Source organism: Malania oleifera, chromosome 8 (assembly GCF_029873635.1).
Source record: "Malania oleifera isolate guangnan ecotype guangnan chromosome 8, ASM2987363v1, whole genome shotgun sequence".
NCBI classification, from domain to species: Eukaryota; Viridiplantae; Streptophyta; class Magnoliopsida; order Santalales; family Ximeniaceae; genus Malania; species Malania oleifera.
Window position 1 is genome coordinate 41,884,404 of NC_080424.1, and position 72,089 is coordinate 41,956,492.

General features: G+C 35.6%; 4 protein-coding genes across 5 annotated transcripts; all 4 read right to left on the reverse strand.

Annotated features, from left to right (window-relative positions):
- Nucleotides 1–3,892: 3,892 nt before the first annotated feature.
- On the reverse strand, nucleotides 3,893–15,506 carry LOC131162535 (synaptonemal complex protein 1-like). 2 transcript variants are annotated; one of them, XM_058119132.1, is made up of 18 exons: nucleotides 15,150–15,506; nucleotides 15,007–15,056; nucleotides 14,445–14,652; nucleotides 14,219–14,344; nucleotides 13,912–14,010; nucleotides 11,639–12,315; nucleotides 11,306–11,554; nucleotides 11,093–11,221; nucleotides 10,933–11,001; nucleotides 10,747–10,857; nucleotides 10,054–10,161; nucleotides 9,856–9,966; nucleotides 9,682–9,768; nucleotides 5,299–5,385; nucleotides 5,079–5,186; nucleotides 4,799–4,921; nucleotides 4,627–4,677; nucleotides 3,893–4,152 (listed from the first exon to the last, which is right to left on the reverse strand). In XM_058119132.1, the coding sequence occupies exons 1-18, from the start codon at nucleotides 15,304–15,306 to the stop codon at nucleotides 4,051–4,053; spliced, it is 2,652 nt and encodes an 883-aa protein (XP_057975115.1). In that variant the 5' UTR covers nucleotides 15,307–15,506; the 3' UTR covers nucleotides 3,893–4,050. The 2 variants fall into 2 exon arrangements, with proteins under 2 accessions (XP_057975115.1, XP_057975116.1); XM_058119133.1 differs by having other exon boundaries at nucleotides 4,799–4,885; nucleotides 15,150–15,472.
- Nucleotides 15,507–28,032: 12,526 nt separating this feature from the next.
- LOC131162538 (protein PHOSPHATE-INDUCED 1-like) lies at nucleotides 28,033–29,241 on the reverse strand. Its single transcript, XM_058119135.1, has one exon. The coding sequence runs from the start codon at nucleotides 29,159–29,161 to the stop codon at nucleotides 28,208–28,210; it is 954 nt and encodes a 317-aa protein (XP_057975118.1). The 5' UTR covers nucleotides 29,162–29,241; the 3' UTR covers nucleotides 28,033–28,207.
- Nucleotides 29,242–32,855: 3,614 nt separating this feature from the next.
- LOC131162537 (protein PHOSPHATE-INDUCED 1-like) lies at nucleotides 32,856–34,047 on the reverse strand. Its single transcript, XM_058119134.1, has one exon. It carries the CDS (start codon nucleotides 33,976–33,978, stop codon nucleotides 33,025–33,027), a length of 954 nt encoding a protein of 317 aa, XP_057975117.1. The 5' UTR covers nucleotides 33,979–34,047; the 3' UTR covers nucleotides 32,856–33,024.
- A 35,700-nt stretch (nucleotides 34,048–69,747) lies between these two features.
- Nucleotides 69,748–71,022, reverse strand: LOC131162539 (protein PHOSPHATE-INDUCED 1-like). Its single transcript, XM_058119137.1, has one exon. It carries the CDS (start codon nucleotides 70,909–70,911, stop codon nucleotides 69,871–69,873), a length of 1,041 nt encoding a protein of 346 aa, XP_057975120.1. The 5' UTR covers nucleotides 70,912–71,022; the 3' UTR covers nucleotides 69,748–69,870.
- Between the last annotated feature and the right edge of the window lie 1,067 nt (nucleotides 71,023–72,089).

Genomic DNA, 72,089 nt, shown 5'->3' on the forward strand with positions numbered 1-72,089 from the left:
TTGTTGAAATCTCCAACATTTTCATTAGGCTTTTAAACTAAAGGCTCTATATTTTGAATTCTCTTTAAAATTGTTAGAAATTTAGTACAAATATAACAATAAACTTGACACACAAATCAAATACAAACTTAATTCACAATTAGGCTAAGACACGTGAATTTTTTTATGTGGGCAACTCTTACAAGTGAATTTCTAACCTACTCTCCCTCACTTGTAAGTTTTTATAACTCTTCCTTGAGTGGGAACCGTCTCCATTTGGAAACCAATTTAATTCTCCAGTAGTTGCTCAAGTGAGTCTTACCACTACACCTTACGTGTCTTGAATTGCATTCCACATGCATCCAAACCAATCTTACCTCTCATTCTTTGACCTCATTTGAGTCTTTCATTTAGGCGTATGGGTATTTTTACTTTACCCAAAACTAGTACTGTTGCATTATTTTCAAATTTTACTCGCAATCTAAATGACTTATTTAACTTAAAAAAAACATACATTTCTTACCACACATGTGATTGCAACAGCTTGTGTCAAGAATCCACTATTCGTTACGCTCTTCCTCTGTTCCATAGCACATAAATAATAAAGTTTTCAATTTTTTTTTTCATAATTTTCCACAACCTTCATGTTGTATTTCTACGATTATTTTCATTGTACCGGCAATATAATTTGCAATAACTATATTTATTACAATTATAACTCTAAATTTGAGATTTATCCCACCTTTGTGAAGTATTACTGCTACGTTCTCTTGTGAAACCTAATATGTTATTTTTCCTCCCTTCGTTTTCAAATTATTGATTTCTTTGGAATGATTTAGTTGCTTCCGAGACTTATTCTTCACACCTTTTATACTCAACTAACTTTGTAGGGCTTTCTCAACTCCAACCTTTAGTTTTTCAGTTAACCATTGTTCATGGGTCTATAATAATGCTAAGAATTTTTCCAATTTCATCGCAATGAAATCTTAATATTCCCCAATTGTGGCAACAAGATACTTATGCCCAATTATGAGTTCATAACTTGAACATCCTTTACCTCCTCTTAATAATGCCCATGAAAATTAATTAGAAATTGATTTTGATTTATTTTTAAAACTTCATACTCTCACCATAGAGTATGCAATTGCACCTTTTTAGTTCTTTCAACACCTTGATATGACTTCAATAATACATCCCATGCCTCATTTGCAATTTTTGTGTGAACAATCTTCTCAAACAATGATGAATCAATTATTTGAAATGTTGCGCCTTTATATTTTTAGACATATTTGTTCCAATGTTAAAATTGCTTCATCTTGTAACTCAGTTAATATACAACTTCTCCGATATCCTAGAATTCAAAGTATACTTGCATCCAATTTTTTTCCATTGAATCATGGAACTATAGTTTAGGGTGCCATCTTGATTAACAAGATATATATTAAATGTAAGATTCAAAAAATTAGTTCAAAGGATGAATATATTTACTAAAATAATTAAGAGTAAGTCCTTCACAATAGTCATCAAGTAATATATGAAGACACGTACATAAGACTCCTTATATTTAACTAGGGTTTTCTATATATACTAGACTGAATGTGGAAATCCATATAACAAGTAGAAAGACTCCTAGGATTTTCTACATACTAGACTAAATATGAAAACTCGTATAATAAATAGTAGGAAACTTGATTTATTTCTTACAATTTTCCAAGTAAACAATACATAACATTGGCAAATAATTCACTTGGACACTTAAATTAATTTTAAATTGAATCATATGAGAACAGTACTGATAACAATAAATAATTTTAAGAATATATATTTTTTTTTTAAATATATAGCACAAATTTACAGGGAACCACCTACTAGAAAACAACAACAACAATACCAAACCTTAGTCCCACTAGGTGGGGTCGGTTATATGAATTCTTTTTCACCAATTTATGTGATCATGGACTATTTCTTTTGATAGATTCAAAGATATTAAATTCTTACTCACTATCTCCTTCCAAGTTATTTTAGGTCTATCCCTACCCCTTCTATTGCCCCCCACAGTAACTAAGTCCCTCTTTCTCACAGGTGCACTAAGTGGCCTACATTGCAAGTGTCCATACCATTTGAGTCGTCCCTCCCTTATCTTATCTTTTATCGGAGCTACACCTAACTTACCACGAATATGTTCATTCCTTAATTTATCTTTCAATGTTACATCTAAGCATTCTCATCTCGGTAACTTTTATTTTTTTGATATTATGTTTCTTTGTCGCCCAACTTTCCGATCCATATAGCATAACTAGTCTAATAGTTGTCCTATAAAACTTCCCTTTCAATTTTAAGGATATTCTACTATCGCAGAGCACACTTGAAACACTTCTCCATTTTAACGAACTTGCTTTAACTATCTGCATTACATCATCTTCAATTTCTCCTTCAGCGTGCATAATAGATCCAAGGTATCAAAATCTACAAGTGCTATTTATTTTTTCATTAACAAGTTTAATTTTGTCTCCAATATTCTTCCTATCATTACTAAAATTACATTTCATATATTCTGTCTTATTTCTACTTATACTAAAACCTCTAGATTCCAAAGTTTCTTTTCATAATTCTAACTCAACCTCTACTCTGTCCCTAGTTTCGTCAATTAATACAATATCATCTACTAACAACATACACACCACGGAACCTTTTTTTGAATACTATTAATCAATTGGTCCATCACTAAAACAAAAAGATAAGGACTCAAAGCCGATCCTTGATGTGCACCTATGGTGATTGGAAATTCTCTAATTTCTCCATTTATAGTCCTTACATTAGTCATTACTTTATCGTATATATCCTTAATGACATTGGTATACCTACTATATACACCCTTTTTTTCTAAAACCCATTATAGAATTTCCCTAGGTATCATATCATATGCTTTCTCAAGGTTAATAAATATCGTATACAAGTCTCTCTTCTTTTCCCTAACTTTTCCATTAATCTTCTTAAAAGATAAATAGCTTCTGTGGTAGATATCCCAGACATAAAACCAAATTAATTTCTAAAACCTTCGTTTCTAACCTTAATCTTTATTCAACTACTCTTTCTCATAGTTTCATCGTATGACTCATAAATTTAATTCCACAATAGTTATTACAATTTTGAACATCTCCTTTATTTTTGTATATAAGTATTAAAGTTTTTTTCCTTCATTCGTCTAACATTTTCTTAATTTTTACAATTATATTAAAAAAATTAGTTAACCTTATAATTCCGATATCACCTAAGCATTTCCAAACTTCAATTGGGATGTTATCCGATCCCATAATTTTCCCATTTTCATCTTTTTAAGTACAAATTTAACTTCATTAACCCTAATTTTGTAAATAAATCTCATATTTTTAATCTTTTTCTCATTTGACAATTCTAAGTTTAAGCCTTCTATTTGATTTTCATTAAATAACTTACTAAAATAATTCATCATCTTTCTTTTATGTCTTTGTCCTTAACCAAGACAATCATCCTCACTTTTTATACATACCTACTAGAAAATAAAAGGAAAATATTTATGACTATCCAGTGGGTGGGTTGTGTTAGGATTTCAGACCACGCAACAATTTATATGACAAAATTTTGGCTTATATAGAAAAGAAAAGAAAAAACATCTAGCTGGGAAGTTAAGCTTCCACCAAGCTGGTAGTGAGACAAAATAATAGGAATTTTTTATTTTTTAAATTTTGTTTTCTTTTATTTTATTTTATTTTGGTTTGCAGTACACTGTTTATGCTTATGCGCACAAATGACTCCCAAGTACTTACTTCCCAACACGATGCAGCTGAATGCCGCTGCCAGGCCAAGATAACTAATTTTCCTGGTAAAATAGAGCATTCACCATTGTTATTTGTAAAGAGGAAGAGAGCAAGAATGGAAAATCCATCATAGCAGTTCATTTAGTTAAGATATATCATCGACTAAGTATGAAAATTCTATTTAAAAAAATAAAAAAACAAACGAAGAAAGAAGTATTACAATTTGACCACTTCCAGATTTAGCAATAGAATGAGTAGTTGCAAATGAATGCATCTAATCAAATGCGTAAGGATCATCTGCATATGGATTCAGAGAGCCTTCTGTGAACAAATCACCAATATTTGATGGTTGTGAGGGATCCCCCCCCTTAATTCCCTGCATACAATACAAAAATATAAATGCACAACAGCACAAAACATATTCAATTATGCGGAGAAGGAAACCTTTGGTACTGAAATTTTAGCATTTAACAGTCAAACATATGGTTGAACAATCATTCATTAACAGGATATGACTATTAAGTTCAAGTAATGTATAATGCTTTTAAGCCTCTGTTTGAATCTTGAAAGGAATGTGGGGATGGAAAAGAAGGTGGGGGACTAGGCAATGTGGTAAAAGCTAGAAAGAGGGGTGGAAAGAGAAATAAAACAGAACTTCTACTTCATCGTCCAAGCGTTCATAAAGCTCGTGATATTACAGTTCTACCGAATTTTGGAAAGATTTTTCCAGCCATTACAAACACATATCAAACTAAAATGTTCAAAAAATGTGATAAATAAGACTGATGGCCACGAGTATACAACCCATTTCTTCAAATGTACAGAAACAATCAGCTCAGGCTCAACTTACCTTGACATTTCTGCTCCTCGGGTTATCCATATTCTTGCGTTTTCTTGGGTCCTGATGTAGTAAAGACAGAAAAAAGAGCATTCAATATATGCCTAAACATAAGTAGCCAGCTGCCATTGTAGTGGCCAATCTCAGCATGTGCACTGGTGCTTCTAAAAGACTTTGTACATACCCCATACATGACTGTACTTTTCGTTTTCCTTCTTTTTGTTATTGTTTTTCCATTAGCTGTCTCAACCTCATACTCGCGATGAGTGACCTTCCATATAATGAAATCAAAGGCAGGTGCAGTAAGCTAAAAATTAGTCAGAACATGATGGAACCAAGTTCGTGAATTAACAGCGTAAAAGAAATTAAACTGATAATCCACTGTGTCTATTAGCCTACCTACTAAAAGAAGGAATCTCTATGCATCAAACAAGAAAATAAAATCAACCACAAAGCTATTTTACCTTCCTACTGTGCTTTGGAATACTCATTACACTTCCAGTGTTTACTTTCTCTACTTTCTTCAGCAAGTTTGACACTGGCGTCTGTGATGCTCTCAGGAAAGGTGGATCCTATGAGCAACATAGAAATACATACTAAGATGACACTTGGCAAGGACTTAAGACTGTAAAGCAAGGTCAAACAACTCTAGCTCTCTTCTTCTTATTGTTTTTTCTGAGTCACCTCTTCATTCTCTGTTCGTAGCAGAGCACGCTGACTCTTCCTACCATTGTCAGAATTTCTCATCTTGATTGATGAGATTGAGTAATCCTGCAATAAAATAAAAATTTATAATTTATCAAAAGAGAAGAGAAAAGACAAAAAAAAAAAAGGGTATCAAATTCATCATATTTTGAAGAGAATTATAATGTCCATGCACAGTCGGTGTACTGAACAATTCAACACATCAAATTGACAATATTTCAAACCAGTCTAAAGCAAGCAAAGAGAAGAAAAAGTTCACATCATATCAGATCCTATAATATGAGAGAATATTGCAAAAATAAACCAAAAAAAAAAAAGCCAAGACCTGAAAAAAAATAATGTTATCTTAATAAAAATGAAAAACTCAAAGAATTGCAAACAAGCAGCAAAACCTTTTCGGAATTCCAAAGGGCAACATTAGGAGATTATTTAGAACAAGCAAATCCCTTCTAATTATCTCTCAAAAGATGTAGAGTTTGACAGTTGCAGTTTTACAATCATTCTTTGTTTTTTAATATGTGAATATTATAGTGTTTCAACTTTCAAATGTTGATCGAAGAAATAAAACTCCAGTATTACCAGAAACACCGTTAAAAAATAGACCCAATACCTTCCCTTTCTGACACGTGATGCACAAGAACTAATAATATTATCTAGCCAAAACTGCACATATTTATTAAAAATAATTTTAAAATAATATTTTATAAATAATTAAATGAAGCAAATAATGGCGTGGATGCTAATTTGTCAATGCTAATGTTAAGGAGTTTGCTTTGATAGATTGGCTTTTGTTATTTGTATGCTTTATATATATATATATATATATATATATATAATGTGGTGTAGTTGTTGACTTATTTGTGTTTAAAAAGTATGTATTTCATGAGTACTAATTCGTTTTTCATTATAAGTTGGTTTGATTTAGCACTAATAATTTGAACGCTTGATCTCTATTACATGAGGACTCCGCCATACGAGTTGTTATTTTCTTAGTCCTAAAGACTTTTTACTAACATTTTTTAATTAAAATAAATAAATAATAAAGGAGATGCAAGCAGAATTTCCAAGAGATTTTATCTAGAGTCAATGGCAGCCTGACCATTAACAAAGTGCTGCCAGCTATACCAGAAAATAGAGTTTTGATCTATTCGTCCTCTACAATACTAACCCCCCGTTTGGTTTGTGGAATAGAATTGTAGGAAAGGAACCAATGTGAATTGGATCAAGGTAAGAACATCATTGCTGCATTTGGTTATTGAAGTAGAATGGCTCTCATAATCACAATTTTAATTCCTTTTCCTCATTTGGAACTCTTGAATGATGGCCATAATGGAATGAAAAATTAGTAATTTTTTTAATATTCCCCCTATATAGAATTATTTTAAGTAAAAGACGCTGACCTCCTTTGAGGTTTGGAGAACACACATAGACCTTCCTTGAGGTTTCAAAAATCCCAAGGACCTCCCCCTAAGGTTTCAAAAATTCCACAGACTTTCTTTAAGATTTGCCAAAAAGACACGGAATTCCCCTTATATTTTGCAAACGGACAAGATTTTTAGGGGTACAAGTGTCTCAAAATTCAAATATCAAGGGACATTTGTGGGATGTTTGAAACCTCACAGGAGGTTTGTGGGATTTTGGAAACCCTAGGGAGGGATCATTTCTTTTTGCAAACCTCATAGAAAGTTAGTGTCTTTTTACCAAATTTCAAGAGAGGTCAGTGTCTTTTGCTAAGTTACTTATTTTTGTAATCTTTCAAGTATGTATCCTCAATTTAGCCCCATTTTTTATATTCTCATAAATATCAAAATATGAACTAATTTTAATAATTAAATAATGATAAATAATTTCAAATAACAATAAAGTAGTTATTGTATAGACTAAATATTAAAAATTAATGTTACGGTGGAGTCGATTGTTTATAACCACCGCATGAAGCATGCACATTACAATTTGCTATCACCATTCACCGGTTAACACCTTCACAAAACCAAAAAATAAAAAATCAGAAGATGAAGAAGATGATTGCAACTATTTTGACTTTTTTCTTGGTCAGGCTGCAACTAACTCACCAATCAGCACTTTAGCTTGATTCCATGTGGATATGGAATTGGCATTCCTATCCCACAAGCCCGGAATGCTAATTCTGTGTTTAAAGGAATGGGATTCCAACTAGAATGGTCATTCCGTCCCTTTGTATCAAACTGAACACCGGAAGAAACAGTCCAGGCAGAATGTTCATTCCATTATGGGATGAAATAAGCCGACAAAACAAGGGGTGAGAGAATTAGGAATACAATCAAAAGCCCTACTATTCCTTTTGTCTCCATATAATCCAGAAATTTGTTAAAGGGATAAGATCAATATTTCGTTCCTTTCCTTATTAGATTTGATCCTCCTCCAGGCCCTGCAACTCCACAAAACAGTCTGTTGTCACCCAACCGGTTCCCATTATAGCCAACACCCATATTTTTCTAGTCTGACAGCAGCCCACTAAATTATGATGCAGTCTAAGCTTCAGTCCTATGCAGAAAACATCTATTTTCCAGATGAATTCCCCTTTTGCAAATTCTCCTGTGTGAGGATCTCATCCCATGCAGCTTCCCAAGCAAAAGACGCCTCCTTTGATGTTGGTTTTGTCCTTCAAATGGCACTCCAGGGGATGAACTTTAAGCATCATCTTTGTTCCCCCTTTCAGTTAGCTGGTAGAACCAAAGAAGGATTGCACTTCAATGCAGCCACTTCTTGTAATTTTCCATGTCACACTCTCTTTCCCTCATCCACTAACACATCTCATACAAACACGCACAAAATGTTAAATTACAATTCCAACTCTCAATCCTGCACTCTTCTCAAAAAAAGGAATGTCCCACATTACCCCTCTTTCAGAGTGTCGCAAACAAGAACTCACAGAGGCACTTTTTTCACTTTCCAGTAAGAATAAATCAACTGCAATTTTAAAGGAGAGTTCCCACACCATTTATGCCAAAAAAGTACTGACTACCCTTACTATAAAAGAAACATTATTATAGCAACCCTCCCAATTTTTTTATAATGTTTTTCCTCAAACTCAGTTCATATGGCTCTAGCCCCCCTTAGTCATCCACTCATTAGGGTCCAACACATACTTGGCCTCTTATCACTCCCCTCATTTTTTTTTTCCATGATGAGCCTCCTCAACCATTTCCCCAACAAAAGCCTTATGAAACTAGATATGTTTTTGACTCCCAGCCCTCCTTTACAAACCAGTTGTTTTACCACCTCTCACCTTACAGAATATTGTTTAAACACTTCTTCACAATACCCCAAAAGAAGTTTCGTATCTCTTCCAATCTGCTGGCCACAGAGCTTGCAATGGGGAAGAGAGACATCTAGTAGACAGGAAAATCAGGCAACAAACTTTTCATAAGGAGGCCAATTATCTTTTTTCATTTTTATAACAAATGGTTTCTGGGTACCTTTCGGGGCCTGACTCATCCACTGGTGGGAGGTGCCTGCCCCCTTTTGGAAGATAACCTCTCTTCTACTTTACAATTTTTTTCTCCTCAAATCTTTCCACTACTAGCCCAAATCCTTCTGTCCTTGAACTTGACTCCTAATGGTAACTCAAACTAGTACAAGAGCAAGTACCCCTTTTTACACCTCAAAAAGCCTGCTAACAACTGCCCTTCCATACCTTCCCCAAGAGGAAAAAAACTCACTCTTCCCCAGGTTAACCTTCAATCCATAAACCACTTCAAAACACAATAATACACACCTCAAGTTAATATTTTCCACAAGGTGCACCACAGAAAATGATGGTATCATCTACAAAGAGTATCTGAGAAATAATCCTCCACCCAAATTCTCCCCTACTTACTTCAAACCCCATGTAAGACCACTTTCCTATGCTCTTGACAGCTTTATGCATTTCTTACATTTATTTAATATGTTTTAGTAAAATCTTACTCGACCCGATCCTACTGACCCCCTTAGAGATCCTAGGGTAATGGATTTTAACAACCTTGAATACAATCTCTTCTATTAACTGAAACAAATAGAACATCCTAACAATTTTTTTATGCTTAAATAAAACAGTGCTCGCTGCTGAAAGAAACAATCTTTGGCAATGAACTAAATGAAATACCAGTGTTAGTTTTCGTGGATTGTCTTGAATTAACATCCACAAATAAGTTCAGCTGTTATAAGTTGCAGAAGACTAAGGTCGTGAGTCTTGCAATTAATAAAAAATCTATGAGTTACATCCTAACGATGTCTTCGAGAAAAATTAAATTATGAGGCAATAAACCTTGGGTTGACTTTGTGCAAAACATCTTTGTGTGTGCGTGTGTATGAAAAAATCCAATTTTTATATGGTTGAACCTTCTCTGAGTTGACTTCTTGGTCCTCCTGTGGCTTGTCACTCATTACTTTCCATTGCAACTGCAGTAAAGCTCTCTGCCTCTCCTCCTGTTACGTTTCAAGATCCAAGTCAAAATGAAGCATAGAATCTACAGATAATGCAAATTCAGATAGCAGTTGTACAGAACTACATACTTTGGACTTCTGGATATGTAACTCTTCTTGAAGTTTCCTACATTCATCTCCATGCTGCATCTTCAAAGCCCTTACCTGGACTTCATGGTCATTCCTCAGTGACATTGTTTTCTAGATATATTCATAAACAATCAGCAATTTTCCTTATGTTGATGCCACAGGGTTGACAGCAGGATCTAAACATAAAACTTTACAGACCTCTCTCAACTCATTTTCAGCTTGAAGATGGATGCGTCTCAGCTCTTCACTGTGAACAGCTTTAAGACTTGATTCCTTTCTATCATGCTCCTGCTGAATGTGACTGACCTACAAAATGATCAAGATGGTGACTAATCCAGTCATAACCATACAAATGGTTGATCCAGTGTTGAATATTTTCAAATTAACAGGATGGTTCTTGCTAATAATCCTCGAATAACAATATTGTTCAATAGACAGTAGAATGCAAGCAATAATGTGCATCCAACATAAGTGCTTTCATTGTACAACTACACTTATGATGATTGGGGAAGACCTTAATTTTCTTTGTACTTCCATACTATGTTAAAATTTATTTCGTTTGTGATTTAATGGAAGACTGTCTGATAGCGAACAGTCTCATATATCTTAGAAAATGAAATCACAATAATGAAAAGATGTCGTGGAAGTAAAGCATCCCAACATATAGGTTCGAGGGTATTGAAGTATGCAATTACTTCTTCATTGCAAGAAACACTTATAAATATCAAAACAATGCTTGAATATGTTCTGAAAAACATAAAATGATCAACTTGCAATTGTAGTCGTGATCATGATCCCATGCCATGGAAAATTCAGGTTCACTACACGAAGGTTTTACAAAGAAAATGATCTAGCAATCAATTTAAACTTGAATCACTTTCAATTACATACCAAAGCAGCATGTTCCTCCTTAATGCTTATCAAACATTGATTTGATTCTTCTCTGCATTCTGCAAGCTTTTGTTCACATTTCCTTTCCATCTCTCTGATAACTTTGTCTGCCTGAATGTTCATAACATGTAAGGAATGTGTTGATGACCAACTAATTTTGCATACATACAACTGTTATAGTCAGACCTTGTCTTTTTCAAGATTAACAATCTCCAGCTTTTCCACCTCATACTTCTTCCGGATGTCATTAATTGCCTAATTCAACTCCATGAAATGACATTCTAAGAAACTTGCATAGCCACTAGTAATGTTCATTAACTCATAAGAGAGTGGTGCAAGACAAAACCTGATCATTCCTCTGAGATATTTCCTTTAAGTGCCTTGATAATTCTAACTGTTTATTTTCTAACATCAGATCATATTGCTTTTTATCTTCAGCAAGCTTACTTTCAGCCGCAGCAAGCAATGCCTGTATCTGCAACAATATGCAGTTTCATCTTAACATTTATGATGATTTTATAATTCCAGAACACTAGTTGCTTTAACTTTTCTGGAAAACCTCTGCTTTTTGATATTCCAGCTGTTTCTCTTCATGTTCTTGTAGATGAATGAGCTTTTCCTTCTCGTCCAAAGTATTGTGAAGCTGGCTTATTTGATTCTCCAATGAATCTACATGTTGCTCATGCTTCCCAATCTCCTTCTGCAGAATATCTGTTTCTTCAGTTCTTTTATGTATTTCTGCTTGTAATTTCTCCATACAATCTTTGTTATCAGATTCCAATGTAGAAAATTTTAGCAATAACTCTTGCTGCAAATTTCAATGGAACACGTTATGCATAGCAATATTACATGCCTAAAATATATTCATAAATGAACATATAAGTTTGCAAACCATTTTACTCTCAGATAATTTTGAACTTTCTGATAAACTTTTATTTTTCTCCTCCAGTTGGGAAACCAGTAATTCCATTTCAGTCTTCTTTGAAACAAGAATTTCAACTTCAGATTCCAACCGCCGATTTCTCTCTTCAGCTAAATGGCATTCCTCTGCATGCCGTACCATGACAAATTCTTGGACCTTCTGAAGTTCATTGATCCTGCTGTTTAACTCCTTATTTACCAATTGCAATGCATCATTTTCTGATATACTGTGCAAGAACTTATCATGGAGTTCATCATATTGTTGTTGAGCATGCTTGGTTGCAAGGTCTCTCTCCTGCTGCAACAACTTAACCCATGATTCATACACGGTTTTTAACTGAACAACCATGTCCGTAAAGGACATGCTTTGTTTATCCAACTGAATCAAATTTGTCACCAACACATGAACCAGATCTTCCAGCTTTTTAATGTCCTGAAGAGCTGTAACTAATTTCTGAGCAAAATCATCATTGTTTGCTTGAAGATCACTCTTTTCTTTCTCCAGGTTTTTATGAGAGATACTCAAATGCTGAAAGTCATTATCTTTTGATCTTAACTCAAGCTGCAGCTCTCTCAATTCAGAATTCAAACTCTCTGTCACCAATCGATTAGCTGCTACAGTTTCTTCAAAGTGCTTGATCTCAGCATCTTCAGTAGCAAACAATTAGAAACAATTACTAATGTTAAATCTACCATAAGGATTCAAACACGAGACAAACAGAAGCACGGACACCAGAATCTAAAGAATATAATACAAATTGTAAAAGTTCTCTGAAGGCCACAGCCCCACAATATAAGTCAGTCAGCTAGGAGCACCTAGTACATGAGATCCTAGCCTTAATAATGAAACCATGTGTGGCAATAAACTGCAACTTCATAATCTTAACTCCGTCTTTGGGACTAAAGTAGTAATCATAAACTTTCAAAAACAAGAATATCATACACATCATATTCCTGCATGGCATCCTAGGGTTAAAAAAAAGGCAGCCAAAAAACCAAAGAGAGAGAGAAAAGAGTAGAGAATGTGGTCTGGGTCGATCAATGGAGGCAGAACACTTCCTGAGCATGCCCAGACCTGAAGTTCGTAACCCTTACAGCTATAGGCTAGAACTGACAGAAATAACAGCGAAGTCTAGGCTTAAGGTGGACAAAACAGGCATTAAAATATTTTAAACATCCAGATTTACTTCCAGAAAGGGATATTCTGCTAAAAACCTTTTCACTTAGGCAGTGAAAGAAAGGAATGAGAGGAAAGAGAAAATAATAATTCTATCCCTAGGTTAGAAATGGCAGCTCTTACGCATGAGAAACTTGCCGAAAGATTTAGAAAAGTAATTACTTTTGTGCACGAAGATGAGCCTCTGCCCAATAATAAGGGGATTACACTCAAATGTAACAGTCTCGGCCCAACTCCGTTAAGGCACAATATTGCCCCATAAAAGGTGCTTCATAAGGTTGAAGCTTAAATCCTTTCATGGCCAAGATATCCTAGTACATGCCCAGTGTGAGATCTTGACAGGAGCTTACAGGTTCAAGTCACTAAAACAACCACCTCAAATGTGGAGGTAAGATTACTGACATCATACCCACCCCAAACCCTTGATATGGTGTGGGAGTCTTGTAAAATAGGCATTGATTTTGAGGGCCAGCTTTGCCCCGATCATAAGGGTGTTACACTCAAACCCAAAGGTCATGATCAAGTCACAAAAACAGCCTCTCCAAATCTGTAGGCAAGATTGCATACATCATGCCCTTGCCAAATCACCAATGTGGCGTGGGAGGTTTGTGCACTAGGAGTTGCAATTAACATTGTGTGCATTTTTTATTCAAGCATTGAAAAAAAAAAACAAAAAATTGGGCTGGATGGGGGGAAGGGCACTATGAACATGTGAAAATGCAAATTATTTTTCATTCCTATAGAAAATACAAAACAAAACACAATAAGCATCGGGCAAGGCTTTGGGTTAATGCAACAAACACTCAACACAAGAAGATGCCAATGCAATAAAAGCTCCAAGCAATTTTTCTTGAGCCTCTCCTCAAGAATAGCCTTTACCCTTAAGCCTCAGCTAGCCAAGCTTGTCTTTATTGATCATGGAACTGAACAATCTATAGTAGCATCCCAATCTAAAACTCGCTATTTTCTATAGTAAAGAAATAAAGGTACACAATAATCAGTCTCTCACAAGGGAGATGATAAATGGTTTATGCAATCTTGGGCAACAAAGTATTATAGTAGCATACCTTTCTCTTCTAAGAGATTGGTCGTTCTGCACTGTTCATCTCTGTAAAATTTCTCCATTTCCCCTTTCTTAGTTCTTAGTTCCATCAGCTCTTTTTCACCTACAGTCAACGTTCAAAATTCTAGAAAATTACAGAATATTTATGCTTTAAACAAGTGACACTTCAGGTTCAGGCAAGGCAAGTGAAATAAGTGCGCACTCTTTCAGTTTCCAAGTACTTTTTCCTGCTGATATATATATTGCAAATGATACTCATTTTATAAACATACAGGTATTGGCAGCAGAAGAAATGAATGTGAAGAACTTACGATTTCTAGTAGTTTCCTCCGCAGAATCTATTTTTAAAGATAGACCATTCATCTGGTTGTGCAAATTCTCAAGATCTTTTGAACTTTCGGATAGTTTCTCTTCAAAAAACGCCTTATCTTTTTCAGCTATTGACATATGCTTGAAGTAGTTAGGACCATAAGTCATATCTGAAATAGAAAGATAAAAAGCCAGCGATTTTTCAAGAAATAAAAAAAGAATACCCACCCTCCTGAACCTGACCAGCCAACTGTTGTAAAGTTTCCATCAATTGATCGCATAAGGTCTTCATTGAAGAGAATTTCGATTCCAATCCTTTCCAGAGCTTTTCATCCTCTTTCTGCTTCACTTTAAGCCTTGCATTTTCGTTAAAAGCATTCTGCAATTTTTCCTCCAATGTCCGAATATGCTCCATTGATTTCTTCAGCTTCGAGTTCTGCATTTATTGAAATCACTGCTGAATAATTATTCAGAAATCGACTGGTGAAGAAATCCCCATGTCTCGTTGCGTGGTGATCAAAAAGCAAACCAAATCCTATGACTGAATGAAGAAATTATATTTGGAGTTCAGAAACTCGGATAGAGACAATAATTAGTATTTTTTAGTGAAATGCCAGTAAGACAGCCTGATCATATGGCATGTCTCAAGATATCTGTGACGAAGAAGGTAACTCGGTATGAAAATCCACGAAGGCGAGCGAGCGAGCGAGCGAGAGAGAGAGAGAGAAAGAGAGAGAGAGAGAGAGAGAGAGAGAGAGAGAGAGAGAGAGAGAGATGTGATTATCAATACCGCCATTTCCAGATCTGTTTTCACGGACGCTTGCTCCTTAACCAATTTCTCTGAAATTTAGTGAATTCAGAACACAAATCACCACATACGTTCAAAAGATTTCCTAAAACTTAGCCAAATAACAAAAATCATCCGATTGATACCTGCAGTAATCTTCAAATTCGCGAAACTTCCCATTGTGAGCGACTCCGAGGACGAACGGGAAGTCATCCCAAGGGTCTGTGCATTCCTCGAGATGGATCCCGGTATGGATTTGAATTGATCCAAGCTCCTTGCCCCCAAAAGCCCTAGCTTCTGCATTGCGAAATCGAAGAGAAAACCCTAGAAATCAGTTTGTCCCTCTCGCAGTATCGCCTCGGAGAGCTTTCCAACCATGGACTCTGGAGTACAGACCGCGAAGTTCAAATGAAACTCCGCGCCTCGTGGACGTGATCCCTATTTATAGTGCTTGTCGGTAAATACTGCTCTCTCGGTCGGTGGTGCCGTAGTGATTAAAAGATATTTACAAGATGGTTCATCCCGTCTCTTTGTACCGTCACACTTTCTTCTTTCTTGTTTTCGTTTCTCCTCAATAAAAAATATATTTTTATCATCAACTTTTTTATTTCTGATTTTAGTTATTTGTCAAAAAATTAAAAGCTAACTTTTATGATTTTCAGTAAATTTTACAACCTGTTACCAAAAATTTTAATATTTAGAAATAATTTTTTGGATTAAATTATTCATTTTATAAACTTTAAAATTAAAATTAAATGATCGTATAAACTTAAATATAATTAAAATAAAATATACTTAAATTTTAAATAATAATAATAATAAAGCCGATTACAAATAATTTCACTATTTTTCAATTGTCATGTTCAATAAAATTTTTATTTTAAAATAAAATTTGAAAGTAGAACAATTGAGTAAACTAATTATAATAAATTTTATTTTTATTATAGTAATTTTCTAATGTGTATTGTTTGTAAATTTATTATTTTAATCATATTTATAATATTTTGATTTAAATATGAAAATGAATATTTTTTAATTAAGTTTTTAATTTGTATTAGTTTTATAAATGTTTACTAAACTAGTTTCTGGTTTTTAATTTCTATTGCTAGTTTTTTATTTTCGTTTCTCTAATTTTTTATAGTGGTACCAAACGACCACTAAGATTTTATTTATTTAAAATTATTTTTGGAAGATTCATGAGTTAATATTTGAATTCATACCCGCACAAGTAACTGGAAAAGAGAAAAAGAAAAAAAAAAACAAAAAGCAAAAGATATTAATGTTTTCTAAGGTTTGACAAAAAAATGTTGATCTCTCATGAGGTTTCAAATATTTTAAGGATCTCTCTTGAAATTTCAAGAATTTTAAAAATCTCCCCTCAACAAAAAAAACATAGATCTCTCCTAAGATTTCAAATATTTTAAAGGACCTCTTTTGAGATTTTAAGAATTTCAAAAATCTCCCGTGAAGTTTATTAAAAAGATACAAATCTTTATTTTATTTTGTAAAAAAATTATGTTCCTTGGAGGCTACATAATCATGTTTTTGTGTTTTGATGATATTAACCTATATGTTGTTCATAATGTCTCCTATCTTTCTAGATCATGTTGAGTACAGGTTCAAGTAACGAATATATGAAGGTACTGGATCAAAGGCAAAAATCGGACTGAGTTGACGTTCGAATAGGGAGATCAAATGGACAAGTACTCAGAAAGAACCCAAGCATGATCAAAGGAAGTTATTGTAGTTTTTATGTTATTAGGGAGTGTTTGAGGTAGTATGTTTTGTAACTCATGCGGTTTTGTTTCATGCATAATTTTCGAGTAAGAGTTAAGCAATTTGCACATACATACTATGACACATGAGTTTATAGGATTTCACCCAAAGTCAATAAACTCAACATTCATGGTTTTCCAAGTTAACTCAAAGAGTTTGTCAAAAGAATCCTAAGCTCAAAGTTGTTTTTCAAAGGGACAAGTTTTCAACATCTTAGTATTTTGAATATTCACATACTTTGTCTCAATTGTGTCAAATCATGTTTTATGTCCCAAAGTATCAAGAAAGTCATACATATTTTTCTAAAGGACATACTAGTATATAAGATATTTGAATAAGCTTTCAAATGTATTTTCATAATCAAGATATCTTATATTCAAGAAGAAACTCATTTGGACAAGTATTAAACTTTATTAGACTTAATATATTTCATATAATTTCGTCTAAGAATGTTTTAAGTCATTAAAAGACTTTTTGACATGGTAAAACAGAGCACTCGTCAACTAATGCATAACACTAGTCAACTAGAAAAACCAATAGCAAATTTTTGTCTCGCAGCCCAAGCACTAGTCGACTAGTGTAGGGCACTAGTAGACTAGTGGTTGGGACTAGTTGACTAGTGAGTGGGACTAGTCGACTAGTGACCTCAAGCCCAGCACAGTAACGACTAGAAAACGACTAGTTTCTTTTGGGAATTGTTGCCAACGGTCCTATAATGGCTAACAAGGGTTTTTGGCTATAAATACAAGTCCATAGACTTGTTTAGTATGGTTTTGATGATTTATACAAGTTCATAGTGAAAAACATCATTTTATATAAAACTTAGGCACTTTGCATCTTTGTTATTCATTCACAAGTGCTCAATCTCTCTGACTCATTCATCTTGTTTGAATTATTCCTTAAGAGAGTAGTGTGAGGTTTGAATTGTATTTGATATCAGCTCAATAAGGAGCATTTTATTGTAATCATCTTTTTGGTTGAAAGGTTCTTTGTGAACCGTTTGGAGAAGGTTCTTTGTGAACTGAACTTGCAAGACATCTTAGTAATCCTTGTGGCTCTTGGTAAGTGCGGTAAAGATTTATTCCCGAGTGTAGGGTTTGGTACCCGAGTTGTAAGGCTTGCTCCGCCAGTGAAGGAGTTTTATAGTGGATTGTGGAATCCTTAGTTTTGTGCTAAGGCGTGGACATAGGCTTGGTGGTGAACCACGTTAACTACCGGTGTTAAGCTTTTCTCTCCCTACTCTTTATTTTATTTGTCTTGTGCATGATTTATATTTTGTATATTGTGATTTAATTGCTTAAATTTTTCCAAGAGTTTTATTTTGTAGAAAAAGCCCAAATACGCAAAAAGAGTCCATTCACCCCCACTTTGGCCTATATACTCTCAGGTGGGACGTTTAACAAATTAGTTTTATAAGGGGATTTCTATAACTATATTATAACTATATAAATAACATATAACTATATAATATAGAATATTAAACTATAATAGAATATTATAATAAATAGTATAAAGCGCGTTGACGCGTAGCGATTTTAATCTTTTGATTAACAAAATAAATCACACAAAAAACATTCACAAAAAAATGGAGATGAGATTTTATGTGATTTGGCAAGGTTGCATACGTCCACGGAGCGTGCACTCGGAGAAAAATCCACTATAAAATGATGACAGTACAAGATATGATGAGCCTCTCCTCGATCCCAGATCCCCTGTACACCCCTTCACCTTCAACCCGTTGAAGAAAAGCTTTTCCTAGAGAGAACCCCCCTCTAGCTCTTCTTGCACAAAATGACAAGCAATCACTATATTTTCCCATGACTTACAAACATATATATGACACCATCTATGTGGATATTCAATAACTGGAACTTACCACTTTCAACCCAACCTCTAACTGCATGGTACCGCACGTCAATATGTTTTGTGCGAGAGTGGTAGACCTGATTCCTTGCCAAGTGGATTGCACTCTTACTATCACAGAATACGTGTAACCTATCCTACATAACACCAAGTTCCTGAATCAGTCGAGTTAACCACAAAGCCTCCTTACTTGCCTTTGCCACAGCTATGTATTCAGCTTCTGTAGTAGACAAAGTTGTAGTAGGTTGCAACATAGCCTTCCAACTAATGGAACCACCAGCCATGGTAAAAATGAAGCCAGAAGTAGACCTCCTCTTATCCAAATTACCTGCATAATTGGAGTCCACATAACCCTGAACATTACAATCATTAGTACTTTCAAACAGGATACCATAATTAGAAGTGTCACACAAATATCTGAAAATTCATTTCATCACATTCCAATGCATTCTACTTGGATTAGTCATATATTTTCTTACCTAATTAACTGCATATGACAAGTCTGGTTTACTACAATCCATAGGATACTTCAGACTCCCTACTGCACTGGAATAAGGTGTAGCGACCTCAATTTCTAAATAAGAAATATAACATAATAAATGGAAAAGTCAACCCGAACCCATGGGTAACGAAGACACCTGTCAATCACAGTGGAAACTTAAGCAGCAGTAAAATAAAATCTCAATCATTCAGCCATGAAACATAATACCAGAGTTATTTACATTCCCAAAATACTGTATTTATTTACAATTTTCCAAAAAGTCAAAATAACACTAGGATCGTACAAAAAAAAATCTCCTGATCCTAGTTCAACGCTTACCCTTCTAATAGGGAAGCTAAACCCACTTAACGGCGGCCTTGGCCCGCCGGTCCCTCTGGGTTTCCTGAAAATCATTTAATATTCGGGGGTGAGACACTTCTTAGTAAGGGAAAATAAACTAAATACAGTTGTGTGGCAATATGAATATTTAAGGCTTATACGTATACAGTACAAACATTCATCATATCATATTGGATAATTATATAATTTCATATTTGTTAATAAATCATAACATACATAAAACATCTATTAAAACTGTAATACTAAAAATATACCCAGGATGAATAGCTAGCTGGTGTCGTGTATTACCCCCCCTGACAGGTTGTGCAGCCCGAAGGCGGGACTTGACAATGGCTGGCCAACCACTGCAGAGTTAAATATGTCTATAAGTACGATGAGCCCACCACACCTTGGTCTGGACTGCCAGGTGGACGTCCACACTCTACTGAAAGCCACATCGACTATCCATCTCCCACCCCCTCGTGTGGTGGTTAGCACTAATCTGATCATAAACATCTGATCTATAAGCTACGGTACCGAGCTCCTGAACTGAACTAAACTAACATCCGGGTTCTAATAACATATAATACATGATCATATATAACATTGTTACGGCCTAATGCCGAACATATCGTAATTACAGCCTCGTGCCAAACATAACATAATTACGGCCTCGTGCCGACATAACATCATTACGGCCTCATGCTGATCATAACATAATTACACGGCCTTACGCCGGAATCATTTCAGGTGTATACATTCTGAAAATAAATCAATTATCATGTATTCGTCAAAATCATCATAACATAACATATATTTTCATAATACCTGAAAACATACTTTGCTTTTAATATCTCTCATATCATAATACATTCACGTAAAACAATATTCATGCCACACATGCGCTGTATAAAATCATACTTCTTATTATTCTAAAATCATAATTCTCTGGAATCTCATATATACATATACATTTCAACATAACAGCAGTATTTCTCAAACGTACATTTCATCCATATTATACAAATATAACATATGTTTTTCTGAAAATAAATTTACTCATAATTAATAATAATTTGCATGGAAAGTAACTGCTTTAGTTTATTCCCTTACTTGACTACTGAGAAAGCCCCTAAAATATCCTAGCCTGACCCCGTAAGATTTCCTGATCAATACCCTGAAACTTAAAACTCCCAGTATTAAACTTCAGTATTTTCATGCGTACATGATTTCCTATAACTATTGCAAGACCAAATTTGGCTTAGAAAGCCTTACCTCAACTCAGGGATGATTTCCGACTTCGTTTCCCCAACGATCCGCCCCGACAAACTCGTAGAAAACTTCACCAAGAGCGTCGTGGTAACCTCAAATCTTCGATCCGGTGACTAGCGGGGCCAAAATCGAAGAGAGAAATGAGAGAGAGACATAGGAGAGAAAGAGAGAGAGAGAGAGAGGAGCGTTAAAAGTGAATAAAATCCGATTTTTAGCTATTTATAGGGCCAGATTCGTTGACGAGACACATCACCTCGTCGATGAGTCCTTCATTAAATTCGTCGACGAAACCTTGTATTCGTCAACGAAATTCAGAGCAGCCAAAAACCTTGCTCGGTATTTTCTTGTCGACGAATCCCTGTATTCGTCGACAAATTTTCTTCTACACTCGTCGATGAATCCAGGCAATCTCTTAAAATTATTTTTATCCCCCAAATGCAATGTTGTTGACGAAAGCATAGCGTTCGTCGACGAAGTCTACGGCCTCCTTCTATTTATGTTTCTATTTCTCTCCCTCTTAATTATTCAAATTCCATTTTTATTTGGGTTGTCACGTAAGGCACACTAGCCATATCCAACTTATCCTCACAAGTAGAAGGACACAGTTTAGTAGACAACTGAAAATGAGTAGCTAGAGTTGTACTTATCGGTTTAGCCTTATCCATGTTAAACCTTTCCAACACCTTCTCAATATACTTACCCTATGACAACTACGACTTCTTCTATTATTTTTCCCTCCTGATTTCCATGCCAAGGATCTTTTTAGTTGCACCAAGATCCTTCATCTCAAACTCATCCTGTAACTTGGCTTTCAACACATTCAACTCATCAGTACAGTTAGAGGCAATCAACATGTCATCCACACATAACATAAGGATCACATATACACCACTGTTAAGCAATTTAAAGTAAACACAATTGTCATAACTGCTTCTAACATACCCAATCCTCAACATATAAGAATCAAACATCTTATACTATTGCCTAGAGGATTGCTTTAAACCATAAAAAGACCTATTCAAATTACATACTAGGTGCTCTTTACCTTGTTCTACAAACCCCTCCGGTTGCTCCATAAAGATATCTTCCTCCAACTCACCATGAAGGAAAGCTGTCTTTACATCCATCTGTTCCAAATCCAAATCATGCATGTCAACCAATAGCAAGGATCTAATAGAAGCATGCTTAACAACAAGAGAAAAAATTTCATTATAATCTATACCTTCTTCCTATTTGTATCCTTTTACTACTAACCTGGCCTTATATTTTATTCCTTCTGATTCTGAAATAGGTTATTTCTTGCTGAAAACCCACTTACAACCAATCAGTTTCCTATCCTTGGGCTTCTAAAACAACACCCAAGTTTCATTCTTATGAAGAGACTCCATCTCCTTAACCATGGTTCCAAGCCAACTATCATCTCCTCAACCATGGATCCAAGCCAACTATCTCATTTAGAACTCTGAACTACTTCTTGAAAATCAGAAGGATCTCCACTACTAGTAATCAGAGCAAATGTAGCTAAGTCCTCAAACCCATACCTAATCGGAGGCTTAACGTTCCTCCTTTCTCTGCTGATGGCTAGCCCTATAGGCTCATGTCTATCACCTGTCTGAGAAATTTCCTGAGGAACTGTAGCCTGTCTCATTGTATCATATGCAACAGTATCAACAACAATAGTCTGAGTATTACCTATACTTGAATTCTGAATACTGTCCAGATCCACCTGAATAGGTACTCTCGTTGAATCAGACTCCACCTTTTTATTAGCATTCTCCTTCAACATGGCTTCCTCATCGAAGACCACATCCCTATTAATGACCACCTTCCATGCTACAAGGTCTCACAACCAGTATCCCTTCACTCCTTCTTGGAAACCAAGAAATAAACGTGGTTTTGACTTAGATTCCAACTTTGATATGTCATCTTCTTGCACATGCACATATGATGGACAATCAAATATTCTTAACACAGAGTAATTTACTGGCTTACCTGTCCATACCTCCTTAGGAACCTTTGCATTAGTAGCTTCAAAAGGAGACCTGTTTACTAAGCAGCATATCATACTCACTACTTCTGTCCATAATGACTTAGGTAGATTAGCCTGAATCCTCATACACCTTGCCCTCTCTATTAATGTTTTGTTCATCCTTTCAGCCTCCCCATTCTGATGTTGCCCATGTGGAACTGTATAGTGCCTAGTAATCCCTTTTTCCTTACAAAAGTCAATGAACTGGTTGTTTTCGTACTCTAGTCCATTGTCAAATCTAAAAAACTTCACTTGTTTCCCTATTTGCTTCTCTACCTGAGCTTTCCATTCCCTGAACTTACTAACTACCTCACTCATGTGCTTCATAAAATACACCTAGACTTTGGTGGAAAAGTCATCAATAAATGAGACAAAACAAATAACACCACTGTGAGGCTGTATTTATACTGGACCCAATTCATCTGAATTAATATACTCCAGCACCTCCTTGCTCGTATGCTTTCCTATTTTGAAACTCACATTGCACTGTTTACCAAACAAACAGTATTTACAGAACTTAAGCTTACAATAAGAATTACCTCCTTGTAAGTTCCGCATGTGTAGCTCTTACAAACCACGCTAACTCATGTGACCCAACCTCATATGCCACAGAGTAGTATCATCAGTATCTGCATCTGAAGAGGTACTAGTTGCAGCTCGACTTGTCACTATGCTACCCACCAGAGTGTACAAATTATTCCTCAGATGACCCTTCATTACTACCAATGAACCTCTAGCCACTTTCAGCACACCATCTCTAGCTGAAAAAAAGAAACCATTACTGTCCAAAGAGCCCAAGGAAATCTGATTCTTTTTCAAATATGGAACATGCCTCACATCCCTGATGGTTCTAACCACACCATCAAACATCCTAATTCTGACCGTTCCAATACCAAGAATACTACAGGAAGCATCATTACCCATCAACACTGTCCCTCCAAAGATTGGTTCATAGGAGTCAAACTAGTCCATGTATGGACACTTATGATATGAGCACGCTAAATCCAAAGTCCAAATATCGGCTAAGTAACTAGAACCTGTAGTAACCGCCAAAAGATCCCTATCAAAAACTAATGAACTGCTCTCCGCTACAGTAGCCTGCTCAGTTTTCTTCCTGTTCTTTTCCTCTAAATCTCTTTTCCTTCTTAGACAATCCTTCTTCATATACCCATCTTTCCCACAATAAAAACAACCACTCCTCTAGTTCCCACTCTTACCCCTTGACTTGGATCGAGATTTCCCTTGATTCCAATTACCCTTGCTAGAACTCCTGCCCCGCTATTGGCTAGACTCACCCTTAGCCACCAACCCTTCTTCATGTATTGGATAATCTAGTTTGTGAAAATTCTCACTCTCTAGAATGGCAGTAGTCACCTAATCAACTGTAAGAGTCTCCTTACCTAGCAGTAGTGTGGTTTTCAAAGTATCAAGTGAAATGGGAAGCGAATACAATAGAATCAGTGTTCTATCTTCCTCCTCAATTTTTACCTCAATACTTAGCAACTGCGTGATTATCTTATTGAAATAATTGAGGTGGTCTTTGATTTCTGTGCTTTCAGTCATCCTCAACTGATACAATTGTTTCTTCAAATACAGTCTATTAATTAGGGACTTGGACATATAAATATTCTCTAATTTTTTCCAAAGCTCAGCTAGTGATATTTCATTCAACACACTGTATTAAATTTCTAGAACTAAACTTAAGCAAATGGTACTTATCGCTTTCATTTCCAGCTCCTCCCATTGGACTAACATATCCTTCATAGTGCTCTGCCAGAGACTGAAATTATTTTTCCCATTAAAGGGCTCCACCTCAAACTTGGTCGTCGAAGTAGTCGCCATTAATTTTTTTTTTCTTTTTCTTTTATCCTCTAACGTCAGCAGTGACATTAGAACCTGTCAGGATGACATTAGCAACAACGCTTGCGTTAGCATGACACCAGCGTGACGTCAGCGCTCCACGGGGAGGATTCGCGCTTGACCCGGTAAGTTCTACTTGGATCCGACCCGCAACTCGGCCTCTTGACCCACGTGTCAACCTATTGCGCTTCATACTTGACCCGATTCTAAATCTGAATCTGTCACCCAATTATGGCATCGATCATCATGTTCTTCATCAGCAAAAAAAAAAATTTCTTCTTCTGAATTTTTTTTCATACCTTCAATTGAAAAATGATCCTCCTTCAATTGAAAAATTTTGGAATAATTTTCTGGCACCTGATCTGAATCTTCGCGTACCTCAATCCGTTCTGAACAAACAGCTATGATCTTGAGCCCTCCCGCGGAAAAACTTCAAATCCAAAAAAAATTCTTTCAATCTGATATGATTTATCATATCTGCACCCAATCGAAACCGTGCTCTGATACCACTTGTTGACGCGCAGCGATTTTAATCTTCCAATCAATAAAATAAATCACACAAAGAACATTCATAGAAAAATGGAGACGAGAGATTTTACGTGGTTCGGCAAGGTTGCCTACATCCACGGAACGTGCACCTAGAGAAAAATTCACTATGAAATGATGGCAGTACAAGATCTGATTAGTCTCTCCCCGATCCTAGATCCCCTATACACCCCTTCACCTTCAACCTGTTGAAGAAAAGTTCTTCCTAGAGAGAACCCCCCCTCTAGCTCTTCTTGCATAAAATGACAAGCAATCCCTATATTTTCTCATGGCTTACAAACATATATATGACACCACACAACCGTTGGATTTTAAAGATGATCCAACAACTGTGATAAAAGCCACAATAAATAAATAAAAATAAACATATTTTTTTAACAGAGCGAGTAGCGGGAATTGAACCTGCATCGTTAGCTTGGAAGGCTAGGGGTTATAGTTGACGTCGATTCATCATTTTAATATCCTTTGGCAAATCTTAAGAGGGATCTGTGAAAATTTTGAAATCTCAAAGGAGATCTGTGCATTTTTTAAAATCTCATGAGAGATCTCTGTCTTTACAAAACCTCAAGGAAGATGAGTGTCTTTTGTAAAAAAAAAAACAAAAAAAATCAAAAAGCAAATGCAAAAAGATTAGCAAAAAAAAAAAAGGTATGTAAAAATATATATTATACTTCCTAATCCTCACACGTCTTATACCACCACTCACATCATTTTATTTTAAAATAATTTTTACCTAAAAATTATTAATCTAAATGAAAATTGCTTAAAATCATAGTATTTAAGAGCATATAATTCAAGTATTGAATTTTTTGAATTTAAAAGAAATTATTATATAAATGGTTATAAGATAAGAAATTAAATATAATTGTTTATCACATTTTGTCTATATTCACACATTTTAAAATTCAAACACTAAGTTGGAACATGTTTGTGTGGTCTAACCTGCTAACTTATTGAAGTGAATGTTAGTACAATTCTAATAAAATATAAGTCCCATGTCACTTGTACATTCCACTAATAATATACTATTTTGTGCTTGGTGGGTTCAAATCATACTAGAAGAAACAATTCTTTACTAGTTTGTTTTTGACAATTTGAATTTGGTGTTGTGTATTAGAATATGGAAAGTCAAAATACAAACTCATTTGAGCTAGATTCATAGTGAATTTCATTCACCCAAATTCATGTAGTTTGAATTCATTCTCTCCCCACGTATTTGAGAATCCCTTTAGTCCCATGCTCCCCTCGAAGCTCAAAATCCAAATCTTCAAGTTCTTTGCAAAACACATGTTGCATGTGATCATGTGCAGGAGAAGATTGCAGCTCTACAAACAATCAATATTCCAAACTCTTTCACTTCAGGCACCTCTGATATCTCTCTCTCTCTCTCTCTCTCTCTAATAGATCTAGTTATGGATGTGTGCATATATGTGGTTTCCTTTTTTAATTTCGACAAAGCCTTAACTTGACCCTCAAGGCCGCTTGCTCCCACCATCTTTCTCTCTCTCTCTCTCTCTCTCTCTCTCTCTCTCTCTCTCTCTCTCTCTCTCTCTCTCTCTCTCTCTCTTTCTCTCTCTGAACTTCTCTATCTGCCATTCCATCATCATCGTCTTCTTTTTCTTGTTCGTGCTTTAAGAAGGTATGACCATCTGTGCATGTATAGATCCTCCCCTCTATACTTAAAACCTTGTAAAACATTTATTTGCTTCTATTGATTCTTTAAAAGTTTGTCATATGTGTTTTTCAAGTTTCTTCCTTCTGTTATTGCAATAGCCTTAGGTTCCCTAATTTGTGAAAGTCCTCTAAGGATATTCCGAATCATCTCATATGTAGAGTAGTTTTTCCCTAAGACATTGAGGGAGTTTATTATGTGAATGAACCTTATGTACATACTAGTAATGGTCTCATCAAGATTCATCATAAAAGTTTCATACTCGCTAGTGAGCATATCGATTTCATTATCTCTTACATCAATAGTACATTCATAGGTTACTTCAAGTTTATCCCAGATTTCTTTAACTGATTTGCATGTCATGACCCTATTGAATTTGTTTACATCAAGGACACAATATAGTGCATTCATTGCACTAGAGTTTATTTGTAACAACTTAAGGTCATTATCAGTCATCTCTTTTTCTTCCTTAGGTATGTCTTTATTGTCTAAGTTTTTAAAGATAAACAATTTTGAAGAGATGTACACACACACACACACACACACACACAAGGTAATCACGACAACCATTCAAGGGAATGAGTATTTTAGGGTGCTAACCCTTTCAATTCTCAATAATAGGAATTCAAAGTGTTACCTTACTTATGCACAATTGTACCCTTGAACCTAATCTCTTGAAAAAAAAAAAAATTTCCTCTATTTTGCCTTTTCAAAAACATAAAATAAAATGGCAACTCCATTTTTAAAAATATATAATGATAAGTTGGACGTATCACTAGTTTGGAACTTTAATTTTCTTGATTTCAAAACGACTATCGTATGTTGACAACCTTATTAATGGGTCCTCAAAATACTATGGCGATCGATTTATTTCTAATAAAATACTATTCCTTCCTCATCATTAATGTAACATTAACATAAAATACTTAGGACTTCCATGTATCCTAAATGTAGGGCAAATTAGTTCTAATGAATTGGTAGAAGGTATTTCTTTTAGATTTTTTTTCCATAAATAAATGTTATGTAAAACAACTATATATTTATCATCTTACATGTGAATTTATCTGCATTTTAATTTTATGTATTAGAATTATAAAAAAATTAAATATATATTATATTTTTTTAATATTTCTTTGTCTTTTTGGATTAAATATTTTAAGTGCCACTGCAGTCAATTGTTCAAAATAATGCTTTTCTTTCGTACAAAAGAAATATTTTTGGTTCATTTATCTGGTCTTCAAATTAATAAAAGAAATGGATCAATAAATAAACAAATAAAAGAATTTCAGGCAACTATGCTTCCCCTACATCTAAACTATGAGCTCCCCAATGAGTTTCTCATCCCGTATATACACTTGGTTTAAGTTTAAACTAGCGCAGAACACGATGACGTGGAGGGATCAAACAATGCGGGAAGCAGGTACTTCCTCCCATTCGCACCATGCGCATTGTAGCTGGCACCCGCATTATCCAATAACAGGCTTCCGGCGTAACCCGGATATGCCCCTTTTCCGTAAATCCCCGGACAAGCTGAACCAGCCTCCAACGGAGCCCCGGTTACCCCCTGGAAGTACCCATTTCCAAATGGGTTTGTAGCAGTTGCTGCCAAAAGGCTAGCCAGGTTTATGACCATGCCGTCCAAACCGACGTCGTTGTTGGGCGATAACAAGGCCGGGGTTTGGGGTCCGTAGATGGGTTGGTGGAACGGCCAGGCGCACTGACCCGGGCACTGGGTCTCGGAGTTACCCACCCAAATGTAAGCAAATCTGGAGCTCTTGCCGTCTCGGGTCCTGGAGCTCTGGGACGATCCGTGTCTGCCGCAGCTGCTGGAGCAGAAGCCTTCGACCGCGACATCGGAGGCCGTCAACACGACGTTAATGGCGTTCTTCTGCTCGCCCTTCGCTGCCAGTCGTTCGATCTGCTGACTGGTGAGCGATTTCCCGAGAGAGTAGGTCTCATCTAGTATTTGACCGCCGAGGGAGAGGACAACCGAAGAGGGCTTCTTAGAATTAAGGAGGCGATAGTATTTCTCGACGGTAGTCCACCAGGTGGAAACCGAGGGTTGGGCCATGGGGGGTTGGGGAGATGAGAGGGAGGTGAGGAAATCGGAGACGATGGCACGCTGGGGAGGCTTGAAGTGGCCGTACCAGATGAGGTTGACGGAGAGTGGTCCGGTGAGGAGAGGACCGTTATGGTATCGGAAGGCAAGAGTGGGGTCTTGAGCCGACCCGGGGAGTTGTCTGGCGGCGGAGGTGAAATGAAGCAGAGAAACGAAGAGGAAGAGTTGGAGAAGCAGAAGGGTAGAAACCAAAGTAGCCATAATGATGTAAAGGATTTGCTTACAATTGGGTAATTACTTGATGTTTGAAGTGAGGGGTGAAGTGATGGGATGAAGAAACAGGCTGCGTGGGGTGCATGTATATATAGTATGGCATTTGGGAATTGGGGATTAGGATGAGGAGCGAGAGGTGTGGAGGGGAAACCAGTAAGAAGGAGAGGAAAGGCAATAAGCAAACTGACACTTGTGTACGCGTCGGTGGTGCGTGTTTTATTAATTAATGGTTAAAAATGGATGGAGCGGAGCGGGGAGGGAGTGGATATTCAAAGGAGTGATGTCCCAAGAGCTCCAGCGCTTGAACGGCTAAGAGTTGCATACTAATAATAATAAATATAATAAAGGGGTCAAAGGTACAGTTAATGCAATCTGCTACTAAAGTTTTTATTTTATTTCATTAATTAATCAATTAATTACAGTATATAAGTTTTCAGTAACTTTATTTTATGAATTGACCATAAAAGTTTTCTTGGAATTTATGAATTGACACTCTTAATCCTGATCAAGTTAAAATCAATTTATATTTTACACAAGGAGAGATTTCTTAACTCATGTACATAGATAAGAGTTGATTTTTCTTTTTTCTTTTTTTCAATTATTTCAGCTTCATACAACTTAAAAAATATATATATAGGAGTTCAAATCTTCTTCCTTGTAATTAGAAAATTAAATACAAAAAAATATTTTAATCGATTTAATTAAACTTTATTCAGTATAATATTACAAATCATATCCTTCAAAATAAACACACCCTTTACATGACTTTTACTGAATTATCGTGGCTTGCATTTGCTTTTTAAAATGAATGAATCCTTTGTCTTGCCATTAAAAAATGCACCTCTCTCCAATTCCAAGTTTCATATCTTTGCTCACAAAGTTTTAGCATTTTCTGTTGATCTATACGATATTAATCCAATACAACAAACCTTTTTTAAGCTACTTAATTGGTTAAATTTAATTAATGGGATAAAACCATAGTTAAAATAGGTCTGCAACTCACCTCGACACCTCCTCACTCCTCGCTCGCTGACTATATTTTCTAAGTTTTGTGTTTTTTTGTTAAGAAATTAATATATAAAATAAAAGTGTGCTATTTTTATTTTAAAAGAAAAGAAGTCAATTTTGATGAAATGCTAAAAAATAATTAAATAAATAAATTATATTTTTAAATGTGTGTTTAATGGGTACCTATTTATGATTCGTTCATTTAACAAACGAATTTGAGTTTATATGTTAGTCACCTATTAATAAATGGGTCAACTCGAATCCAAACACGTTTAATCCACACATGTTTATGACATATCCAAAACTGACCCGCCAACCTATTTTGCTACCCCTAATAGAGCGGGGCAGTGGTGGGAGTACATAAAAAATTAATAATAATAATAATAATAAAGGGATTAGAGGTATAGTTAATGCAATGGTGGTCCTTTTATGTGGCTTTTGTAAAGGCGTTAAGGTTTCAAATCTTAACGTATGAAACATTATTATTCCTCTAAAGTTTCATTAATTAATTGATAAATTAATTTTATTCAATTAAAAATAGAAGCTTTTACTAATCACAATTTCAATGTCACTGAAAAGTACTCATGTGTATAAGTTTTTCAGTCACTTTATTGCATGAGTTAACCCTAAAAGTTTTTCTTGAGCATTTTTTTTGCGAATTGATATTCCTTAAGTTTGACCAAGTTAAAATTAGTTCATAATTTACACAATAAAGAGTGATTTCTTAACCCATGTATATAGATAAGGGTTGATTTTTTTTTTTTCAATTATATCAGCTTCATACTGTTTAAGAAAGAATACATGTATTCAAATCTTCTTCCTTGTAAAAGTAAAATTAAATACAATTTTTAATCTATTTAATTAAAACATTATTTAGTATAATAGAACAAATTATATCATCCAAAATAAACACTATTAGTCTGATTGGTTACATGATCCTAATTGTCGTATTTTGATGATAACAACCTATTAGTAGTTCTAAGTTAAACTAATCTTTACATACTAAACTGTAATAGGTATAAGTGGCAAAATCACATAGATACGAGTTTTAGTGCAAAGATCAAACGAACACTCTCATAGGCAAAGATCGAGTAGACATTCAAGTAGAAAATTTCAAAGTGGACAAACACTCGGAAGATTTTAAGCACATCCAATAAAGCAAATGTAAAGTCATAAGGTAATGGGGAGTGTGTGAGCTAGGAACTGTTGTAGCTCTTGCAATATTGTTTCACGCATGTTTATTGAATAAAAGTTGAGCAAATTGCATGTGCATACTAGTTCATAAGAGTTTATAGGATTTCATTAAGTCATAAGTTTAATTTCATGATTTTCAAAGACAACACAAAGAGTTTGATAAAAATATCCTATACTCAAATATATTTTAATATGGGACAAGTTCTAAATCATCTTTGCGTTGTAATCTTTTATAGACTTAGTCCCGGTTGGGTTAAAACCTCATTTAAGCACCTAAATCAAGTTAATAAAGAAACAGGGCAAACCGTCAACGATTTGGCCCAAGTGCATCGAAGGTTTCAGGTAGAGAATTTAATGGATTTTGGCCTGAATGAAATTGTCAACGGTTTGAGGGGGAACTGTCAATAGTTTAGGGAATTTTTCGATGGTTTGCATTGAGATTCTAAACCTAACGGCTATAAACGACTAGTTTTCAAAGTATTTAATTATTTTATAAAGCCAATGGTCATTAAACGACTAGTAGTTTAATTTGCCTATAAATACAAGTCCAAAAATTTAGTAATTACATATCATTTCCAAGCATACTACATTTTAGTTCATCATCTTTGTGCTCAACATCTCTCTTGTTCTTTAATCACTATGAGAGAGTTATGTGAGGCCAGTTTTCATTGTATCAAATATCAGCTCATTCAAGGAGCATTGTTGTAATTCATATTCATCTTGTAAAGGGTTCTTTGTGAACCAAGTGTTAAAATTCCCTTTTTTGGGCTCTATGTGAGCAAAAGAGATTTGTTCTGGTGTGAAGTTTATTGATGAATCGAATTGTAAGGGTTCTTGGTAAACTTTGTTGAAAGGCTTTGGGTGAGCATAAAGGGACTGACTCCCTTATGGTGTAAAAACTTTTCCACTGGTGAAAAAGATTGTGATAGTGGATTGAGAATCTTTGAGTGTGTCTCAAGGCGTGGACATAGGCAAGGGGCTGAAACACATTAATATCGTTTGTCAAGTTTTTCTTTCCTATACTCTTTTAATTATATCTTGTGCATGGTTTATGCTCTATATATTTTGAAATAATCTTTTATATCTTGCCAATATTTTATATTTTGTAGAGAAAAACAAAAATACGCAAAATAGTCTATTCACCAAAAAAAGCACCTCTCCAATTCCAAGTTTCATATCTTTTGTTCGCAAAGTATTGGTATTTATTGTTGATCTATCAGATAAATAATCCAACACAACAAACCTTTTTTAAGCTGCTTAATTGGTTAAATTTAGTCAATGGGATGAAACCATAGTTGACATATATGAGGTTTCATATTCAAGTTGTACATTGTTTTAATTTTATATTCACTTTAAATAAAACCAATAAGATTAAGTGTTATAACTAAATTCTATTTAAAACAACTGTATATTAATTATGTCACATGTGAATTCATATGCATTTTAATTTCATGTATTAGAAATATATAAAAAAAAATTGTTTCTTATCAATAAAAAAATATTATTTGAGTCTTGAAATCAATAAAAAAAAAAAAAAAAAAGATCAATAAATAAACAAATAAAAGAATTTCAGGCAGCTATGCTCCCCTACATCTAAACTATAAGCTCCCCACTGATTTTCGTATCCCGTATATATACTTGGTTTAAGTTTAAACTAGCGCAGAACACGATGACGTGGAGGGATCAAACAATGCGGGAAGCAGGTACTTCCTCCCATTCGCACCATGCGCATTGTAGCTGGCACCCGCATTATCCAATAACAGGCTTCCGGCGTAACCCGGATATGCCCCTTTTCCGTAAATCCCCGGACAAGCGGAACCAGCCTCCAACGGAGCCCCGGTTACCCCCTGGAAGTACCCATTTCCAAATGGGTTTGTAGTAGTTGCGGCCAAAAGGCTAGCCAGGTTTATGACCATGCCGTCCAAACCGACGTCGTTGTTGGGCGATAACAAGGCCGGGGTTTGGGGTCCGTAGATGGGTTGGTGGAACGGCCAGGCGCACTGACCCGGGCACTGGGTCTCGGAGTTACCCACCCAAATGTAAGCAAATCTGGAGCTCTTGCCGCCTCGGGTCCTGGAGCTCTGGGACGATCCGTGTCTGCCGCAGCTGCTGGAGCAGAAGCCTTCGACCGCGACATCGGAGGCCGTCAACACGACGTTAATGGCGTTCTTCTGCTCGCCCTTCGCTGCCAGCCGTTCGATCTGCTGACTGGTGAGCGATTTCCCGAGAGAGTAGGTCTCATCTAGTATTTGACCGCCGAGGGAGAGGACAACCGAAGAGGGCTTCTTAGAATTAAGGAGGCGATAGTATTTCTCGACGGTAGTCCACCAGGTGGAAACCGAGGGTTGGGCCATGGGGGGTTGGGGAGATGAGAGGGAGGTGAGGAAATCGGAGACGATGGCGCGCTGGGGAGGCTTGAAGTGGCCGTACCAGATGAGGTTGACGGAGAGTGGTCCGGTGAGGAGAGGACCGTTATGGTATCGGAAGGCAAGAGTAGGGTCTTGAGCCGACCGGGGGAGTTGTCTGGCGGCGGAGGTAAAATGAAGCAGAGAAACGAAGAGGAAGAGTTGGAGGAGGAAAAGGGAAGAAACGAAAGTAGCCATTAAGGATTGGGTAATTACTTGATGTTTGAAGTGAAGGGTTAAGTGATGGGATGAAGAAGCAGGGTGCACGTATATATAGTATGGCATTTGGGAATTGGGATTAGGATGAAGAGGGATCGAGGGGTGTGGGAGGGAAACCAGTAGGAAACACGATGGAGAGTGGGGGTTAAAGTGGTGCCAGCTCGACGCAATTAGTGACACATGCGTATGCGTCGGCGTTGCGCGTTTTACTAATTAATGGTTGAAAGTGGGTGGAGCGGGTTGGGGTGGGGAAGGGAAGGGGGTTGGGATTTGTGGATGTTCAAAAGGAGCTCCAGCATTTTAACAGCTAGAGTGCATAATAAAAAAATTAATAATAATAATAAAGGGATTCGAGGTACATTTAATGCGATGCTGCTGAGGTGGTCCTTTTGTGTGGCTTTTGCAAAGGTGAAAAGATTTCAAATTTTAGCTAGGAAACGTTACTATTTCTCTATAATTCAATTTGGGTCAATATTAATACTCATGTGTATAAGTTTTTTAATAATTTAATTTTATGAGTTAACCTTAAAAGTTTTCCTAGAGCATTTTATTTATGATTAAGATTATTTATTTATTTATATTTCATTCATATATATGTAAGTACAATTTTAATAGAGACTAGTTAAGGGTGAATCCTATGGTCTTTACATTTTAACAAGTACAATATGTGAGTGCATTGTGCATGCAATGTATGTTCTTTGCATGTATAATTTATTACTTTTACGAGATAATGGAATTTATAAAGATTTTTAAATTTTAAACTTTTTATTTTTTATGAAATAATGCTAAGTTAAGAATATAATGGGAAACTATAAAGATTTGTTTTAATTTTAAAATAAAACTATTTATTAAATGACTTATATACCTATAATTTGTAAATACTGTAATTAAAAATAAACTAAGGAGAATAACCAAAAATAAATAACCGGACATGCTTATAGAAAAAGTAATTGGAATGTCTTTCCCTCTTTAAATCATCTAAAATCCTAATAATTCAATCTGTCTAACCATAAGAAGAAAAATGAATCCAATCCTTAGAATCCCCATTCCCAACATCAGAAACCCAAGTCTAAAAGAAAAGCAAAGGATATCAAAAATAAGGTTTATAGAGGGAGAAGAATATGTTCATACCTATAACTTGTGGTGACTTTGGTCGTAGATTTGAGGTTTTCAAAGCTCACAGATGAAATATAAAGGTTGTGAGCAGGCATGGTCATAGTGGCTAAAAGCTACACAAGGGATATTTGAGAAAGTCACTATTGGTGAGGCGCCGGAGAGAGTTGATGGTGGTATATAAGGAGGCGCAACCCTATGCTTCTTCTATACACTATGAGCTGATGGGCTTTACAGAGAGAGGCAATGGTGGTTTACAAAGAGAGCCAATGGGGAGATGAACAGTCGATGGTGGTCTGCAAAAGAAGCTACCTTTTTTTTTCTTTTTTTCTTTTTTGGAAAAAGAGGGCGACACCTCCTATCTTTATTAGAAAATCCCTCACTTATGATGAAGGTTCCAACCTTGAGACTTGGAGAAAACAAAATCAAATCTCAATATTGACTTTTTGAGTCCTATCTCGTTTTTGATAATGATAAATATAATGTATTTAATGTTTGCCAAGTTTGTGGGCAGGATCAAATTAGTGAAATCATATGGCGGCACATATTGATTTGAAGAAAAAGAAGACCCAAAGTAATTAATGATGCCAAGAAATTGTTGTATTTCTTTGATAGAAAGATTATCATCAGGAAATTGTAATAATTGCTCTGTAAGATGAGGACCTGGACAGATGGTTTCATGGGATATTTTCATCCCCATAAAATCAATTTCTTGCTGTCCAATCATGCGTTTCTTTTCTAACAGCATTATCCCATACTGTGATGCCAGCTGGTGGAAATGTTCAAGAAGGTGATGATAATCTGCAAGACTTTTAGAAAATAATAGAATATCATCAATGTAAATCAAAGTACTATGCAGGATAGGATTGAAAATCCTGGTCATCGCCTTTTGAAATAGTGATGGCGCAATTTTTAAGCCAAAGGGTAAAACTGTCTATTGGAACTGTTCATTCGGAATACAGAAAGCTGTCTTGTATCTGTCATCTGGATGAATCCCGAGTTGCCAAAAAGCACCTTTCAGATCGAATTTGGAAAATATTTCTGCCTCGGCAAGATGGATGAATTGTGTTCTGACTTTTGGAATAAGGAATTTATCATCCCTGATGAACACATTCAATGGCTTGTAATCAATAACCAATCTCTTTTTTCCTCTAATTTTCTCTGATCTTTTTTCAACATAAAATGCTTGACATGCCCAAGAGGATTGGTTGGTTCAATTAGAACTTGCTTTAATAAAGAATAACATTCTTCTCTGGCTAGCTTGAGGTCTGATGGAGACATTCCCGGATGAGAGGCCTTGGTCGGGCTGACATCTTCATTGAGTTTGAAGGGAATGTGAATGAAAAATTCTGGGTTTTTCCAGAGTGGATGATCATGAATGAACTGGTCATGACTTTCTGCACACAGCTTGAGGAGTTTGTTTTGAATGGGCTGGAAATTTGGAGGAGAATATGAAAGAGAATAGGTTTTGTTTATCTGGGTAAAAGGCTTGAATTCTCTTTTGTACTTAATTCCAGTGGGAAGAATCCTCAAGGATTTTGAAAGACAATAAACATCCCAACCTAATAAAACATCTTTCTGAGGAAGTGGACTGCCGATGACATGAATCCAAATGATGCAATTAGGAAGGAGTTTAATCCCAATTTTCTTTTTGGAAATCAAAGTAGTAGTAAAAATTTGATCATTTGCAGCTCTAAAGAATTGAGTCTGGGAAGACCAACAATCAGATGGTAGAACTTTTGGATTAACCATGGTCTTATGGGATCCGGTATCAATGAATGCAACAACAGGAATGGGTTTACCATATTTTTCAGGGAGGAGCTGAATTTGAACATGATGACTTATCTGAGAATCTTGAGAAGAGAGAATAGGTTGGACCTAAAATGTTTCATTTGAATGATAATCGTCTTCTGAATCAGAATTTTCTTAATTAGTAAGGACGAGAATAGTTTCCTCGGTCATCTCTTCTTGTTCTGAAAGAACAGATTCAGCATCTGCATCGAGTTCTTCATTCTATAACTGCTGGGCAAGCTTTGCATATTTTGTCCTGTTCATTGGGCATTGTTTTGCATAGTGGCCTTTTTTCTTACAAATGAAACAGCGAGGAGATTTGTCATGTCCTCGTCGAAATTTCTTTTTGAAGAATCTAAACTTTTTCATTTTTCTGGGATCTTTCCTGAAACGTTTGTCAGAACCATAGTCTTTGAAATGCTTCTTCTTTTTAGAACTACAGATGCAATCCTTTTCTCTGCATTTGATATGCAAGTAAGGCTTCTTGCATTACTTTGTGAACTTATGATTCTGCTTCAGTATCTTTGAAAACAACTTATGGGTATCACATAATTTCTCAAGAGCAGAGAGTGCCAATTGATGAATTTCTCCTAAGGAGATATCTCTAAGTGGTCGTGAGAGAGATGCAATTTTTCTCTGTAAATCTGGCTGGATGTCTTCTGGTAAAGAATTAATGTAAACTTGTCTGAGATTATCATCATGAAATCCACCAAGAAGATAATATCACCTGGACATCCTTTGATAGTGAAAATCAAGGTCTTTTCTTTTTAAGGAGCAACATCTCATTTCAAAATATTCTTATCTGACTGCATTGACATGAGTATCTAGATCTCCAACGAATTCTCGATAAAGCGTTCCCAAAGCATAAGAGGGAGTCTGGGATTTAATGAATGTCACTTGTCTGTATTCACCAAGACTTTGAAACCAATCTCTCAAAGTTCCAGTAAATCTGGATGTGAATTCAATGAAAACTGTTTCTAAAGTATTCCCAGGTTTTGAAAGTTAAAGGTCAATCCATGCACCAAATTCACCAATTCGATCTCTCCATTTAGTTGGAGGTAATCCATCAAAGGAGAACCAAGAACCATTGGTTGAATGATGGGAAACAGAATGAGGAGTAGCTGAAGTGGCCTCAGAAGGTTCTTCCACAATGGGAACTGTGGTGTCAGTCTCTTCATGGAATTCCTGTGTTCTGGATGATCCTGGATCAGTGGGAGATGCCATCATCATATTGGTGAGGTTAGTAATCTCTGGGTCTGAGGAGGAGGACGATGTTGCCGTGGAAACATCACTGTTATCATCAATGGGTACTTCAGGGACGAAGTCAGCAAGGAAAGATGGAGATTGATCAGGTGATAAATATGGGCTTTTGAGTTTATGATCAACAGGCTCAAAGGGCAAGGGTTTTTCCAGAATTGGAGATCGTGGAGAAATAGGGGTTGATGGAATAAGAGAATGTCTCTTAAAAATATCAGCAGTGGATTTGAAATGCTTGGAATAATCTGGCTGTTGGTAGGACGGAGTTGGTGGTGACTGAGGAATGAAAGAGTATGGTGGGGTATATGGAAAGGCTTTAGGAATATAGGTTTGCGAGGGAATTGGACGATGATCTCATTCTATCTGAGATAATTGATCTTTGAGTCTTCTAATTTCTGCTTCTTTATCATTAAACATAGATTCAAAATATCCTGCAGAAATAAATTGCCTAAGCTCAGCATCAAGACAATTAATTCTTCTTTTGAGATCAGCGTACAAAGCTTCAATTTTGGAATCAAGGTGACCAAATCGTTGGTCCATCTGAGTGCCATGATGTATGAGTTTATCAACCTTGTGATCAATGGCAGATAGAGTTGTATTCTGAGATCTGGCATTCTGAGTTTGCCAATTCAGAACTTGCTCAGCCTGTGAGGGAAGTTTTCTTGAACCGTCTGGTTGGACTTCAGAGGGTTGAACAAAAGGTCGGGTATGAAGGTTGGAGTCTGTATATGATCTTGGTTCCAAGGTGGAAACTATTTGTCATATGGAGAAGCCATGAAACAGGGAATAGGCTGTGAATGGGGTAGTTCAGAAATTGGAGTTTGGTAAGGTTCTGGGTCAGGTTCTTCTGGAGGAAGGAGTCCTTCTTTATGAAGAATTTCAAGGGCTCTGTCATAGATCCATAAAGGTTTAGGTTTTGGATTTGGTCGTCGGATTCCTATCCATGGTCTGCTTGGGTCATCAGGTTTTCTTTGTGGAGAAAAGGGTTTACAGGGTGGTTTGGTTTCTCTCTGGTGTGATTGATAACAAGTGCAATCTGGATCGCACATCGAAGGATCAACATCCCAAATGAAATGTCCTTCAATTTTATCAGTGTAAATGGGGGATTCTTTTGCTTCAACGTGGCTGATAGGAATGTCATCTTCAAAAGTTACAGGCTTTATCATCAAGGATTGGAACACCGGAGGAGTGCTGGATGAAGCTGTATCTTTTGGGTTGAACACCGTCTTTACCGTTCCATCTGGAAGTCTCTGAAACTTGGGATCTGAGAGATGGATGGGTGACGATTGCTGATGAAGTTGCTCATAGCTAGAAATCCACTCCAAAGGAATGAGTTGCTTTAACTCTTCCCTGGGAATCTGTCGTGGGATCTGGAGAATAGTGGGAACATCATCTTCTCTTTCAGCAGTGATCAGGATTGTATCTTCAGACTATCCCAAAAGGGGGAGATCAACAACATGATCTTACAGTCTGTAGATGAGCTGATGGTGAAGAGTAGCCATGTAGGCTGAAGAAACTTGTGGAGCACTAGTAATTTGTAGTTGAACTTTTATGTAGTTCCTCAGATTCTTGTCTCTTAGAGGAATATTGAAGTTGGGAAAGAAAGTGAGACAGACGCTACCAGCTTGGAGAGTGGTAAGCAAAGTGCCAATTGCTGCATGCTCATACTGAGTGTAGGTAGTGTTGAGAATAGTGATCCTGGCTGTGACAGGAAGTCCTTTACGGCCATGAAGCGTAAGAAGAAGTCTGACAGCACCAAAATGGAGATGAGTATAGTCTTCCCTGATCCATTGGTTGATCAGATCTTGATTTAGCTCAAGATCAACATATCCAAGGAGGCTGGAATGAGACACCTGTCAAGAGCTGTAGTCTGGATGAACTCCTTGACTTGTGGTCTGTTGTGAGATATAAGAAGAGTACGGACTTGATTGGCTAGAGATCTTTTTCTTCTGAAAATATTGTAGGGATTTACAAGTGGAAAGGAGGTTTCCTGGATCTGAGCAGAGTTAGAAATATAGGAGTATTCTACTAGGTTGGTAATTTTGGAAGAAGTAATTTTCTTTATGGAAGGAGGGAGAGAAATGGAGGAAGAAAGTCAAGCAGGTGTAACTTTTGTATTTTGAGAGTGAGAATCCATGGTTTGCAAGTTTCCCCTTTTTAACTATTTGTACCTCGTCCTTCTAAAAATCACTTCTATGATCTTAACTCTCATGAACTCCAGGAAAGGGCATGGCTCTGATACCACACGAGAGTCGGGAGCCCTAAGACCTTCCAAAGGAAAACAACCAATCTAGGACCACATCTCGAACATAGGCCTTCCCATGGCCACTCAAACGGAGAACTCAGGTCCTTCAACCAAAAGCTTTACCAGAGGAGGTCTTCGAGGACCGTACAACCTTTCTGATGTGTAGGATCCTCCTTAGAGGCAAGCATAGAGCATACTCGGTGCCATGTTATGATCATCAAAGGAACCCATTACAGTTTCGTTAAACCAGAGGTTTGCCTTGCGCCAGTACCGTGACTCGACAGGGTACGGGTATCCACTGTAAAGATATCCCTTATAATATCATAAGGATATTACAAGCTCATAGAAGTGGGAGATAGAAACCCTTTGGACAAATAGCCTTTAGGGGAAGAGAGAACTTAGAAGGCCACGGAAGAACACAAAAAGGAGGTTTTATTTTTTCAAACTCTAGTTTCGTTCTAGCTCTGCCTTACAAAAGGGAAGGCAGTCCCTTATATAGAGGTCTTTGCATCATTATTACAAGACTCATTAAGCTAGTGTTTTGATAGTGCAAAAATTATTTTGACAAGCTTATATTACAAATATCTCTTGTGCTAGATTGTTAAGAAATTTATTTTATGAGATATTTTTTATTACACTTGTTGGAGATCTTTGAAACCATACCTGTGATTGATATACTTTGGTTTATTGTTCAAAGATTGTTTGAAAATAGACTCTTGCACTTGATTGCCTATTGACATTAGATTGAGTGTGATTACACTTCATTGGCACTAAGCTTATAGTTCTTATATATTTGATGTGCATTGATTATACTGTACAGTATCGGTACAAATCTGCTTGTGTTTAGAAGCATTAAAATTGTACACAAATTTAAATTGTCTATTGTATTCCAGGTGTGGCCTGAGGGAGCATTGATCTAGCCCTTAAGGATCAGTTGTTAGGGTCTTCTCTGGCCCGCAAGGAGATTTTGTAAAGGTTGAGGTCAAATTTGACCAGGTTGTATACGACGCCGCTCCACCCGCTAAGTGAGCAATAGTGATAATCCTCGGGCTTGCGAGCTAAGGAGGGGACGTAGGCAGTATTGGCCGAACCCCGATAACATATCGTGCATGTACTTTATATTTTCGCAATTTATTTTCTGCACTTTCATTTTAGCACATTTATGTTGTATGCCTAATTCATTATATGTTGTACATGTGTTGATTGGGTTTACAATTATATAGACAGACCATAGGTTGTGTATTACTACTGCTGATTTGGATAAACTTAGGAATAAATTTTCAATACCCAATTCACCTCCCCTCTTGGGAATACACCAATTCCAACACCCAAGAATTTAAAATTGACTTAACCAACTTATTCAAAACCAATAAACCAATGACCAACAACCAAACAAATAAATAAGAATTAAACAAACATAAGTGGAAAAGAAACAAAACTTCGGAAGATCTCAAGGAATAAACCAACCACTCCAACCTTCACAAACACCAGCACAAAGCATCACGAGCGCAATGAAGGAAATCCCAACAAATCCAATCGAATCATTCTCATGAATTGCTGTGGAAGCTCAACCTAGCAACTATATGATCGAGATAAACCAGGTTCATCCTTCTTGGCAAAGAAATCCACACTTTGATTTGCCTTCCTATAAACATGTTCCACTTTGTAATGTATGCCTCTCAATACTAACACAAGCTCTTCCCACAATTCCTATAAGTTCCAAGCCGAATACTTTCCAGAATTAATCCACTGAACCAACAAAGTAGAAGAAGCTACCTATGCTATTTAAACAACCATCAAAATGACATCATTTTAAATGGTACACATTTTTAGCAACAACAAATTGTTGTAATTAATTATACTAATCTCATCTGGAAAAAATTCACTTGCCCACCAAAATGATTTTCATTTCCCACCCATTATTTAGTGACAACAAGTTATACTTTTAGTGACAATGAAAACTTATTATCACTAAAGATTAGGATTTAGGCACATATGCTTTGATAGTCAGTATCGGGTATATTTTTAGCCAACAAATATCAAGCTCATCGCTACTTTTTGTTGTTAAAAGTCCTTTCTATTGTAGTGGATAAAGATCTCCTTTTAACCCCGCAAAATACTCTAGAATCCTTACCTTTACCCCATTTGTTTGTGCCTTAAAACTCTCCCATAAGAGGTCCTTTTATAAACCTCCCACGGAATGGAGGGAAAACCCATTTTAAATTTAATTTAAAATTTATATTAAAAAAACTACCAAAGACTACAAACTATAAATTGCGATTGTCGGAAGTTAACAAATAGGATTACAAAGTGTTAGTTTCGGTGTATTCCCAAGAGGGGGGTGAATTGGGTATTTAAAAATTTATCCCTAGGTCAATGAATCTAACAACAACATTACACAAACCTTGGGTCTTTTTATATAATTATAAACTCAATCAATACATGTACTACATATAATGAATCAAACATACAATATACATGTGCTTAAAATAAAAAGTTCTGAAATTAAATTTGCGAAAATATAAAGAGCACGCACGATATGTTATCGGGGTTCAGCCAACTAGGCTTATGTCCTCGCCTCTAACTCGCAAGGCCGAGGATTCCACCAAAGGCTCACTTTACGGATGAAGCAGCACCGGTTATAGTTAGGTCAATTCAAGGGACTGACCTTAACCAATATGCCTTACCAGGATGGCGTACCTAACTTTTGTAGAAATCCGAAAAATTAAAATAATTAGGAAAAATAATAAATAAAATTAATTAATTAAAATTATTAGTCAATTAATTAGTTAAAAATTATTAAATTGATGTATTAAATAAATAAATAAAAAATAAATAGTATGAAAGAAATAAAAATAAAAAAATAAAAAAAATTAATTTAAATTAAATTAAAATTAAATTAAAATTTTTTTTAAAAAATAAATAAATAATAATATTATTATTAATTAAATAATATAATAATAATATAATATATATATATATATATATATATATATATATATATATATATATATATATATATATATTAATAAAGTAATCTTACTGAAGATTATCAAAAATAAGCAACTAAAGAAAGAAAAAAATTTCAGAGGTAGTGCCTGCGCCCCCTCTGCCTCCTCATCCCCTCTCTCCCACTCTCCTCCATCTCGTCTCCGATATTCAGCCGATCGAAAATCCAAAAATACCATTGGGCTCTACTCGTCGCTACCGACATTTCTACTGGAGCGGAATTGTCGTGGGAGCGGCGTAGATATATCTCCTAGGATAAGGCCAAATCTCAAACTTACCTCAATTTCTCTTAAGCCATAAGCCCAATTAATGAACGAAAATTATCAAGAGATTCATGGGGAGATTCTCTACAATCTAGTTGGAGTGAGTTTTCAAATTGGAGTTCCGGGGTACCAATCCTAAATCAGGGGTAAGTTTAATAATTTAAAATTTATTAGGCTATTTGGGGTATTCAAAATTTAGGGAAAATTTTAGGGAAAGTTATTCTAGGGATTGTGATGAGTAATGTGGTGAAGTTTGAATTTTAGGGTTTCGGGAATTTTGAACACCGTGGGGAGTAGGCCGAGGTGTTAGCGGGTTTTTGCAAGAACCAAGTAAGGGGAAAAATATATATTAAATCAGAATTTTTATGAATTTAATAAAAATAAATTATGCTATATATATATATATGAATATGTTTCGATATGGGTTTAAAATGTCAACCATTTAAATTATATTTTTTTGAGTTTAAGGCTGTTTATTAGATATGTATATGTGAAAATGAACTGATGAAAGTGAAAAAATATTTTCACGATAATTATGTAAGGAATGAAAGGTTTTTTTGATATATAAACGTTAAATATTGGTTGGCGTATTTTACAGGTATTGTATGAATTTTATTGCTAAACAGTGTGGCATGAGATTATGTGCAAATATATGTTAAATGTATGAGATGCAGGTTAAGTAAGTAATGCATTATGAATAAAACATGATATGGACTATGTTGCTTGTGTGTGTTAATGCAACCATGTAAACAGTTGAAAAATGCTGGATAAACAGTTGAAAAATGTTGGGTAAAACAGTTGAAAGATGTTGGGTAAAACAACTGAAAGATGCGGGGTAAATGTGAACAACTGAAAAATAGTGTGTTAATGCAACCATGTAAACAGTTGAAAAATGCTGGATAAACAATTGAAAAATGATGGGTAAAACAGTTAAAAGATGTTGGATAAAACAATTGAAAGATGTTGGGTAAATGTGAACAGCTAAAAAATACTGGGTAAAATAGCTGAAAGATGCTCGATAAAACAGTCGAAAGATGCTGGGTATGAAATGAAATGAAATGAAAAGGGAAATGAATGAAATGGAAATGAAATGTGAAATGTGAAATGTGAACAATGTAAAATGAGAAAGAGTTACTTAAAGTGAAATGTTAAAGTTATGAACATGAACATAGGTGAATGATTGAATAATGACAGAAAGAATAATGTATTATGATATTAGCAGTATTTATGCTAGTAGAACATGTTACGTTTGGGCGAGGCAAACTCTTCGCCCGAGGGCTTGCTGATAAAGGCGAGTGCCCTAATTGTATCAGGTGTACCAGTAGATTGCATAACGTGTTAGGGCAGAGAGAAACTACTTGTATGGGCGGGTAGATTTCCCTATTCTTGGGAGCCTTCGCCGGTAAACTTTTGTATGAATTGTGTGAGTACGAGATCAATTTATCACTTGAGGGCTTACTGAATAAGGTGAGTGCCCTGGTATGCTTTATGTAATACCCCAACCCCGAAGGGTTTGGGATATTTACTTTTTACCATTGATTTACAGCGGAAGTAAATAAACTCAATTATTATTAAACTAGAGCACTAATTATCTATATTACAATCATTTATTTCAAAGAAGAAAAATTATATAAGCCTAAATATATGGCATCATACTAATATCTATAATCAAGCTTCATTTTTTTTCTATTCTATTCCCACCCGCATGCTTGCTATGCCTGATTTCCGACATGTCCTTCAGAGTTATCTGAAAATGTAAAAATATGATTAGGGTGAGACAATACTCAGTAAGTAAATAAGATTATTATTAGTGTGTGACCAAAATGAGTTTTTAAAAATTTTGTAAAATAATATTTAATACTATAACTTCAAAACTGCTTCTAAAATATATGTAAATCTAAAAATTTCTGTCATAAAACTTTTACCATTAACTATAACAGTAAAATTTAATAACCATATACTATGACCATTAAATTAAGCTTTTAACTTTAAAACTATAAAAATATTTAATTATATACATACATATACTTTTCCTTATATGTTTCCTTTAAATCGTCATTTAGACACAAGAATGACCCTTTTCATATAAACTTATATTTTTCCTTCAAATCATTAATAACTATGTACACGTAATTAAATATGTATAAACATATATTGTAAAAAATAAATCACCTTTAGGTCTATTTGCCGTAAGTCATGTTTATCCCCATGATTGGGTTGTGTGGTCCAAAGACTAGACTTAGTTGATTGGCCGACCAAACTAAATCAATGTACGTAAACATTAAGTGAGATTTTCCTTATTAAGTCTTGGTCCGGAACCAGGTGTGCACTCAGGAGAAATCCACTAACATAAATAATCACTCTGTAAACAGTGTGGGCGCACTCTGATTCGTTTAAACTTTAAGCTGTGGTGTCGAGCATCTGTAACTTTGAATTTCCTTTGTCATAAGAGGTTTTAAAACCATCTTATTATAATTTATACAATTTAAAATAATCTCGTAAAAATCTCATCTTTATTCATATTTTCATAAAATGTAATGTAGAAATAAACTCATGCCACAATTTTTGTGTTAAAAATATATATAATTTTTTTTTTGAATAGAAAGAAATGTTGAAAATTTACCTGAGTGGATTAGAACATTTTTTTAGTTCAAAAATAAATGCAAGTATATTAAAAATAAAACTGATATAATTAAATACGCGTAAAAATAAACTCAGGGGAATTTTATAAAGCTAACTAACATAATCGAAATTTACTTACAAATAAACTTGGATATAAATTTTAAATAAAAATCCTAACATAATCAAATTTACTTACCTCTTCTTTTATCTTGTGCTACGAACACAGTAACTATCTCTAAGAAATGAGATCGGAAAGAGTGGGTAAGTGAGAACTTACTCAAAAATTCTCCCTCCACCACTAATTCTTTCACTCACTAATCTTTCTTTTCCTTTGAAAATTTTTGGGAAAAATAAAGGTTGAGAGCTTCCTATTTATAGAAAAAATTTGGGGAAGAAGTGGAATTTGTAAAAGTGTGGGGAAATGGGTTAAATTATAATTTTTTTAAAATTAAAGAATGGGCAAGGGATGAGTTAGGTACGGGTTGAGTATGGGATGAGAATGGAGGCTATGTGGGAGTGTTTGCCACCATTCTCATCAAATAAATTTTTAATTAATTACTACTTAATTAATTAATTAATTAATTAGTTAATTAATTATTTTATTATTTTATTCTTTTTAAATCATTATTATCATGATTATTACTTTTAAACTATGTTTTAGTATTTATTTATTTTTTAAAAAAGAATTAAATTTAAATTTCAAAAACTCATGTGGGCCCCACACAACTTCAAGACCCAAGTGAGTCCTACGTAACTCAAATAGTCCTTATACGATTTTATGAGCCCTACATAACTTCAAGACTCATGTGAATCCTACACGACTTCGGAACTCATGTGGGCCCCAGATATGATACCCATATTATTATTATTATTATTATTATTATCTTACTATGTATTTCTACAAATTATGTCTATCAAAACACTATTTTATGTATATGTACTTATTTACGTGTACAAATAGTATCTATCCTGTTTATCCTATGAAATTCCATTTTGACTAGGCTAACCTTCAGGGAGCGACTGAGCTGTAATGGTCTCTGAGCACTCGCTAAGACAAGATCTTTCTTAGACATCAAACATGGAATCAAGGATCCTACAGAAAAAAACTTCTGTATTGATATTAACTTAATGACTATTTTTATTATTTTATTATTATTGTGCTTTAATTGTATATATATGTTTGAGTCATCACACTTTAGCTGTGACCTTTGGGTTGCTTAGGTATCAGAGCAGAGAGATGCTACTTGTATGGGCAGGTAATCACCTCTATCCTTGAGTAATCTCGTGGGTTAAATATTTTGCATGTTTTTGGTTAGAATCAGAGAATGATTTCGGAAATTATGTTAACGATTTTCAAATTTTAAAGTTTATGTTGTTATATGAACTCATGTTAGCCACACACTATTTTAATATATTGTTTCTTCCCTTAATGAGATGTGTCTCACCCGAATATGAACTAATTTTTTTTCAGGACCTCCTCGAGATCGAGCTTAGAGAGCTCGAAGTTTTATAGCATTTTTGCGAGATATAAGAAAAAGGGTATAAACATTTTAATGATGTTTTGGGAATAATAATATTTTACATTTTATGTCTTATGTTTTAAGGTTGATAAGAAAGGAATGATTGTGAATACTGAAATGTTTTTGAGATATGTGTATATATGGAAATGCAGGTGATGGATGATTTATTATGGATTGTAGTTAGAATTAGTAAACTCTGGTATTATGTTATATAGAGATTATGTTTATGTTTTTCACTGTGTATATTATGAATTATGAATTATGAATTATCACGATTTTATTAGGTATAACGCACCAGCCTCGGGTTTAAGGGTTCGGGGCGTTACAACTTTCCTAACTGGGTTTAAGCCAGTTCAGGACTATTCAATAGGGCTAGTCTCCCTCTTCAGGCCCGTGCCTAGAATACAAAAAATGTGCAAATTTTGTGTACAAGGAAATGCTTCTTACACAAACAGATATGTACCACTACGCACAATATCACAAATCAATGCACACTACCAAATGATAAAATATGATAAGCTCAGTGTAGTCTTAGTGTCTACTCTTAAAATTAATGCCAATAATACAATCAGTACGTGAGAGTGTAAGTGATAGGATCTTTGTGTCAAAATAATATTCTCAATCATAATGCACTAGCAAAGATCACAAGCATACTTCGAATATCTCAACAGAAGTTTTTATCAAAATAAACCACAAGAGATATTCAACAATGATTTGTAAAATATTTATTTGATATATATATTAAAATGATAATCTCAATCAAAAGGTATAGCAACAAAGATCTTTTAGCACTCAAGCAAATATCTCAAAAATATATATTTCTCAAATATAAGCACAAGATATATTTTGAAAATGATTTGTAAAATATTTTAGCAATCAAAATCCAATGTGAACTCCTTGAGTATTGTAATGACAATGCAAAACTCATAGGTTCAATGAAGTATTCCTAAGGAAGACTTATTAACAAAGTCTCCTAGGGAAACTTCAAGTTTAACTCTTTAATAAAATAATCTTAATCAACAAGGACAAGAGTGAGCTTAAGCGTAATGAGAAGAACACTCAATCACACTTACAAAAAGATTTAAGCAATAAAATCTGGTAAGAATTAGTGTAAGAGGCTCAAAAATGAGTATAGGAGATTTTTTGAATTTCAGAGGATTTTTCCTAATTAAGATTGCTAATCTATTGCTAATCTTTTCAAATGAAGGGGTATATATAGACTACCCCATAATATTAATCGTCCAAGCCACATAGGGTATTATTAGTATTATTTTAAACCATTTTAACCCAATTAACCTCATTTAAAAAATTTATTTGCGGTAAAAATAATATGGCAAACCGAGAGCACCGGTCGACCGGACTTGAAGTTCGGTTGACCCAGTGACAAAGTTTGGTCGACCGAGCAAAAATTGAACTGAAAGTTCGGTCGACCGAGCAAAAATTGAACTGAAAGTTCGTTTGACCAGATTAGGGTTCCCAAAGGCGATTTTTCATTTTTGCGCGATTTAGTCGACTGTGTGGATTTGAACTAAGTGATTCGGTCGACCGAGTGGTTGGCCAAACACACGTGCGAATTCGATCGATTAGGTGGTTGGTTTAAGTAATAGGTGTAGTCGACCGTATGGTAAAATTGTTGACTTGGAGAGAGTTCGGTCGACCGGGTGACTTGAACTGGGCAGGGTTCGATCAACTGTGCAATGGTCAAACTGTTGACCTGGTGACTAGTTCGGTCGACCGACAGATTTTCATTGTGAAGGTACGGTCGACTAAAAATGCATTTTAAAGCATTTCAGTTCTATTTCCTTATGTAATCATCCTAACCATATAAACACATTATGTTTATGCATGTATGAGTGTCCTAGGGTCATCCTAGGTCTTTTTTAGGACACTGAAAAAATTCGGCATTGGTCGACCGAAGGGTGTCCTACGGTCATTTGGTTTCCCAATGGTTATTTGAGCTTATCTACCCTATCATACAGGTAAGACATTGATTATTACAGACCATTTTCCCTAATTACTATTATAGACCCAAATTGAATAATAATGAATTACAACACAGAATGATCTTTAGGGTCTTCATGCTCTTCTTCATGTGCCATTAAGGTATCTGCGAATACAGACTTGCACACAAACTTGATAGCCATCAATTACCAGTATTTGTCATTATCAAAATTGGGTGTGACCTATAAGGTCAACCAAAAGGCATGTGGCAACCCCAAATTTCCCAACCAATTGGAGGGAAACAACTCAAAAATTCAAATATTAGTGGAGTTGGCCAACCACTTGAAGGGTCAGTTGATCGCCTTTGAGTGGCATCCAACAATAAAGATGGAGGGAAGGTCGTTTGATTGCCCTTAGTGGCTAGTTGACCATTTGCGCAACTTGTATTTTTTCTCGAGCACTATTCACCTCAAGATACCACCACCTAGCCAACTAGCCCTCAAATTTTATCCAACAAATATCAAGCTCATCGCTACTTTTTGTTGTTAAAAGTCCGTTCTGTTGTAATGAATAGAGATCTCCTTTAAGCCCCACAAAATACTCTAAAATCCTTACCTTTCCTCCATTTGTTTGTGCCTTAAAACTCTTCCACAAAAGGTATTTTTATAAACCTCCCATGGAATGGAGGGAAACCCCATTTTAAATTTAAATTTTTAAAATTTATATTAAAAAAAACTACCGAAAACTACAAACTATCGATTGCGATTGTCAGAAGTTAACAAATAGTATTAAAAGGGCACGTGGCAACCCCAAAATTCCCAACTAATTGGAGGAGAACAACTCAAAAATTTAAATATTGGAGGGCTTAGCTGATCGCTTAAAGGGTTAGTTAATCGCCTGTGAGTGGCATCCTACAATAAAGATAGAGGGAAGATCAGTTGATTGCCCTTAGTGGCTAGTTGACTATTTGCGCAGCTTGTGTTTTTTCCTGAGCACTATTCACCTTAGGATACCCACCACCTAGCTAGTTGGCCCCTAAATTTTATCTTACCCTGGTGTGTTGTATGACTCTACTCATTTGAAAGGGGCACCAACTTACGGTCAGGTTATTTTGATCCTATTATAAGATAGCGTCTCTTCCATTCACCAGTGGAAGTCTAGGTTCCTTTTTGCTTTCGAGGAGCTGAACTTTCATGAGCCTTACACTTGGTCAACTCCATTGACTTTTTGAGTCTGATCCCTGTTTTGATGCTGACAAAGCACCAGTATCTTACGTGTGCATTTAGTGTATGAATAGGTTTTCATTTCAACACGAACGCAAGACATTGAAAAATGGATGCTAGCAAGAACATAAAGCTCACACTTTCCTGGCGTTTTCCATGAAGATTTAAGAGCAAAGAAGATAAAGAAGACATTTGTTTTTACTTGTATATGCATTTATTTTTATATTTGGTCTGTAATATTGCTTACATCTTGCATGATATGTTTTAAATGCTCAGATGACCGTAGAATGACCATAGGGACCGAATGACCTTAGGGCACCCTTCGGTCAACCAACGCCGAATTTTTAGGGTTATTTCTCAAAGGCCTTAGACTGACCTTAAGACCTTGAATATTGAATAAAAATGTCCCCCATAGTCTTGGAAATAAACTTTATATAATTAGGGACAATTTAATAAAGGGAAAAGACTGAAATGCCCAAGAATGGCATGTTCGGTTGACCGAACTCAGTTACACTGAGTTCCTCGGTCGATCGAACTCCCACCAAGTCAACAGGTTGACCTCTTCGTCGACCAACCAGAAGTACTTTGGCAAGACTTGGTCAGCCGAACCTCCTCCGATCAACAAGTTGACCTCCCGGTCGACCGACCAGAATTATATGGGCAACGCCTTGGTCGACCGAACCCCCACGTGGGAAATGCCAACCTTTTGGTCGATCGAAACCTCATAGTTCAAATTGACCCGGTCGACCGAATCGCGTGGAATTGGAAAATTGCCCTTGAACCTTGCAAGTCCGGTCGACCAGCCTTCCAGCTTAAATTTCTTCCGATTGACCGAACCCTGCCACTCGGTCAACTAGACCTCATGTATGGTTGACCGAGCCTCTCAGGTTGTTCAATTTTTTACCACTGGTAAACGAGGTTATTTTTAATTAAACATCATTAATATTTTTCTAAAATGACCTCTCTTTCCCCAACGGTCATAATTTTTACAAACTCTATAAATACCCCCTCATTACTCTAGATTAGTAACTTTGATTAACATTAAAACCTTCTCAAATCATTTTCTAAATCAAAGTTTCCCCACTCATATTTTCATTGCAAAATCTTTTTGGGGTTACAGTTTATACTCTTTAATCTCTTCCAATCATCATTTTGAAAATCATTTTAAAGAGAATATTTTACTTTGGGCATTTATTTTACACTCATTTACATTTACTTTCATTTGCAACTTCATTTGTTAAAGTTGTTTTTGAGAGTAGCTTTAATATTTCTCTCGGCTATTTCTTTGATAAATATTTTTGGGAGAAAATTGTTCATTGCACAAATATTTTCTTGAGCTTAATTTCTAGATTCTCCAAGTATTTCTCATTTGCGTAAATCTTTGTTGGAGAACATAGTACTCATTTTTCATACACATTCTATTCGTGCAAAAAATATTGAAAGAGCAAAACCCTAGGTTCTCCTATATTATTATTGAAATTTTTTTCTTGGAGAAAAACTTTTATTAGGGTTTAAATATAGTTAAACACCCTTACTCCCCTGAGCATTATTTTATATCATTGGAGCACGTATTTTTATTGAGCTTATTGTGTACATTTCTGCTTGATTTTTTCAGAAGTATTTTCATGTACAAAAATGGTTTTCTTGTACTAGTTGGGTTCAGCCCCTTAATTGAACTGGGGAGTCTTAGCCCCATAAGTGAGACTAGTTCGACTCAGCCTAGTAATTGAGTTGAAGTTTTCCTTACCCCATAAGGAGAGGATGTAAATGGTTTCTGCTCCACCTGTAAGTGAGCAGGTATAATGGAATCATTGGGGGGGGGGGGTATGCCCAAGGCGGGGATGTTGGCTGGTTTGGCCAAACCTTGATAACAAATCTTGTGTGTCTCTCTCTATTTTATTTAAATTCCTACACTTAAATTCCAGCATGTGTTTGCATGTTTGTTTAATGTCATAATTATTTGCATACACGCATTTGATTTAAATAAGATATACTGCGCACGTGTATGTTTACTTTCACTATTAAAATTATTTTACATACACGCGTGTACATTAAATGGGATATGATATGTGGTGAATCGATGAAATGCTTAATTTAGCCAAAAGTATTAAAACCCAATTCACCCACCCTCTTGGGATCACATCAATTCCAACAAACTCCTCTTAACAAGGATATCTCGTCTCCTACATTCCTTATATTTTTGCTCTCTTGCTTAGCATCTAACCCTGACCCCTTTGCAGCCCACCATTGCCACCTACTCCCCAGTTTATCACTAATGGAATAGGCTATTATTGAGGATCTCCGTTATGGAGCTCATAAAGGAATCATCCCTTGCACTAAGCTGCTTAAGGAGCAAAATCTTGTGCGCTATGGATTTAGCCCCGTTCCATATGGTCTTACAACCTTATCTTTCACAATTGGGATTTACTCTCCTTTATATATGCTTTTTGACTTATTTTTCTCCTTTTGCAGACATGGACTAGACTAAATTTAAGTAGATGATTACCAAAAGAAAGAAACAAAAAGGTAGCATCAAGAAGAAGGCTTCTCCAAGTGAATCTTTCCAAGTGCACAATACCCCTAAGGCTCCAAAAAAGGCTCCTGCACTGCCACCCTCAGCTTTTGTACTTGAGGAGTAAAGTTTACATAATCCAGTTGTCTCCGGTGCTACCCTCTGGCATACCATACTCTTAGAGGATTCCTTTGACCTGAAAATGATGCTCCTTAAGGCCTTCACCTCTGCTGCCCGTCACACTGCTTATCAGGTATATAGCGGGTGTGTATATATATGTTTTCATGTTTACCTTGCTTACCTACCTACCTACATATATTTAGCTTTTGGTAATTAATCTCACCTTAGAGGATAAAGTCAGTGAAATGCATAGGGTGTCCTTGGAATCCCAAAATCAAGGGGTAGACTTACAAATGTAATTGAATGCTAGGGCCGCTCAGGAGAAAGCTCTTTAAGAGGAGATTGCCTTGATTTGGAATGTGGAAACCCTGGCTGTTGTTGACTCCGCTATAGCTGTCTATCAGAACTCTAAGGAGTTCTAATAGGATAGGAAAAAATTCAAAGTTAAGTCATGTTATGGGGGCTTTTACAAGTGCCGAGAACAGTTTAAGATAAAGCACCCCAACATTGATGTATCTTGCATCTGTTCTACTAGGTATGGCAATGTGAGCCCCCCCTTGGGAGAGGAAGATCATGAGGAAGAGGATGAGGAGGAAGATAAGGTAGAGGATGTAGGCAATTCTCCGGGGGGGAGGGGGGGAATATTTTTATTTGTAGAAATCTTATTATGTAATTGTGTCAAATGAACTTTTATTTAAAGAACATACAAATTATTGATAATATTTATTTAAAATTTTGAGTTCCATATGTTCTGAATCTCCTTCCCTGCTAAATCCTTTAATATGTATGTTCTTGATTTGACCTCTGTTTCTACCTAGTAGGGCCCTTCCCAGTTGGGCTTTAGCTTGCTCGGTCCTAGATCTCCAAGATTGTTTTGAACTTTCCTCAACACCAAATCCCCCAACTTGAACACTCGAACTTTTACCTAGGCATTATAGTATTTTGTCACCCTATGCTGGTACGCCGCCATCTTAATTTGGGTTTGGTCCTACTTCTCTTCTAGTAGGTCTAATTGAAAGTGAAGATGTAATCCCATGAGGGGGGTGAATTGGGTATTTTAAAATGTTAACACGTGAAAGCTTGATTTATTTTAAAACTTTATTTATCATGTCCACTTAGATATTTTAATCACCATGAAAACTAATTAGCGAACAACTATACCAATCAACCTTCCTAAATATGAAATCAAACCATAAGGTTTATTATTTTTCCAACAGATTAATATTGATAATAAGATGTTTAACCATAAAAATATTTATTCTTGTATTTGAACAAATAATCAATCAATATCAAGCAATCCCCACAGATTAAACCAAGTTTGAGTTTTCAGCTACAACGGTGTTTGATCTCAATAGATATTTAAATTATTCAAGACATCCACAAATTAAAAAAAAAAAAAAAAACATTCATACCATTCCCAAATCACATTAAATCATTCACAGCAAATAAATATCAATATAGAAGTGCGAGAAAGTAAAGAGATAAGGGATAAGAATAACACCGAAATTTTTTACATCTTATTCAACAATATGCATAAATTAAGGGGGAACTTGTAAATTATATCCTATAAGAACACCAATGGTTTGCCATCATCAAAAAAGGGGAGATTGTTAGTCTTGGTGACTACATGATCCTAATTGTCATGTTTTAATGATAACAACCCATTAGTGGTTCTAGGTAATCTAATCTTTGCATATCAAGCTATGATAAGTATAAACTCAAATGCAAAGATCAAGTAAAATCTTAATAGGTAAGACATCATCAAAAAGGGGGAGATTGTTAGCCTTAGTGGCTATATTATCGTATTAATTTAATGTGTTTTGATGATATTAACCTATTTGTAGTTCCAAGTATATCCTATCTTTGTAGATCAGATTAAGTACAGGTATAAGTGACAAATGCATGAAGGTACTGGATCCAAGGCAAGGATCGGGCCGAGTAGACGTTCGAGTAGGAAAGATCAAAATGGACACTCACTTGGAAGAACTCAAGCACATCCAACAAAGTCATGGAGTAATAGGGAGTGTTTGAGGTAGGAACTATTGTAACTCTTGTAGTTTTGTTTCACGCACGATTACTAAGCAAGAGTTGAGAAAATGCATGTGCATAATAGGACATAAAAGTGTATAGGATTTCACTAAGATATAAGTTTTACACTTATGAATTTTCAAAGAAAAAACAATAAGTTTTACATGAATATATCCTATATTCAATTACATTTTTATAAGGGACAAGTTTTAAATCATCCTAGTGTTATACATCTAATATACTTTATCCCGGTTTAGTTTAAACCATTATTAAGCACCCAAAGGAAAGAAACATGAAGGGTGCTTCGACGGTTTCAGCAATAGGCTAAGATTGATTTTGTCTTATAGCCGTTGACAATTTTAGAAAAACCATCGATGGTTTGCTTTGGAAACAGAACTTCAACGGGTACAAAACAACTAATTTTCAAATTATCTAATTATATTAAATGCCTAACAGCCATAAAACGGTTAGTTTGCCCCTTTGCCTTTAAATACAAGGCCAAAGACTTGTTTTAAAGATTGATTTATTAATATACATTTAGTGAAAATCATTTGCAGGCACTTTGCACTTCTTAGTTCATCATTCAAGTGCTCACTATCTCTTTTGCTCTCTAATTTTTGTTGTGATTCATTACTTAGAGAGATTAGTGTGAGTTTTTTTTTTTTTATTGTAATATTTGCTCATTTGAGGAGCATTTTTGGGTGCTACATCTTTGTAATTCATTACCAAATTGTAAGGGTTCTTTATGAACCAAGTGGTAAGGGATTGGTTCCCTTGGAAAGGCTCTTAGTGAGCGTAAAGGGATTTGTTCCTGTGTGAAGGCTCTTGGTGAGTGTTAAGGGATTTGTTCCCTTATGGTTTAAAGGCTTCTCCGCCGGTGAAGGAGGTTGTAATAGTGGATTGAGAATCCTTGTGTGTGTCTCAAAGTGTGGACGTAGGCAAGGGGTTGAATCACGTTAAACATCGGTGTTAAGCTTTTCCTCCTTTCTCTTTAATTTATCTTCTGCGTGATTTACTTTGTATTTATTGTGATATAATCATTTGCATCTTACCAAGATTTATATTTTGAAGAGAAAAGTGAAAATACGCGAAAGAGTCTGTTCACCCCTCTCTAGACATGACTTTTGGTTCAACATAGAAGATAATTTTTTTTTTCTTACATAAATTTTGAAATATTTGATGTATTTGTAATATGTTTGATAGATATTCTTTTATTTAATTTTGAATTGTTTATAATTATGTAATTTCATACAGTGTTTACCATGATATATTGATAAAATCTCTTACCTATGGACAAAAAAAGATTCAATTGGACACATGTACACTAATTCTAAGACCAGTCGATCAGCGTTGTCCCCAGTCGACTTGATCTCTCGAGTTGCGTAATTTTTCAGTGCAAAAATGTTTTTATTTTTTGATTAAACAAATTTAAAACTGCCCAATGTGTCATTAAAAGTCATATTTTAAGAGACTCTATAAATAGCTCATTCATAAACTCATTTAACAACTTTTGATTGTACTGAAAATCCTCTAAAGTATTTTTGGGGTTTATTTCTCTCATATTTACATTAAAGCAAGCATTTTACTCTCTTTCTCTTATTGATTTAAAAAATCTTTTTGAAAGAGAGCTTTGATTATTTCTCACTTCCTTCACTTGCAAATTTATTGCTCTTGAGGGTTGTTGAAGAATCATTTAGTTTGGACATTTATTATATCATCTTAAAGCATTCACTCTCATTCGATCAATTTTTTATATTGAATATCATTTTTTAGAGTAAGCTTAAAGTTTCTCCCATATTATTTTGTTGATAAATATTTTTTGGGGAAATTTTTTTTGCTTGTGAATCTTTAAGCATCCCATTGCAAGATTCAAAAGTTCATCTTGTTTTTCTTGCAAAAATCTATTTGTGAGCTAAACTCCATCATCTCCTATACTTTATTTTGAAAAACATTTTTGGAGATATCATTTGGGGATTTTAAGATCTTTGAAAGTTTTTATTGCATATATCATCTTAAACATCAAAGATCATTTTCATCATCTTCTCTCATATTATTTCATACATATACTTTTGAGAGAAAAATACTATAAACTCTATTAAGCATAAATCCCATCATATAAGAGTACATTGATTTTATATTGTACACATTAGCTTATTTGAGAAGCACTTGGTTGTACACAAAAATTACATTTTCATATCTTTGTATTCCAGGCATGGGGTATAGCTAGAAGAGGAGGGCACCATCCTGTAAGGTGTGTACTAGTTTGGCTCCGCCCGGTTAAGGGAGCTAGGAGGGTACCATCCTGTAAAGTGTGTACTGGTTTGACTCCGCCCAGTTAAGGGAGTTAGGAGGGCACCATCCTGTAAGGTGTGTAACGGTTTGGTTCCGCCCGATTAAGGGAGCTAGGGGGACTCCACCTTGTAAGAAGCTGTAAACAGTTTCTGCTCCATCTTATTAAGTGAGCAGGTTTGTGGTATTCTCAAGCTGATTGGCTTAAGGCGAGGACGTATGTAAGGTTTGCCGAACCTCGTAAAAAATATTCTATCTGCACTTTCTCTTCCCTACTCTATTTAATTTTCGTACTTTTATTTTCGCACATGTATGCGTGATTATTTATTGTCTTGATTGTTTTACATACATGCTTAAATATTTGTGGTATTTTTTATAACTTAAAAAGACTCTAAGTTGTGTAATACTGGTTGTGCTTAAAATTAGGGATTAAGAGGACCTAAAATTTTTAAATACCCAAATTCACCCCCCCTTTTGGGATTACATCATAACTGTCAATTGGTATCAGAGCCTCGTTGCAAAAAATTTAACTGCTTGCATTAAAGATTGCAATGGCTCATACTGGGGTATCCCTATTCTATGAGGGACAATCATGTATTAGGCCTCCAGTATTTTGTGGTGTTGATTACACCTTGTGGAAACAAAGAATGAGCGTATTTATAAAATTAATGGACTGGAGAGCCTGACAAGTGATTGTTAAAGGAATTCGTATGTCGTTGAATGAAAATGATATTAGTTTAGTGCATGTAAATTCAAATGCCATGGATATCTTATATTGCGCTTTAGATTCTAATATTGCTCAAATGAATGAAAATAAATCAATGTATTCAATTAATATATTGGCAGTTAATTTAATTATTATATATTTAAAAATTAAATTATAAATTTATGGGAATATTTTAAAATATAAATTATTTTAGCAACATGTGATATGTTTCATCCTTAATATCATATGTTGATTGGGAAGATGAATATTGACATTATACCAGAGATAAAGTATAATTATTAGTATTTGATTAGATTTTTATCAAACTCAAAATATTTTATGTAAATTATTAATATACTTATAAATTGAATTATTATATTATAGAGAGATGTGAACAGTCAAAAAAATAGTAACCAGAAGATAATTTTTTTCTCTTACATAAATTTTGAAATATTTGTTGTATTCATAAAATGTTTAATAGACATTCTTTTATTAAATTTTGAATTGCTTATATTTATGTAATTTCATATAGTGTCTACCATGATATATTTATAAAATCTCTTACCTATGGACAAAAAAGAATTCAATTGGACACATTTACACTAATTCTATTAATATTGTCAAAATATTTGATAATTTAACTCGTAATTTAACTTTAGTTGTTAAATTTTAAAAATTATTATTAAAATTAATCTCATTCATAGCACAGGGTTTGTGCAGATATGCCTTTATGTGAAGACCCGAAAATAAATATAAAAATAAAAAAAATAAAAAAAATAAAATAAAAAAAGTAAAAAAAAAATAATAATAATAACAACAACAATAAGGGGAATCTGGTTTAGTGCAGGACCAAACCGTCAACGGTTTGGTGGAGTTTAGGAAAATCGTCGACGGTTTCATATTACCGAGGGCTGGTAAATGTAAAACAGTAAAAATGAGTTTAGTTAAGAGCCAAACTATCGATGGTTTCGCCTGGGGCAGCAGCCTATAAATAAGACCTAACTCATTTTGTTTTAGGAAATTTCTCCCCCCCCCTCTCTCTCTCTCTCTCTCTCTCTCTCTCTCTCTCTTAAATTTCTCTCTAATCTTCAGCCAAATTAAAAAAAAAAACACCGTTTTTGGGTCCTAACTCCGATCCTCAACATTTTAACTGGAGTGGATTCGTTGTTTGGGCATCATAGGCACCACTTCACGAATAAGGTAAGGGGAATAAATTATGTCAGCTTATTTTTGAAATTTAACTTATTAAAACTGAGATTATGAGTACAAAAATGTTGTATATGATTTTCTGAATGATTTAGGCATATGGAAATAGATTATTATATATGCATGTATTTGGCAAAAACCAAGCGGATAGGGTAATCATCTCATTTTTCTTGAAAAATGTATATTATGGGTTAAAGTAAAATATTGAAAATGATTGTACCATTGTTTTTAGTAGAATATATTTTTCCTGGGTAGTTTATTAGATTATGATTTAAGTATTTAAATTGTGTGGCGTGAGAATAAATGACTATAATTGCATAATTAAATTGGTTGGAATCTTTTGTGATATTATACAAGGAAATTGTGATTTTATGCAGAAATGTGATTTTATACTGAGTTATGATTATATGCAAAATTGATATTTTATACTAAGTTGTAATTTACATACAGAAATGTGAATTTATACCGAGTTACGAAAATGACGGTTTAATACCTAATTATGGATATGATGTTTTGATACCGAGCTGCGAATTTGATAGTTTGATACGATCTCGTGAATGATTGGAAATTGTGGACATACCAATGTTTGTTAAAGTAATTGCGGAGAAAGGTAAAAGGGGACAGCGAAGCAAAACGCCCTGGTTCTCGGGATTTTAGCTTGAGGGCTTACTGAATTGGGGGACGATGATACGAAACACCTCAATCTCAGCAAGTGTTTGATATGAATTGCTGAATTGGGGGACGACGATATGAAATGCCTTAATCCCAGTGAGTGCTTGATATGAATTGCTGAATTGTGGGACGGCGATACGAAAAGCCTCAATTTTAGCCAGTGCTTGATATGAACTACTGAATTAAGGGATTGTGAAATGAAATGCCTCAATCTTAACTGGTGCTCGATATGTACGGATCACGTAATTTGTAAATCTTTTATGAATGGGGCTTTTGAGCCAAAATTATGAGCTGAAAAGAAATATGTGTTATGCAATTATATAAGTGTAAGTACATTTTATAAATACTATTTCATTTAAAGTTAATTAATGGACGAATTTTGTTACACTAGAACTCATTTGCCACACACTGATAATAATTTATTCCGTCTTACTGAGAGGCGTCTCACCCTAATATATATTTCAACATTTCAGGATCGCTAGGAAAGCAAGCGTAGGAGCTCAAAGTCGGGGTGTAGATATTATATATAGGGTAAGTGCTGATATAAATCGGTCTATATAGATGTTTGTGGTAATTTTTGGGTTATAGTTCTATCTTGGGAATGGTTTAGTAATGCTTAGGAGGTAGTACTCTGGCATGTATAGTTTTGGGAAGGTATATTTTTGCTTTCACGTGCAATGGATGGATACATATGTAATATTTGAAATATTATGAATATATATTTTATGAATATTATGAAAAATGTAAAAAAAAAAAAAAAGAAGAAAAGAAATGGGGACGTGATAGTATGGTATCAGAGATGTCATGTGATGACGTTATTGTGATGATGATGATGATGATGATTATTATTATTATTATTATATCATAGCATATTTTGGGGGCATTACAATTGTAGTATCAGAGCCTAGGTTGTTAGGTTCTGTAGACTTTAGTGGATAATAGTACCAGAGTATAGGAATGAGTGGTGATGGGAGTAGAAATGAGATAGGCTATGTGTTGTATGGTGGATTGGGTAGAAGATGCATATCAAAGTGGAATATCCTAAGCAAATTGAAATTTTGGGTTTTGTCTCGTAGCCTGGAGGCAGAAATTTCATGACAGTTTTTTGTGATTTTTTTGAGGCGACGATTTCAGGAAAATTATGGCATACCATTAATGGTTTTGTTTCCGAGTAGTAAAGATTGAACCAAAAATTGGGAATTTGGAGGTTACATTGATTATTTGTGTGGGTAAAGTCCATAAAGGAGAGTTTAAGTGTTTTAGTATGAGGATATAGTGTATTTTATAGTTTCTTAGTTAATTGTGCTACAACATGGGGATTCTAAAATTAGTTCTCCTATCTTTTTCAGGATGGGCTCCAGAGATAAGAACGTGAATGTCGAGGAAAGTAATAGTTTGGAGGCTTCTAGGAAGGATGATATTGATACCTCTATCGTGCTGCGAGGTTTAGCCCTATGGGTTATGGCAGAGATTAGGCAGGATTCTAGGGGGCAGAATTCCCCACCTGTAGACTAGGGATGCACTATCGAACAATTTACCCACATGAATCCCCCGACTTTTACGGGAGGAACTGATCCATTTCAGGTAGAGAATTGGGTTCAGGAGATGGAGGAGCTGCTGACAGTCCTGCACTGCACAGAGGAACAGAAAGTTCAGTATGCTACTTTTAAATTGGTCGGGAAGGCCAAGCAATGGTGGAGATCAATAAAGTTGCTTGAGGAGCAGAGACCAGGACCCACTTCTATGACTTGGAACCATTTCAAGGAGATCTTCATCGACAGATACTTCCCCTCTGCCACTAGGGATACTAAGGCAGAGGAGTTTATGAACTTGACTCAGGGCATTTGACTGTATAACAGTATGCGGCCATGTTTGTTGAGCTGTCCCGCTTTGCCCCGTATATGGTTCCAGATGAGGCGAGGAAGGCAAAAAGGTTTGAGAAAGGATTGAGACAGGAAATCTACGAGCAGGTAGTGGTTTTTCAGGTACATAATTTCTTAGAGCTGGTAGATAAAACCACAGTATTGGAAACCAGTTTGTAGAGGAGTGTGGGGATGTCAAATCAGAGGAAGAGGCCCGTGCCTCTTGGTTTTCAAGCCGGTACGAGTCAGAGTACATGGAGAAGAAATAGAAATAATGTGGGCCAGAGATTTGGAATGGGGAATTGAATGGGGCAAATTGATCTGTTACGCCCTAGGGGAATTGAATGGGGCAGAGTGATCCTTTACGCCCTCTTTGTCCCAGGTGTAATAGGATACATTCGGGAAATTTTGGGCTAGGACGAGGTCTGTTATCGGTGCGGTCTGCCTAACCACATTGCATGAGACTGTCATGCATAGCCGATCAATGCACACACTATTAATCAATTCCAAGGAGACAGTCAGGCATCCTAAGGCGGCCATCAAAGGAACACTGACCTAGCGCGGGTATATTCTCTTACACTAGGAGAAGCAGAAAATGCAAGTGACGTGGTGACAGGTAATATTTTATTATTGTCAAATAAAGCTGTTGTATTATTTGATTCGGGGGCAACACACTCATTTATATCTCGAGAGTATATCAAATTATGTGAGATAGAAGCTTAGGTGTTAGATACAGATTTATTGGTGGTCACACCAATAAGGACCATTGTGGTGTGTAGAAGGGTTCTCAAGGACTATCCAATTAGTGTTCAGGGGAGGACGCTACCTGATAATCTAGTGGTTTTTGATATGTATGGATTTGACATGATTCTTGGAATGGACTGGCTAGCCTCCAGTTATGCCAGTATTGACTGTTATAAGAAGGAAGTGGTGTTCAAACCTTCAGGGGAGCAGGAGTACAGATTTGTTGGGTTGTGTGTGCGCGCCTCACTATAAATACTGTCGACTATGCAGGAAAAAGGGATACTCTTGAATGGTTGTCAAGGATACTTAACTTGTGTGAAAGTGGCACTAGAGGGAGAAGTAAATCTCAAGGATATCCCAACAGTGAGGGATTTCCCTGATGTATTTTCGGAGAACTTACCTGGGTTGCCTCCCGATTGTGAAGTTGAATTTGCCATTGATCTACTTCCAGGAACGACACAAATCTCTAGGGCTCTGTATAGAATGGCTTTAGCAGAATTGAAGGAATTGAAAGAACAGTTATAGGAGTGACTGGATAAAGGATTTATCAGACCTAGTGTGTCACTGTGGGGAGCACTAGTGTTATTTGTTAAAAAGAAAATGGGTCAATGAGAATGTACATTGATTACCGAGAAAAAAATGAGGTGACTGTTAAGAACAAGTATCCACTTCCCCATATAGATGATTTGTTTGACTAACTCCAGGGAGCACGAGTTTTCTCTAAGATTAATCTCAGATGCGGGTCCCATCAAGTGAAGGTTAAGGCAGAGGATGTTCCAAAGACTGAATTCTGAACTAGGTACAACCATTATGAATTCTTGGTTATGCCATTCAGACGGACTAATGCTCCTGCTGGATTTATGGATCTTATGAATAGGGGTTTCCATGAATATCTAGATCTGTTTCTGGTGGTGTTTATTGATGATATTCTGGTTTATTCAAGGAGTCCAGAGGAGCATGAAAATCATTTGAGGATGGTATTTCAGGTGTTAAGGGGAAGGAGGTTGTATGCTAAATTTAAGAAATGTGAATTCTGGCTGGAAAAAGTTGCATTCCTAGGGCATGTGGCATACAGGGGTGATATTTCTGTGGACCCAAGTAAGATAGAGGCAGTGGTAAACTGGGCAAGACCGAAGAATGTTCGCGAGGTCAGGAGTTTCTTAGGTCTAGCAGGATATTACCGCTGATTTGTGGAAGGTTTTTTCTAAATTATTAGGTCCACTGACAAAGTTGACAAGAAATAATGTAAAATATGAGTAGATAGATGAATGTGAACAGAGCTTCCAGGTGTTAAAGCAACAACTCATCATTGCGCCGGTACTGAAATTTCCTTTAGGAGAAGGTGGTTTTGTGATTTACAGTGATGTGTCTCGAAAAGGGTTTGAGTGCGTATTGATGCAACAGGGAAAGGTTATTGCATACACTTCTTGCCAGCTCAAAGAGTATGAAAAGAATTACTCGACGCATGATTTGGAATTAGCAGCAGTGGTTTTTGCACTAAAAATTTGGAGACACTACTTGTATGGTGAGAGGTGTGAGATTTATATAGATCATAAAAGTCTTAAGTACATATTTACGCAAAAGGAGTTGAATATGAGATAGAGGAGATGACTAGAACTGATAAAAGATTATGATTGTACCATTAACTACCACCCAGGGAAAGCAAATGTGGTAATTGATGCATTGAGTCGGAAGTTAGGGAATGCGGTAGTCTCGACAATGGTAGCTTAACATCAAATCAGGATGGATCTAGAAAGATATGGTGTGGAAATAGTGGAAGGGAGTCATCCAGCTTTTTTTTTGCTAATTTTGTGATCCAACTGACCTTACTGGAATAAATTAAGGTCGCACAGAAGAATGATGCAGAGTTGGTAAAAATTATAGATAAGGTACGGAGTGGACTAGGGGCAGATTTTAATATCATAAATGATGGAGTTTTAAGGTTTCACGCTCGATTATGTGTGTGTGATGATACAGAGATCAAAAGAACAATTTTGGAAGAGGCTCATTGCTTTCTCTATACAGTGCATCTAGGAAGCACTAAAATGTATCGGGATTTACGAGAGTCCTTTGGTGGATCAATATGAAGAGGCAAATTGCCTGGTTCGAAGAGCAATGCCATACGTGTCAACAAGTAAAAGCTGAACACCAGAGACTAGCTAGGCCATTGCAACCACTCCACATTCCTGATGGAAGTGGGAGCACATCACTATGGATTTCGTAATGGGGTTATCATCAGTACTACATAGACAAAATGTCATTTTTGTAATTGTTGATCATGTAAAAAAGACTGCACACTTCATTCCAATCAAAGTCAGCTATTCCATGAATAGATTGGTAGAGATGTCTGTATAGAAGATAATTATACTCCATGGCGTACCAGTGTCCATTGTATCAGATCGAGACCCACGATTTACCTCACAGTTTTCGAAAAGTTTGCCCTTGGGATCTCAGCTGGCCTTCAGTTAGCATTTCACCCCCAGAATGATGGATAATCAGAGAGAACAATCTAAATATTAGAAGATATGTTACGGACATGTGTGTTGGATTTCGGAGGAAGCTGGATTCAGTATCTGTCGTTAGTAGAGTTTGCCTACAACAATAGTTACTAAGCTAGTATTGAGATGGTGCCGTATGAAGCATTGTATGGCCGAAGGTGCCGATCTCTACTATATTGGGATGAGGTTGGCAAACGGCAAATTTTGGGGCCAGAAATTATTCAGCAGACTTATGAAAAGATCAAACTCATACGTGATAGAATCAAAATAGCTTAGGGTTGGTAGAAGAGTTATGCCGACACTCGCCGACGATAATTGGAGTTTGATGTGGGGGATAAGATATTCCTCAAGATTGTTCCAATGAAAAGGGTTATGAGATTTGAAAAGAAAGGTAAGCTAAGCCCTAAGTATATTGGGCCATTCGAGATACTGGAGAGGATTGGTCGAATTGCCTACATAATAGCTTTACCCCCAATATTATCTAGGATCCATGACGTGTTTTATGTGTCCATTATGAGAAAATATGTCCCAGATCCTTCGCATGTGATAAGCTATGAGTCATTGGAAGTAAGTGACACCTTATCATATAGTGAAGTGTCAGTTCAGATCCTAGATCGAAAAGAGCAATGATTGCGTACTAAGAAAATTTCATTGGTAAAAGTACTTTGGATAAATAATGCAGTTGAGGAAGTCTCATGGGAATTAGAAGAGGAGATACACCAGAAGTACCTTCAGTTATTTGACAAGACCTAACACTAGGTAGGTTAGTGTGACTGTTCAAGTAAGTATTCGGTTGTATGTAAGCATGTCTTGTGCAAGTTGTCTGGTTGGGTGTATTTGGTTGTAAATATAAATGTGATGGTGTTATGTTTGAGTGGTTTCGGGAGAGTTTTTTTTTTTTTTTTTATGTGATAACTTGTAATCTCCGAGAAACCTTTGTTGTAATCACGGTATTCCTCCACCATAAGTGAAGATTATTAATAAATTTGAGACGGGGCCGCTATATGGGAGGCCATTGGCTCTTTATAGTAGAGTAAACATATCAATGATTTCCTAATGTTGATATAAGTACTAGTTAGCAAATTTCGAGGACAAAATTTTTATAAGGAGTGGAGGATGTGGAAACCTAGAAAATAATAATAATAATAATAATAATAATAATAATAATAATAATAATAATAATAATAATAATAATAATAAGGGGAATCTGGTTTGGTGGAGAACCAAACTGTTGACGGTTTGGTGGAGCTTAGGAAAATCGTCGACGGTTTTGTATTATTGAGGGTTGGTAAATGTAAAACGGTAAAAATCGGTTTGGTTAAAAGTCAATCCATCGAAACCATCGACAGTTTCACCTAGGGTGGTAGCCTATAAAGAAGACCTAGCTCATTTTGTTTTGGGAAATTTTTCCCTCTCTCTTTAGGGCCGTGGTTTCTCTCTCTCTCTTCAATTTCACTCCAATCCTTAGCCAAATTAAAGAGCAAACACCGTTTTCGCGTCCTAGCTCCAATCCTCAGTGTTTTAACTGGAGTGGATTCATTGTTTGGGCATCGTAGGCACCACTTTAGGAATAAGGTAAGGGGAATAAATTATGTCAGCTTATTTTTGAAATTTAATCGATTAAAACTGAGATTATGAGTACAGAAATGTTGTATATGATTTTCTAAACGATTTAGGCATATGGAAATAAATTATTATATATGTATTTGGAAAAAATCAAGTGGGTAGGGCAATCATCTCATTTTTCCTAAAAAATGTATATTATGGATTAAAGTAAAATTGTGGAGATGATCATACCCTTGTTTTCAGCAGAATATATTTTTCCTAGATAGTTTATCAAATTATGATTTAAGAATTTAAATTTTGTGGCATGAGAATAAATGGTTATAATTGCAAAATTAAATTGGTTGGAATCTTTTGTGATATTATACAGAAAAAATTGTGATTTTATGCAGAAATGTGATTTTATACTAAGTTATGATTACATGCGAAGTTAAGATTTTATACTGAGTTGTAATTTACATACAAAAATGTGAATTTATATCGAGTTATGGGTATGTTATTTTGATACCGAGTTGCGAATTTGATAGTTTGATACGATCTCGTGAATGATTGGAAATTGTGGACATATTGTTGTTTGTTAAAGTAATTGCAGAGAAAGGCAAAGGGAGACGACGAAACGAAATGCCCCGATTCTCAGGATTTTAGCCCGAGGGCTTGTTGAATTTGGAGACGGCGATACGAAATGCCTCAATTTCAGTGAGTGCTTGATATGAATTTCTGAATTGGGGGAGGACGATATGAAACGCCTCAATCCCAACGAGTGCTTGATATGAATTGCTGAATTGGGGGACGGCGATGCGAAACGCCTCAATCCCAGCGAGTGCTTGATATGAATTGTTGAATTGGGGGACAACGATACGAACGCCTCAATCCCAGCGGGTGCTTGATATGAATTGCTAAATTGGGGGACGGAGATACAAAACGCCTCAATCTTAGAGAGTGCTTGATATGAACTGTTGAATTGGGGGATGACGATACGAAACACCTCAATTTCAGTGAGTGCTTGATATGAATTGTTGAACTGGGGGATGGCGAAACGAAATGCCTCAATCTCAGTGAGTGCTTGATATGTATGGATCAAATAATTTGTAGATCTTTTTATGAATGAGGCTTTTGAGCCAAAATTATGAACTGAAAAGAAATATGTGTTATGCAATTATATATGTGTGAGTACAGTTTATAAATGCTATTTCATTTAAAGTTAATTAATGGATGAATTTTGTTACACTAGAACTCATTTGTCACACACTAATAATAATTTATTCTATCTTACTAAGAGATGTTTCACCCCAATAAATATTTCAACATTTCAGGATCGCCAAGAAAGCAAGCTTAGGAGCTCAGGGTCAAGGTGTAGATATTATAGATAGGGTAAGTGCTGATATGAATCGGCGTACATAGATGTTTGTGGTAATTTTTGGGTTATAGTTCTATCTTGGGAATGATATAGTAATGGTTGGGAGGTAGTACTTTGGTATGTATAGTTTTGGGAAGGTCTATTTTTACTTCCGTAGGTAGTGGATGGATACAGATGTAAAATTTGAAATATTATGAATATTATGAAAAATGTAAAAAAAAGAAAAGAAAAAAAAGAAATGGGGACATGACAATGTGGTATCGGAGATGTCATGTGATGACGTTATTATTATTATTATTATTATTATCAGAGTATATTTTGGGGGCATTACACTTTATCTATACATACAAGGCCATTGAACAAAAATATAAGAGAAACAAATAATCGAGTGAGGGCCAGTGTCTCCACTAAAATTTTTAAAATGAAAAGGACTTGTTGGTAAATTAAAATTTATTTCTAATAAAATTTTATTCCGTCCTTGTCCTCATAAAGGTAACATTAACATAAAAGACTTAGGACTTTCATGTATCCTAAATTTAGGGCAAATCAATTATAATGAAATGGTAGGAAGTATTTCGTTAGATTAAAAAACTAATTTTGCACATTACAATTTTTCTTATTTTTAATTAAATTATTTGTTTTATTTAAGATAGAGAAATACAATGAAAATCGGATACTATTATTTTTTAGTTCATTTTCAAATGAAATGATTGATAAACATAACACAAAATTTTAAAAAGAAAGTTGACATTTTTTTTTTTCATTTAAACTTGCTTTCCTAGTCCAATGAACAATACTTTTTAATAAAATACTGAACCTAATAGGTGCAATCCACTATGATTTCTCCCCGATGCCTAAATTGTGACATACGGTCAGTATCCACATGTAATTTATGAGGGCAAGTGGTTTCACTAAAATTTTTAAAATGAAAAGAACTTCTTAACAAATTAAAGATTTATTTCTAATAAAATACTATTCCTTCTTCATCATAAATGTATATAATGAAATTGTAGGAGGTTTCCTTTAGATTTTTTTTTTTCTATAATTAATGCTTATCTAAAACAACTATATATTAATCATCTTACATGTGAATTTATCTGCATTTGAATTTTATGTATTAAAATTATATATATATATTTTAATATTTCTTTGTCTTTTTGGATTAAATATTTAAAGTGCCACTGCAGTTAACTGTTCAAAATAATGCTTTTCTTTGTATATGAAAGAAATATTATTTCAGTCTTCAAATTAATAAATAAATGGATAAATAAATAAACAAATAAAAGAATTTAGGCAACTATGCTCCCTAATGAGTTCTTCTATACATGGTTTAAACTAGCGCAGAACAGGATGACGTGGAGGGATCAAACAATGCGGGAAGCAGGTACTTCCTCCCATTCGCACCATGCGCATTGTAGCTGGCACCCGCATTATCCAATAACAGGCTTCCGGCGTAACCCGGATAAGCTCCTTTTCCGTAAATCCCCGGACAAGCTGAACCAGCCTCCAACGGAGCCCCGGTTACCCCCTGGAAGTACCCATTTCCAAATGGGTTTGTAGCAGTTGCTGCCAAAAGGCTAGCCAGGTTTATGACCATGCCGTCCAAACCGACGTCGTTGTTGGGCGATAACAAGGCCGGGGTTTGGGGTCCGTAGATGGGTTGGTGGAACGGCCAGGCGCACTGACCCGGGCACTGGGTCTCGGAGTTACCCACCCAAATGTAAGCAAATCTGGAGCTCTTGCCGTCTCGGGTCCTGGAGCTCTGGGACGATCCGTGTCTGCCGCAGCTGCTGGAGCAGAAGCCTTCAACCGCCACGTCGGAGGCCGTCAACAAGACGTTAATGGCGTTCTTCTGCTCGCCCTTCGCTGCCAGTCGTTCGATCTGCTGAGTGGTGAGCGATTTCCCCAGAGAGTAGGTCTCATCTAGTATTTGACCGCCGAGGGAGAGAGAAACCGAAGAGGGCTTCTTAGAATTAAGGAGGCGATAGTATTTCTGGACGGTATTCCACCAGGTGGAAACCGAGGGTTGGGCCATGGGGGGTTGGGGAGATGAGAGGGAGGCGAGGAAATCGGAGACGATGGCACGCTGGGGAGGCTTGAAGCGGCCGTACCAGATGAGGTTGACGGAGAGTGGCCCGGTGAGGAGAGGACCGTTATGGTATCGGAAGGCAAGAGTGGGGTCTTGAGCCGACCCGGGGAGTTGTCTGGCGGCGGAGGTGAAATGAAGCAGAGAGACGAAGAGGAAGAGTGGGAGGAGGAAAAGGGAAGAAACGAAAGTAGCCATTAAGGATTGGGTAATTACTTGATGTTTGAAGTGAAGTGTTAAGTGATGGGATGAAGAAGCAGGGTTCATGTATACATAGTATGGCATTTGGGAATTGGGATGAGGATGAAGAGGGATCGAGAGGTGTGGAGGGGAAACCAGTAGGAAACGCAATGGAGAGTGGGGTTTAAAGTGGTGCCAGCTCGACGCAGTTAGTGACATGCGTATGCGTCGGCGTTGCGCGTTTTACTAATTAATGGTTGTAAGTGGGTGGAGCGGGGTGGGGAGGGGAAGGGAGTCGTGCGGGCGTTGGATGTGTGGGCATTCAAAGGAGCTCCAGCATTTTAACAGCTAGAGTGCATAATAAAAAATTAATAATAATAATATTAATAACAAAGCGATTCGAGGTACATTTAATGCAATGCTGCTGAGGTGGCAAAGGCGAAAAGGTTCAAATTTTTACTATTTCTCCATAGTTTCTTTAATTAATTTGCTTCAAATAAAAATAGAAGTTTTTACTACCTACAAGTTCAATGTGCATGAGTATTAATATCCATGTATATAAGTTTTTTAATAACTTTATTTTATGAGTTAGCCGTAAAGCCTATTTTAAATTTAAATTTTAAAAATTTAAATTAAAAAATAATTACTAAAAAATTACAAACTATCAATTGTGATTGTCGAAAATTAATAAATAGTATTAAAAAGCCACGTGACAACCACAATATTTCCAACCAATTGGAGGAGAACAACTCAAAAATTCAAATATAAGGGTGAGTTGACCGCATATGAGTGACACCCAACAATAAAGATTAAGGGAAGGACGGTTGATTGCCCTTAGTGGCTGGTTGACCGCCTAGTGAAAGATTTACTTTCTTCTTTACTTTTTTCTTTGAATTTGATGTCTTCATTTGGATTAAAAATTGTTTAATCAAAAATGAATATCAACACATGCCATACAACTTTGGCATTAACTAATTATATATATTGACTTTACATTTTTGTCAACCTTCTTTGACTTCCTACTCTAAATAAACTCATAATTGATCAAATTACTTGTAAATTATGCCTTCAAGCAAATTGGACTTGAAACATGTTTTTAACTAGTGGAGAATAGAAGACAATCACCCGATACCAGATTTAGGCCATACCAAGGAATGGTCGTCGCCTAAATAAAAAAAAAAAAATTAATGAATTTTCTAATATCCAGATCAGGTTTGAGATCATTTTTTATCTTAAGATCATCACAACCTTTATCATTGGTAGGCTTTGAATCCTGAGTTGAA

Excerpts from the sequence above, each read along its gene's own strand:
- LOC131162538 (XM_058119135.1), bottom strand. The coding sequence starts at position 29,161 with ATGGCTACTTTGGTTTCTACCCTTCTGCTTCTCCAACTCTTCCTCTTC.
- LOC131162539 (XM_058119137.1), bottom strand. The coding sequence starts at position 70,911 with ATGCCATACTATGTATACATGAACCCTGCTTCTTCATCCCATCACTTA.
- LOC131162537 (XM_058119134.1), bottom strand. The coding sequence starts at position 33,978 with ATGGCTACTTTCGTTTCTTCCCTTTTCCTCCTCCAACTCTTCCTCTTC.
- LOC131162535 (XM_058119132.1), bottom strand. The coding sequence starts at position 15,306 with ATGCAGAAGCTAGGGCTTTTGGGGGCAAGGAGCTTGGATCAATTCAAA. Across the intron at positions 11,555-11,638 it reads AATTATCTGAGAGTAAAATG|CAAGAGTTATTGCTAAAATT; the intron begins GTTTGCAAACTT and ends TGAAATTTGCAG. Across the intron at positions 4,678-4,798 it reads AAAGTACAGTCATGTATGGG|GACCCAAGAAAACGCAAGAA; the intron begins GTATGTACAAAG and ends TTACTACATCAG.